This window comes from Haemaphysalis longicornis, unplaced genomic scaffold (genome assembly GCF_048455015.1).
Source record: "Haemaphysalis longicornis isolate Haplotype H1 unplaced genomic scaffold, Haemaphysalis longicornis Haplotype H1 scaffold_7, whole genome shotgun sequence".
Lineage (NCBI taxonomy): Eukaryota > Metazoa > Arthropoda > Arachnida > Ixodida > Ixodidae > Haemaphysalis > Haemaphysalis longicornis.
This window is the reverse complement of record NW_027526422.1, coordinates 136,142,660-136,214,748: the sequence shown is the minus strand read 5'-3', so window position 1 is coordinate 136,214,748 and position 72,089 is coordinate 136,142,660. Positions and strand designations below refer to the sequence as shown.

General features: G+C 47.3%; 2 protein-coding genes across 2 annotated transcripts in view; both read right to left on the bottom strand.

The window, feature by feature from the left end:
• The window catches only part of LOC144146558 (uncharacterized), a 13,946-nt gene extending 2,766 nt beyond the window's left edge, over positions 1-11,180 (bottom strand). Inside the window, exons 1-3 of the mRNA XM_077678502.1 lie at positions 11,113-11,180; positions 7,588-8,303; positions 191-278 (exon numbers count right to left, since the gene is read on the bottom strand). Of these exons, the coding sequence (XP_077534628.1) occupies positions 191-278; positions 7,588-8,303; positions 11,113-11,115 (807 nt within the window). The 5' untranslated portion in view covers positions 11,116-11,180. The remainder of the gene's footprint in view (positions 1-190; positions 279-7,587; positions 8,304-11,112) is intronic.
• A 26,798-nt stretch (positions 11,181-37,978) lies between these two features.
• On the bottom strand, positions 37,979-68,180 carry LOC144146557 (uncharacterized). The gene is made up of 5 exons (XM_077678501.1): positions 68,090-68,180; positions 65,427-66,234; positions 41,164-41,369; positions 38,502-39,309; positions 37,979-38,111 (listed from the first exon to the last, which is right to left on the bottom strand). Coding segments are annotated over exons 1-5 (1,827 nt in total). The 5' UTR covers positions 68,093-68,180; the 3' UTR covers positions 37,979-38,109.
• Between the last annotated feature and the right edge of the window lie 3,909 nt (positions 68,181-72,089).

The window sequence follows — 72,089 nt, the reverse complement described above, 5'->3', positions numbered from 1 at the left end:
TTCCATAATCGTATTTAAGACGTGGAGATTGTTATAAAAATCCCAATTTACGATAACCCTCACCATTCCAGCAAGCGCTCCCTTTCGGGACTGCGATAAAAGTTGCATTTTAGAAATTTTCAGCGCTTTGCGGCTGTGTCGCTTCATCGTACAAAAACTTGTCTGGGTAAGCATAAGCAGAATTCCTTACCATGGTCTCTTTCAAGCTGCTGCTGGTCCAACTGCTGAATGTTCGGCCGCAAGAGCCGCTTTTTATACAAAACGGCTTATAGGCGGCACTGCACACGTTTTACAGCAACCCGAGAGGGGAAAAGCAAAAGTGGGAGAAGGAAAGCGCCTCTCCCCACAAAAAAAAAACATGCTTCAGTGCCGGTACCACCCTGTGCTTCATCCGCATAGCAAATGAGTTTGGAATGTGTCAGTGGCCGTAGGATTTAATGCGGTCAACAAAGAAGCCATCCTTCGCTGCGACCTTGCAAGCTTCACGTGTGGCTAGCTCGGTGTACCCTCGTACCTGCGGACTCCTCATTAAATCTTACGTGGATGAAATTTTTTCACGCCGCCATTAAAACTGCAGAAAACACACAACACGTACGTGCCGGGCCTTAAACAGTCTGCTGTCGCACAGAATATGATGAGATCACAGGCGCTAGTAAATGCCTCTCGCTGGAGCCATCAGAAGACGGAGAGAAACCATGGGGAAGCTAACTGGGAAGTATAGGTAAATTGAAGAAAGGACATCTCTAAGAAAGGCTAAAAAAATGTTCCGCCGTGTTGGTTCCCTTTTGAAGCCTTATAATACAAAGAATCTTTAACAGCACTCACAAACCTGCCAGCAAAATACTACATGTAACAGGTGACAACGTCTGACGGCTCTCCGTTGTATTTTTCGTCTCATTTCTCTGAGCTTTTTCAAATTTCCTTGGATTACCCACCAACTATCCACAGCAAATCTTAAACAAAGCGACAATAGAGTCTAATACTGTAATATTACTGCTGCTGTATTAAGGTGTCATGCGGACGCAATTCACTCCATAAAACGTCTTTGCGTAGCCGGGAATAAAACACTTTCCAGATAAAAAGTCCTTTTTTGTTGTGTATTTTTTTGATAAGATCTGTACCAACGTCTCTTCAGGAAATTTTCTCCTATTCACTCCCGCTCGGGCCTGGAAACCTTGTCCTGTATATAATTATAAGAAGGTGGTAGCAAGTTTGTGTTTGCAGCAAGGTACATACGACCATTAGATAATTTCGGATGACAGTTATTTGAAACGCCGTTTTAAATGAAGAATTCTGCTGAGCAGTCTTTCTTTTGACGTAAGAAGATAAATCGGGTCCACAGGCGAGGACCGCAGACGTTTTTAAAGGTGAAACATTCTATACTTCACCAGTAGAAACTGCGGTGGTGTCGAAATCGAATTGCGGCAAAAATCTAAAACCCACGCACCCTCGTTTTAGAAAAAAACGCCGAGTCGGAACTTAAAACAACCGCCCATCCCTCGCAGATGCAAAATCCGTGCTTCAGGATATTGCTATAGCAAATTTGACTCTCTCACTTCCACGTTGCTTTCTAGATATTTATTGCTTAGCCGACCGCCGACACTTGAGAACTCTATACACGCATAATAGAAGCGTCTACAGTCAAACCCGTTTATAGCGCACTGCAATATGCACCGCGATTAGTTCGATATATCCAATAGTTCGATATAGCCGAAGCCCCCCCCCCCCCTCACCAACTCCGCCATCCGCGTATGCAAAAACGAACACGGTACAGTAGCTATTACCATACCAAAATAATCCATTTATTGCAACTAATAAAGCTACTTTCCGCCTTAATTTTCCACGTTGCAAAAAAAGAAAAAGCCGTGATTTTTGTTTTCACTTTCGTTTCGGCGGCTTCAACTAGCATAGCATTCTATACACGAAACATTGTTTGCACCAGTTCGAGTCCGGGTCCTCAAAAGAAGCATTGGCGGAGCACATCGACTGCCGAAAGCGCTTCATTATGAGCGTCGGTCGCATTTTACTCGCCATATCATCGGGAACGCTGGCGAGCTCTTCCCACAGTTCACCGATGCTGCTGTCTTGGTCCGGACTGGCTGACTGGGCGGGTTCCGCCGCGAATCCCGCGCGTCGGAAACAGTTACAGAGAGTATTGGGCGTCACGTCGCTCCGTGCGAGGCGCAATGTCTCAGTCGCGGCTCTTGCTCCGTGGTCACGGCCAATCAGCATCTCAATTGCCGCTCCGAGATCATGCGTTTCGGCGGCCATTCTAGGTGCCGAGAGTTCGATATATCGGATGTGAACTTCGTTATAAGGAATATATTCCCCATGTATTTCCGTAACTGAATTATTTTTGTTCGATATATAGCATATTTTGCTCTATCCGGGTTCGTTATAGCCGGGTTTGACTGTATTATGGGAACTTCGCAGAATAGTATGCCGGCGCTATGCAGATTTAAAGAGCTCTCTAGAAAGTTTCGCGAGGAGAAGCGAAAGAACTATAGCAACAGAATCACGTAAGTAAATTTCAGCACTAAGATCAATTATAATCACTTACGAAGTGACGCTACCCCAATAGTGTTTGATAGATTAACCCCCAGAGAAACAATTGGGTAGAAGTTGGGTAGAACGATCGGTAGAAGTCAACCTAGATGGCTCGGGCTCAAAACGTGGCTATGTCAGCGCGAATGTCGTTTGCCGCCAGCGAAACGGTTATTAAAAGATAATCTCTTTGTAAAGTACGCTGTAAAGAATAAAGTTATCGCTAAAAGCAGATGTACTAAATCAGACACCCAATTTCAATAAACGGCCCACGTGCGGAGAACAACGTCGGCTATTTATTGGCAAATACAGAATCTCGGTGACTTCTTTGAAAACTATCCGTAAAATTTTCGTCGCCGTTAGGTCCAACTAATACCAATGCTTTTGTGCTACTCTGAAACAAGGATCTCACTACTGTAGCCGTTATTTCAGCCTGAAGCGGTTACAGTCGCCTAGCGGTGTCACCATCGGCTGCCCCGTGCGGATGGGTTGCGGCGTTGGATTCAGAGATGTTCCGTACTCCCTGGGGAAAAAAAAACCCTATTTCTAGGTTCAGAAATTCTTCTTTTTAGCATTCCCCGCCCCCAGGTTTTTCAACATTTTTCTCCAGATTCCCCAGCATCCCCTTTGTGCAGCTAATATATCAATACGTAAAATTCTGTTCGGTTTAGGACGTTATCCGGCGCCACCTACGCCAACTTTACGTAGCTGTCCGTACGCAGACGCCATTCAGATAATGCGAGAACTAAATTCCCTATATATGATACTCAGCAGAATTTGGCTATGCATTCCAGGTTTTGTGGAAAACAGCTGGCCTACTTAGCATGCTGAAGCTCTAAGTTAAAAGTGGCAGTATGATAAAAAAAACAAGGCCTTCTTGGGTACTTTAGGTACTTTTAGCTCAGCGCCGGGACTGCTGGCTCCACCTCTTGCTGACAGCACGCGGAGTAAGGCATACCCGAAAGACTTTTTGTATTTATTGCGCAGGAATACATACCACAGCGCTTCAGCCCGTTTGTCGCGTCCGCTTCACTACTCCGTTCTGGTGGAGTATTCTTTCCTCTATGTCTTGTGCACTGTATCTATCCTCCATCCTGTTTTATGAACTGGAATGCAAGTGGTCCTGGATTCTGTTGGCTTGCGGGAATATGACTGCTGATTTTAGAACACCAATCGGAAGAAGTGTTAGAAAACGTTTTTTTAAGAAACAAAGTAATATGTGATGCGAGGTACGGTCCACTGACATTCATTTTTACTTCACAGCTCCTAAGTTTTCCTGCATCTATTAAATACTCCTTTTTCCAGTTAGGCGAAAATTGCACCCGGAAATTTCTCTAAAAGAGAAAGTTCCCCGCTCGGAACATCCCTGGTAGGAGTCAACGTAGGAGGAGCGTTCCGAAGAAATGTTTGGCGGCCACAAACATTTGGCAATTTGTCGCAGCCTCCAATATACATCCCTCTGCGACCCGAGCGACCCCGCAACACCTCATTTCCAATTATTGCTGCCTTCTTAGCATTGTCATTATTGTTGCCGTGCTGGTTCTATAGGCAATGCATTGAACCATCCCGACTCACAACTTAGGTTATATTCCAGTTCCGCTAGGTGAGGACGAATTTTTTATTTTGAAAGTTGCGAGAAAGCTGTATTGCTTCTCTTTGTAGCCGCTGAGCTGCGATGCAGGAGGATGTCAATTTTTTGTAGTTATACTCGGAGAGGCAGCACAGCACGTGCGAAATTTGGTTGTAAAAACGTACTTCCGAATGCTCGTTCCCATCCCTCTGCATCGCCTAGACTAGCAAAATCATCCGAGTAAGAGCAAAATGAAAACGAAAGATTAACGCAAGCCACGTGATCCATCTATACCGCTTTGCGGATGCTACCCAGCACCAGATTACTCTCTAGGTATTATACTGCTACTGCGAAAAGGGTTTATTGCTCGAACAGGCGGAGATTCCCGCACAGAAACTGGACACGGCTTTTAAAGGACCTCCACAGCTCCGTGAGTCTCTTCATCTTCCTCTTCATCTGCTCATTCATCCAGGGACAGTCCATGTGTAACGTACAGGTTAATGAAACTTTGAAAGATGCCAGACAGAGCGACACCACACCCTTGTGAAGAACAAACAATGCTGAATTTTTTTTTGTTAGTGCTGCTGCCTACTCAGTGAGCTCGAGACGGAATACAGTGTTGCCAGGCGGCTAGAAGAAAGAAGCCGAAGTTGGAGGTTGCTACATACTCCCACCAGAATGAGCTTCAGATCATCCCGGCCTCTTCAAAGAGAGGTCAGATGAAATGTAATACCAAGAAAAACAACTCGTTTTAGGATCAATTAAGACCGTACATTCGTACAGTTTGTGCGTGACGAGTGGGAACTTCAATAAAAAACGTTGTTGCGTGAGTTGGTTGGTACTCTAAGGGAGTCTTAGCGCAACGAAGAAGAGGAAGAAGAGGATGCACGCGCTCTCTCGTGGGTCACCGTCCTCATCTTCGATGGGCTAAGCCTCGCATTCAAGAGGGAGAAGGCGAGGAAATGGGATTAGTCTGAACAAATTTTAAGTTGCCTTCATTATAAGAGCAGGGAGGGGAGAGGGGAAGAGCGTGAGGATTGAGAAGGGTCAGAGAAGCAGATGTTACGGAGAGGGGGCGACCGAAGACAATCGTGGTGATAGTAAAGCAAGCCGGAAATCAGGCAGGTACGCCCGGCCAGCCCAACAATACGGCGAGCCTGCATTCAAGTCACAAACCCTACCCACTACACTATCAACGGGAGTAGACAGTGTAACTGCGGGATGAAAGCCGCTTCGCATTTGCAACCCAGCTCTCTGGTGTGTTTTCACAAATTCAAATCAATCCAGACCTCTAACCGCCAACTTACTGGTGACCGTTTCTGCAGTAAGCCGATGGGGAGCATGTCCAATAAACGAAACAACATTAACGGCGTTGGTTATTGGAGGAAACAGGAAAGTAATCGAACTGCATGATGGTGGGACTCGGCGACTCGGCGCTGTATCACTGCTTCGCGCTAATTGTTTCGGCGCTTGATGAGTAAAGGACGGGTCGGTCTTAAGTCCCGACTCAGTACTCGATGTTCCTTCTATAAATGCGTTTATGTAGTAACTTCTCATTGTAAGCATTCGGTCATTGATCTCGCCAGGACAGAACTTTCACGTTCCACAACTCATATTACACGCTACGTGAGAAAAATGCCGGCAAGGTTGTGCAAGGATACCAGCAAGAAGAATGAAAATTTAGATCCGTGCAAAACGTCGTAAACAGTTTACGTTACCCAGTTTACTTTAAACGTTGTTACTTATTGCTGCGCCGCGAGGCCGCGTTATTGACCGAAAGTTAGCCCATTTTGGTCACACATATCCCGTTGAGTTGCAGGGCGAGCTTCATCAATGCGCCGATGTTGTAGCTTTATCTGACTGTTTGTGAATCCCATACCCAGCTTTCTCGCTCAAAATTCCAACCTCTGAGGAACCTGGCCAAACCACTTTAGGAAAGGGATATTTGGCATAACGCCAGAAGTCAACGTGAAGATGAAAACACTAAAAGAACTTTCCAGGATTCTGAATATTTTTTTGTTCAATTCGCTGTCAAATCTTACTCCCCATGCATTTCTATGGGATAGTTTCCATGGCTCAGGAGCCTAGTCGCGCAACGTGCGCGACTTGAAACTGTGCACAAAGCAAGTATTCACCCCAAATATTAGCTGTGCAAAAGAAATTTTCATTTCACTAAAAAAATTGCACAGTAATCACTGTTGAAAGGACTGCCATGAGCGGGAAAGCTGCACATGCGCTTTTTGCCGACATGTTGTGCAGACGAGGGGAAACTTTGACTGGCTGCTTACCAAGACGTCACTTAAGTAGTTATGAAAAAAAGCCTCCGAGAAACGGTACCTGCATTGTTTTTCACTTTGCCGGTATGGGACAACGAAACGGGTATGCATGGTCTGTTTATCAAGGGGCCACAGTTATCAGTACTCCACAATACACATTTTTGAAAAGTTCTTCACCGCATTTTTGAGAAACATAAACGTGATGAACCAGCATAATGATCTACTTAGTAGGCGGCCAATAACATAGGATGGAGGTTGATTGCTAAGAAAATTATAGATCTTTCCGTGGGCGTTTGTGCGTTCCTTCGCTCTGGAAGTAATAATAGTTAGCGCTCCTTGGTTCCCTGAAATAAATATTTTGACTACACTTCTTCACGAAGGCCACACATTTCAGCTAAATAGAAGGGACGCCATCATTTTTCATAGATGAGGAGAACAAGCTCAAGAATTTCGTTTGCCGCTCACAATTTGTGAATGCGTATTGGGAGCGGAGGCACAGGTATAGTATGGCCACCCCAACTTTGAGCTAGGCCATTCTTCACATTATTAAAGAACAGCTGCCACCCACCACGTTCAATATCGATTTGTGAAGCGCAATGTGCCTCAGCTGCAAATATTTATCAGAAATACAAGTTCATTCGGAGTAAGAAAAAACCATACGCAACAGGTCAATTCAATGGTTTCAAAATTTATTTTCGATGGTCTTTCACCTGACCCTAACGGCAGTGAGGACGATGCTCCTGCTAAATTGTTTAAACATCCTAGTTCTTGAAGATGAGAGAGTCCGTTCTTGGTAAGCAGGTTTCTGAAAAAGAAGAAAAACACACTTAATTATAAGGGTTCGTCAGACTTCGAAAAGTGCATTGAATAACACTTCAGACGACATAAGTGTCATTTTCGACCCAACGTTGTTTTTGACGCCTCCGCAGCATCTGGGATAATCGCGCTCCTATCTTTACACGTTAATCCATCAATAAGAACGGTAAACGGAACCCGGAAAAAACCACGGACACACTTTCAGATATACGTTAGTGGCGAACGGGCTGCTTGATGGCAGGTGGCTTCAGTTGAAACTAACAATAGGCGTCTCTAGTTTTGTGGATGTCCGTGCAAAATCAATCGCGCTCTGATCTCCCCACTCTTGTTTCCGGTAAATATAAAATATTCCAGCAAAAAAAACAAGAGAAATGCTTACACTTCTTCTTGCGAAGGAGAGCGTTGTAGTGGAAGGGAGAGCCAAGACCATAGCCGTAGTTCAGGCCATAGGAGGCGAGGCCGTGGCCGAAGCCGTAGTGGCCGACGCCATAGCCGAGGTGGCCAACACCGTAGCCGTAGACTGGGGCGGCATGGGCGACACCGTAGGCGCCAACAACTGGGGCGGCGTGGGCGAAACCGTAGGAGCCGACGACTGGGGCGGCGTGGGCAACGGTGGCCACAGCTGGAGCGTGGTGGACAGCGGTGGTGGTGGTGACAGCTGGGGCAGCAGCCACGACTGGGGCAGAGCGGACGACGCTGGTGACGGCGGGAACGGCTGGGTAGCCAGCGGCATAGGCGGCGACTGGGGCAGCGTGAGCGATGGGATAGCTGGCAACTGGAGCAGCAGCGTAGGTGGCCACAGCTGGCGCGTGGTGGACGGCGGTCACGGCTGGAGCAGCGGTGTAGGTGGAAACGGTCTTGGAGACAGCTGGAGTGGCGACTGGGTAGCCGACGGCTGGGGCGTAGCCGTAGCCGAGGCCGAGACCAGAGTAACCGACGCCGTGGGCAAGGCCGTAGTGGGACAGCCCATAGCCGGCGTATCCAAGGCCGCCGTAACCAAAGCCATGTCCAAGGCCATAGCCGAGGCCATAGCCGGGGAATCCGGTGTAGCCAGCGAAGGCGCTGGTGGCCAGGGCAAGGAGAACGCAGGCGCGGATCTGTGCAGCAAATAGATGATCATTGTCATTCTGTTATGACAATCATGTTTTTTTAAAGAAGTGTCTTCAAAAGGAAGGCACTGATCTATTTACAAAACTTCTCTCAGGGCATTATAAAAGCTCTGTAATCAAATGCCAGGCTCTTGAATGATGCAACACCCACTGCTTACACGTGTACGCAAGTAGCGCACGCTGTAATAGAGTTCGCAGGTTGTTTGAATTTGGGTAGATAATACAAAATCAAATGACAACAGTCCGCAACTTAGTGTACTGTTAAGAACTTTAATTAATAGGAAGTGTGCACCCTTTGCACAGTAGAATTTTGTTGGTGGCTATGAGGTATGTTAAGTTTGAAATATGAAGAAAATTTACTACAACAATTGAAGTGATAATGTCAATACATTTTCCGGGAATAACAAGCGATTCTACGTGGATATATATTGATATATAGAGTCTATGCTGAAGTTTTCATACGTGGCCTTCTCATTTCAATATAATGTACATAGTATCGAACTCTGCTCCTACAGTTTATGTTTGATCTTGATACTTTTCTTTCTGGTCAGTGTGCATGTCCCTTAAAGTGACAACAACTTTACTTATGTTATACCTGTTCATGCGGTAAGCGGGAATCACAGTGGCGTATGTTCATCCGATATTTCTTTGGAATTATTCAAAAATTTTGTACCAAGGTATCTTTACACACATTGGAATTTCGAGGCAGAGGTTTGTCTACACGGATACTACAAATTTTATTTATTTATTTATTTATTTACAGAATACTGCAGGCCCATTTAAGGGCCCCAGCAGGAGGGGCAAGAATATAACACTGCACACAACTGTAAATCAGCAAGAACAATAAAAAGATACAAAAATTTGTCAATATTTAAGGGACATATATAGCTCGTAATTTGAACCCCACGAAACTGCGCTAGTAATCGTCATACACTCTCATGTGCGAAGAATTTCATATTGTACAATTGTAGCCTGACAAAAAATTATAAAAGGAAGGGCTATGAAGAGCCAATAAAACGGCATGGCTTGGAAACAGCTCCGCGCTCTACTTCCCAATGAGCGGGAATTTTAACCTAAAATGGTGAGGGTTCTGGCAAGTTGGTAATTCATGACCTTCACAGCGCGAAAACTGAGCAGAGACAACAGGAAGAAGACTACAAACAAGGTTAGTTTGAAGTCAGTGCTTGCTTGAAGTCGCTCTTCTTGTTGTCCCTGGTCTGTTTTCGCGCTGTGAAGCTCTGAAGTTTTGTTTTTCTCAAGGTATTCCCAGCCAGCGATCCGCAATTTCGCACGAGGAAGAATTTCCGGCGTGGCGCTAAGGGTTCATTCTCGCCCCGAGACAAACCAAAATGCCACAACCACGTTGATATGGACGCCCGCACACGCGGCACAAGAGGCAATGAACGGGACACCGAGGCTGCTCGAGATCTTACCCACCGAGAGCCCCTGCAACTCGGCTCACAATCAATGGACAACGCCAAGGATTGCCTCTGTACTTCCTGAGACGTGCTCGAGCACTACAAAGGGGGAAGACGAACCTACCCGGCTGCCGACCCCTCGCTCACCAAGAAGCAAGAAGTCGCGTGGAGACGCCTCCAGACGAACACGTATCGTAATCCAGGCCTTTACAGGCACTTCCGTCCGGATATACACGACGGCAAATGCAAGCAATGCGCCGAAATTGCAAGCTTGACTCACATGTTATGGGAATGCCCAAGTGTCCAGAAACAAGATTTTAGCAACACCAAAGGAACATTTATTATAACTAGTAAAGAGTAATGGGAGACCGTGCTACGCAGCGAAAACCCTGACATCCAGCAGTGGGCCGTCCAAAGGACCGAAGACGCCGCCAGGAGTTGAGATAACTTGGCCGTCGTCTAAGGCGCCACGGGCCTGAATAGGCCTCTTCTTTGGACTAAGTAAGTTATTTTCCTCCTCCTCCTCAAGGTATTTCTGACTTTACAATTGTTAGCCCAACCTGTGCTCGCTCTTGTATGCCGTGAGGAATGCTTGGTATAAAACAAAAGATCAAGGAACAAGTATTGAACCCTGCAATAAGGCCGATCGTCACCTTGAAGGACAACTCTCACTGACAACTGAAAGCACGAAATTTAAAAGTCAGAAATAGAGGTCTATCCTACCGCCATGCTTCACGGGTGCAGTGGCTGGTATCAGCCGAACCTCATTTGTCGAAAAAAAAAACAAACCAGAAGAGCGTTCAGTTAGCAGATACTTAGACAATTATGTTGAACGTCGCTATTCGGATTAAGACCTCTACTGAGCCGGCAGTAGGTAATTAAATGATCTTTATACAACCTAAGTTGCATTTGTGCAGGAAAGATTTATCATTGTTCTAAAAAATAATTCATTGATTGATTGTAGGGTTTAATGCGCCGATGCAACGCAGGCGACGAAGTACGCGGCAGTGGAGGGCTCCGGATTAATTTTGACCACCTGGGGATCTTTAGCGTGCGCCGAAATCTCCTACACACGGACGTTTTTGCTTATCGCCTCGATCAGAAAAGCAGCCGCCGCGGCCGGGAATCGAACCTGCCACCTCGTGCTCAGCGTCACAACGCCTTAGCCACTGAGCCACCGCGGCGGGTTTGTTCTATAAATAGTAATTTAAGATTAAACTAGCCATTATAGCAAGCGCTCGCTTTCCTGACTGTACCATAAGTGGTATTTTACAAATTTTCAAGTTCCGTTTTGCGGCTGTGCAGCCTACACAGTTAACATCTGTTCTATTGTTCATGGTATAGAAAGTCCTCAGGAACACCTGGGTAGAAGTCCTTACCATGGTCTCCTCCAGCTGCTGTTGGTCCAACTGCTGAACATTTGGCGCATAAAACAGCGTTTTATACAAAACGGGTTGTAGGTGGCATTGCACACGTTTACATCAACCCGAGAGGAGAAAAGGCGAAAGCAAGAGAAGGAATTCACCTTTCGCCAAAAAAAAGAAAGGAGGGCTACAGTACCGGTACCACCCTGTGCTTCGTCCGCATAGTAAATGAGCTTGGAATGTGTCAGTCGCCGTAGGATTCATTGCGGTCAACAAAGAAGCCGGCTTTTGCAGCGACCTTGCAAGCTTCACGTGTGGCTAGCTCTGTGTACCCTAGTACCTGCAGACTCCTCATTAAATCTTACGTGGATGAAATTTTTTCACGCCCCCATTAAAACTGGAGAAAACACACAACACGTACGTGCCGGGCCTTAAACAGTCTCCTATCGCACAGAATAAGATGAGATCACTTGAGCTAGTAAATGCCTGTTGCTGGAGCCATAGGAAGACGGAGAAAAACCACGGGGAGGCTAACTGCGGTGTATAGTTGTAAACTGAAGATAGGACATCTCTACAAAAGGCGAAAGAAAGGTTTCGCTCTGTTGGTTCCTTTTTGAAGCCTAATATTATAAGACATCCTTAACAGCACTCACAAACGTGCCAGCAAAAGACTACATCTAACTGTGACAACGTCTGGCGGCCCTCTGTCGTATTTTTCGGTCTCATTTATATGACCTTTTTCAAATTACCTTGGATTACCCACCAAATAGCCCACATAACATCTTAAACTTAACGACAATAAAAGTGGCTAATGCTGTAATATTACTGCTGCTGTTTGTAAGGTGCATGCCCACGCAATTCGCTCATAAAAACGACGTTGCGTACCTCCCTGAAAAGTCACTCGCGTAGCCACAGCAGGATACGGCCGCGTGGGGAGAAAATACGTGAGGACTCATGACATATATGTTTGAAGGCGACCATGTACCATGCTCTGGACTGTGCCTAGCGGAGTATAGTTGCACATCAATATACCGTGCTGGCGACCGATTTCAGAAGCGTGTGTCTTGGCCGACTGAAAGTTATACTGGTAGGTTTTTACTAAATGTTTGTGGCTTAGGAGGCGGAACAAAACCCATCCTAGATTGTAGACTCCTCCGAAACTGGAGACAGCAACTTCAAAAATGGTACACTCCGCTCTGGCTGCACAGTCATGTGGTCATAGGCATATCCACTTTTTGTACTCACGAAAACTCCAATGACACCTAAGGATTTCTAAACTGTGCTGAGTGAGAAAGCATTGATTTTCCATTGAACGCCTAAGAGACTTTGCCTCCGAACTGGCGTTATCTGTAATCACTGTTCTTCTGCCGCATGAGACTGTTTGCTTGGGCATCAGATTCCGCCCGGCACTTGCGGATGATTTCGATCTTTGGAGTCATGTATTCAGATAGTTGACAAAAATTATTGATTTCCCCTCCTGTCTGTTCGCTCGTTCGGCGGCGCTTTCTGAATCGATTACTCGGGATGTACTGGTATGGACGGCCACTGTTATCTAGTGCTGAGCCTCCAAGCGCTATTAATGAAACAGCTAGAGTTTGAAATGTTTTAAAGACAGTTCAGTCTAAAAACCATTTCGCTGTTACGCATGCCGGCTTTTTCACTCCATGCGATGTTTATTGCTTTGAAAATAGGAATACTAACGCCAATATTTAACTGGTATTTGGAGAGAGATCTGTGCCTCCAGGGCTCATGGAGGTACAGGGATCTGTTCGCTCATGGCTCATACTATGTGTAACTACAATAAGAATTATTTCTGTTTTAAAAGAACATAAACCAAAGAACGAGCAATTCCAGGTAATGTCTTTATGAAACGTCGAAATTCCACTACCGTAGGACAACAGTTGCCACTGTATGCGGTTTATGTTCGGGTTATTGCTTCAAAAAACTTCCTTCTTTTGTGTGTCTTCGTTTGATGCCTTCTGTAGAAATTTCTCTTGAGTGATTTTTTTCCTATTCACCCCTACTCGGGCATGGAAACATTGTCCGTTTGAAAATTATACGATTGGGGTAACAATTGTTTCTTTGCAGCGAGGCACCAACGACCGTAAAATAATTTAAGATGGCAGTTATTGGAAAGGCCACCTTAAACGGTGGTCTCTTTTGAGTGGGTTTTCTTTTGACGTAAGATCATTCCTCTAGTGCAGTGGTGCGCACTGAGGTAGTGTTTAAATGCCAGACATCGAAATCGAATTGGGAGAAATCTTCGCGACCCTCGTGCGCTCATTTTACAAAAAAAAACGCCCTTTAGAAAATCAAAACAACCGCGCCTCCCTAGTGGATACAAAATCCGTGCTTCAGAATATTGCTGTATCAAGTTGCCACTATTACTTCCGCATTGCTTTCTCGATATTTATCGGTTCGCAGACCACAGACAGTTCGGAGTCTATACGTAGATGGTACAAACGGCTAGTAAGAAAACTTCACAGAATAGCATGACGGTGCGATGCAGATTTCAAGAAGTCTCTAGAAAGCGTCGCGAGGATAAACGACAGTACTAAGCAACTAAATCCGATAAGCAAACCTAATCACCCAGATCAGTTTTAAATTCCCTACAAAGTGACGCCACGAATACTGCTTCATACATTTATTTATTTATTTATTTATTTATTTATTTATTTACAAAATACTACAGGCCCATTTAAGGGCCCCAGCAGGAGGGGCAAGAATATAACACTGCACACAACTGTAAATCAGCAAGAACAATAAAAAGATACAAAAAGATACATCATGGGTCATGGTTGGGTCATTAACACCTAGAGAGAAATTTGGCGCTAGTGCCAATGTAATCTTCTACACAGAGCGTAAGTTTTGATGCCAACGATGGGTAGCCGTGGATCTAGATCCCTTGCGATGAAAACATGGCTATGTTATGGCGAATTGCGTTTTTCACCAGAAAAATAGTTATTTATACATTATCTGCTTGCACAGTACACTGTAAAGAAGAAAGTTAATCTCTAGAAGTTAATTGTACAAATAAAATCGCCAATTTCGATAAAAAGAACCACACGTGCAGGAAACTCCGCCGCCCATTTTTTTTCAAATACACTAGGCCGGGGAATTTTTAAAAAGTATTTGTAAAAGTCTCGGCGCTGTTAGGTCTTATTAATAAGAAAGGGTTATGTTGTACTCAAAAACGAAAATCGTAGTATTGTACAGGTTATTTCCGCCTAAACCGGTGACAATGGCCTAGCTGTGTTCCTTTCGGCTGCCCGTCCGAATGGCCTACCATATCGGAGCCAGTGATGTTGCGTAGTGGGAATTAATATTTCCATTTCGAGGTTCAGAAATCCTGTATTTTTAGCTTTTTCCAATGAAGGTTTTTCATGAATTTTCTTGACATTTGCCTGCATCCTCTTTGGGCAGTTAATATAATGACACGGTCTTGATTGATGAAATGGGTTTATTTACAGTGATGTTATCCAGGAACAGGCAAGCGAAGAGATCGGCACAGTCACCACCTCAATCTCCTTTTCTACCAAAACCACGACAGACTTGGCCGCTCTCTTTCCGTTAGGAACCCGGGAGACAACATGCCTCGTAGAAACAGAGCTGTAACACTTCCCCGGGGGGAGACGAAGCTGACCGAGTTGAAGTTGGCGCGGTTGGCAAGGCTTCAGGCGGGCGACGTGAACAATTTGAGTCTTGCGGGACCGACGGTCTTGTGAGACCACGCTAGCTATTTCATAATTCTGGTGGCTGGCTTAACTTTATCACAACTATAAAAGGGCCGCTGTAGGTTGATAGAAACTTCTGGCACAAACCACGTTTGCGTAGAGGCGTCCAGAGCCAGACAAGGTCACCGTTAAAGTACGAAGCTGGTGAGTGTCGTCGGTCATATCGTGTCTTGGCCTTCGCTTGAGACGTCAAGGTACGTACTTGGGCAAGTCGGCATGCCTCTTTAGCACGACAGAAAGTCTGCTCTATAGAAACATCTTCATGGTGAGAAAAAGGACGATAGTGTCGAGGAAGCTGCTTGGCAGTCGCATGTATATAAACAACAAAGGTGCATATCCCGTGACCTCGTGATAAGCGGTATTGCAGGCGTATATGATGAAAGGTAACACATCGACCCAGTTGTTGTGATCCCAGGATACGTACATCGCCAACATGTTTGTCAGTCTACGATTTGTTCGCTCAGTTAGGCCACTGGTTTGCGGGTGATATGGCGTGCTGTGTCGGTACTGTGATCCACAGAGACGAAGGATGTTCTCGACAATATCTGCAGTAAATTATCGTCCGCCATCACTCATAACTACGCGTGGTCACGGAGCAAGATATAAAGAGGAGCGCCGACTGTGGCCCAGAAAAAATCTTTTGCTCGGGCCGATAATGTCCACGCGCCGCCGGCCGCCCAGCTTTCCCTTTGCTCTCTTCCTCCTTCGTTCACCCTCTCGTCGCTGTGCCTCTGTACATGGCTCTTCCCTTCTTCGCTCTCCCCAGAGGCATCTTTTCTTGCGCAGCGACGTCTGTCTTATGCCTGTCCTACTATGCAGGAGGCATGCGTGCACGCGCGGAATTTAAACACCTTTGCGCGGCCGCAATAGACGGCGCAGATAATCGCACGCCGCCGCATACATGGCGATCGCTTATTCCCGGAACGTTTATTCTGACATTATGAATATCCACTAAAAATATTGTACTAACCCAGCACATGTAAGACGCAACTGAACGACGACGACTTCAGAAGCACCAAAGAATGAGGAAGAGTAATATGAAACGCCACAACATAGTCTAGCGTGATTCTGCTTACGACGAATCGATGCAGCGCAAAGGTTACCCTCTGTTGTTATCCCGCTCTCCGGCCGCGTGCTTAATTATTTATGCTGCTTCTGCGCACGAACAACGCTTACGAGGGTCGCCCGGAGACTCCATCGGCAAACGGCAATGATGCACATTTCTGTGCCAATGACTGAATTGGACGGCTGCCCTCTTGTATCAAGTGTACAAAAACACTGTCAGCTTGATAAGGAACCCAAGAATATCAAACGCATACTTCATTTTAACTCATGCCGCAACTTACCGCCCGATGTTCACTGTCGCTCTACGGTCGTGTTATCTCGTCGATAACACCGCGGTCTCCAAATAAAATGCTGCGATTTGTATGGCTGCAATTTTTTGGCCTACCAGGGTTCCCGGCGTTTTTTTTTTTTCGTTAAGCGGCTGACCAGCAAAGCAACCGGCTCGTTAAACCTTTTCTTTGGGCGAGTTATCGCGAAATGAAGGCTTGTGAAAAGACCGCACTGTCAGATACTTGATCTTGAGCAGATTGCTACGTCGCGGGCAGTCGCGGGTGATGTTATCGCATTTCTGTTCTTTTCTAATGAGCGTGTAAGTGCCGGCCCGTGTTCTAGGCACACTCTGTTTTGGACGCAAGTTGCAGAACTGCGAGAAAGCTGAGGGAACTTTTATAAGTGATCAGAACCAGTTGCTCCTTTCGCCTTTTGTAAAACCTGTTAAAACACAGCCGAATTGGTGTTCACAAATTTACAACGGAGTCGCATTTTCGGCAAGCACTGCGCAAAAGGTAGTGCTTGTATAGCAGCCATATGTATATATGTGCGCGCTACATTTTGTTTTCCCGCCATGCAAACCAATCCTTAACGTATCTTTGCCGTACGGCCACTCAATTCCTTCGGGTCCGGGTTACCCGGATGGTGCTGTCGAACAAGTTAATCAACTGTGGAAAGGATGCGCGCAATGAACGCGAAGCGGCGCCAAAGCAGGCCCAAAGCAGTCCGTGCACAAAACTACCGTCGCCGAAGCAGACGACAGAGCCGGCGAAATACGTTCCGCCAACTCGCTCGCCGGCACACGGGGAACGCCGGCCGCTTAGCCGCCGCCGGCTAAGGTCCCTTTCGCTGCGCCATCTACATTGTGCTCCGCGAGTTATGGACATTAAGAGCCCGCCGGAGAGAGCGAAGTCGGCGCTCCTGTTTATCTTGCTCCGTGCGCGTGGTTATACCACACCATGGCACAATATGATGAAGTGCAGGAAAAATTATGCGCCTTCGGAAGCTGTAGCAGATTGCAGAGCAGTCGTTTTCTCATATCACGTCAGGTGATCGTCACATATATTTATCCACCGATTTCCGGTTTCCGACTTGGGAAATGGCCCAAGCAAGTCAACCCTACTTTTTCAAAAGGTGGCGTAGTTGGACACACGGGATTCAAAGGCCCTGAAGGAGGAACTGTGGGATGCTTGTAGCGCTGGCACATCTGGCATCCGGCGACGTACTGCTTCGTCGACTGCCGTAGCCGAGGACAGTAGAAACGTTGACGGAGTCGGTAAAGAGTACGGGCAATGCCAAGATGTCCTGAGGTGATGTAGTCGTGCATAGCATGCAGGACGGCAGGATGGAGGCTCTAAGGAACGAGGAGCATAAAACGAGCACCATTGGAGGAATAATTCTGTCTCCAGAGCAAGCCATCTCGGACGAGGAAAGGTGATGTCGACGAGTGAGACGCCTCTGCGGAGACAAAAATAGCTGCAAGCTGCTATCTTTTTGTTTCTCTTTTTGAAATACCAGTGCATCGGAGAGCGTGGGCGAGACGGAAGGTAAGGAATCGACATGGTGTTCTTCGTCAAACGGCTGCGCTTGTTGAGGCAAGTGCGACAAACAGTCAGCGTCGGCGTGGCGGTGCCCGCTCTCTAGACAACAGTGAAATCGAATTCCTGAAGCCGTAATGACCAGCGAGCGAGTCGACCACAGGGGTCGCGTAGTCCGACTAACCAGCACAGCGAGTGATGATTTGTTACCATCGAAAATGACATCCACAAATGTAGGGTCGGAACTTTTAAAAGGCAAAAATCATTGCAAGGCATTCTAGTTCTGTCGCAGTGTAGTTCCGCTCTGCTTTAGTGAGGGTACGACTTGCTAAGGGACAGCGCTATGCGCACCTCCATGCGGTTGGACCAGCACAGCCCCAACACCGATGGCGCTGGCGTCTGAGTGGATCTCAGTGGGAGCCGTAGGGTCGAAGTGGCGCAACACGGGACCGGATATCAACCAATGTTTGAACTCAGTGAAAGACGAGTCACATTCGGGAGTCCATACAAAAGGCGCGTCTACGAAAAACAGTTGTGAGTGGACCTCCTGTGAGGACAGCTGTGAGAAGAGCTGTGAACCTTCTCTTCTACCAAAACCACAGCGGGCTTGGCCAATTCCTTTCCGTTAGAAACACGGGAGACCACATCCCTCGTAGAAACTGCGCTGTAAAAATATGTTTACGTGGATTCCTGTTCGGGTATGTCCACTTTATGTAGCGTTCCAGACGCAGACGCCGTTTAAATAATGAGTGTTTCAGCGGGAACTAAACTGCAATACATCTGGCGCTCAGAAGCATTTGACTATGAATTTCGCGCTTTGTAACAAGCAGCATGCTTAGTTTGCATGCTAAAGCTATAAGTTAAAACTGCCAGTAGGAAAATAGCAAGACATTGTTGGATAACTTAAGCAATTTCAGTTCGCGCCAGGACTCGTGGCACCATCTCTTGTTGACATATCTTTGAGTAGGGTGCAGCCGTAATACTTTTTGCTGCGCAAGCACTCCGACGGCCGCTATTGTAGTTTGGTGGCGGCGATGGCGACGGTGTTGTAACCGAGCTAGGGAAGGCAGAAATAAAATTACGCCCACCTCCCCTCGCTGGAACCCTGGAGTGATGCGACGCTGAGGGGGGTTCAGCGCAAGCGGAGAGCAACCGTCGACCGAAAGGCCGCCGGAGAGCGGCACACCGGTTATATGCGCAGCGCGCCCGAAGGACAGGAGACCGCGGAGAGAGAGAGAGTACTGCACATGCGCAGCACCGCGCGCAGCGCCGCCCACCGGCGGAGTGAGAGCGCGCTGGGCCGCACACCCGCAGATGTTGAGAGAGAGTGTTCCCTCTTCCCTGGGCACGCGCCGGCGCCAGTGCGTCTGCCGCGGCTATGACGCAACACAATCCAACACAATCCACTTTAATCCAATCCAATCTAAATCTAAATCCAAGCCAAGCCAAGCCAAGTCAATCGAATCCAACCCAATGCCCCTCGCGAGAGAGTGTTCGCTATCGGAGAGGAGAGGGGGATAGGAGGAGAGTGCGGACGCCGACGACGACGGACGCACGCAGGAAGGACAGTGCCGCCGACAAGAGATGCTCTCAGCGTCGCATCTAAAACGGCGGTGGGAAGTTCGGCGAAAGGGTTAAGTGTCGGGTAGTATGCTAAGCCCGCACGAGAAGCTGGTCGGAGCGACTGGCGGAGGTGTCATAGGGAGGGCAGCACACGCTGCTATTGCGTTATCCCTCTTTCTGCCTCCACCGCCAGACGCTACTCCACAGTGCGTGGATGTTTCGAACCACGTGACATTCGCGCGGGAGGTTCTAACACGATTTGCAACACGCTCGCCGGCGGTGGGGACGCGCTGAGAGATAGCAGCACAGTAGCGCGCCCCGCCGTGCGTTCGCTGATGACGCGATCACTTCCTGGGATGCAGCAGATATGCGCCGTGACTAAAAAGACTGCAGTTCGCGCAACTGCACAAATTTTCCATTAGGGAGTATTGGGTAGGAGATTTTAGAGTGGCTCCCCAAGCGGCACCAACGAGAAACTGAATAGAGGGGAAACAAAGCAAACAACACAGGCTTTTTCACATGGCCGAAGAGGTACCTTATATTTCTGGAGAACAATATTTAGCTGTTTATCTAATTCTAGAGAGCACATTTGAGTATATCTTGATCTGAAAGAATTACTCCAACTGCACACATTTCCCTAGAAAATTTTGCTGGCTGTCTGACAGCGTTTCGTCCGAACTAAAACCTCACTTACCTGACATTCCGCCGGTCTCTCTACGAGAGATGCCGCACACAGTCATTCTTACCAGGGCTATGAGAATCCGTACAACTGCTGCACCAGAAAAGTTACTAAAAGAAGAACAGAGGAGTGAATTATCCAACGTTGTTTAGTTCTCGGCGTTCGAATTAAATTGCAGTTAGATAAGAAACTGCATTAGCGTCCGTGTACTGGTTCCATGACTGGTGCAAAACCTTGTCTTCCACACTTGACTTAGTCGCACCCAATAGCCGCTTAGGGCGGCAGAGTTATAATACTTTCACTGGCTTTCGCGGACAATATATGCGCAAATACACGCGACATTGACCTGGTTATATACGCCTGAAAAGAAGCTTCGCCAGGTTCGCTAATCGCGCGCGGCTTTAGGAACCACCGAACTGTCCTAACGGCTGCCCGCGCTTTCTTCGCGTGCTGTCGTTCAGGAGAGGGGAACAATAAAAGCAGTGACCTCCAGCATTTGTGTGTGTTGCTGTTGATTTCGGCAGTCCAATAAGCGCAGAGTTCTGGGTAACGAAAAGGGAGGGCAGGGGGTGGAGGTGGTGCGCCAATCTTTCCCCTCCGTATCGTTCCCTGCCTCAACGTCAACGTGTATTTATTTTTAGGCGTTTATTTGCAGACAAGGCCACGGGTCGCGTGATTGTTTAGACCAATGAGCGTTGGTGTCGCGGTGACAGCTTCTGTTTGAAACGTACTGATTTTCTCGACGTGCTAAGGCTGCGCGGAAGGTGTGTGCTTATTGCCCGTTGAGTTAGCTGGCCTGTGTCCGTTTGCAGTGTGTCCCATAGAGCTATGAAACTGTATGGTGTGTCCATGAGGTACTGCCTCACCGTGAGACGACGTCTAATGACCATTGGGTACCGACTCACAAAACAGAGTGTGTGGTACGCCGTAGCGCTGCCTATTTTGTGCGGATTACAGGTCGTCGTCCGCCCTGGGAGCGTGTTTTCCGTTGCTACCTGGAAGTATCGCGGTCGTGACTGTTGCGCAACAGGGGCAAAATAAAAAGAAATCGCTCTGTATTATTGTGCTATGCTCGTTTTTTGTTTGGTACGTATGCGGAGCCGTATCCTGGCATTTATTCATCAGCGCTTTCAGCTTCAAAATATCACCTGTTTTAAGGGGGGCCTGCGGCGTGAGCGTTGCAGGTGACAGGCGCTAATGTTACTTGTACGCGTTTTTAATAGAATGAACTCGTTTTTAGACCGCTGTCGCGTGCGTTTTCAAGCGAAATTTGCTAGCGAACAATATTTTGAGAGCGACTTTTAGCATTTTCAAGTTGCATTTCGGCGTAGCGTGCACTGTGGTTGCTGTGGGGTATCTATCTTCTTCGGAAGCGGGGCCTTATAAACTGCCGCACTGACTCGCGACTCGGACCAACTCAGCGCGGACACCGGCGTGGCTCCATACGCTGAACATTATCGCTTCACCTCTGTGTGGAACTTGTGGTGCTACAGGCGACATCGGTCATTTTTTATGGACTGCCGAGAGCATGCGGAGGAGAGGTTAGCTTTGTTTAAAGAACGGCGAAGGATGGCCGCTCCGCATGCCTCTTTGAACGATTCAATTTTCCCGGAAGGCCATTGGATCACGAGGAGGGACATCTTTCGTTTGATCCTGCAATTTGTACGTGTCACAAGCCTCAGCGAGTCATGGGGAATTCCCGCGCATAGCGGTAAAAAGGTGCTGATCGGGTGAGCAATTGCCGGCATACCACGCAAGGCTAGGTCCACCCGTCAATAAACATCACCACCACCACCATCAATTATTAGGTATGGAACTTACTACGTACACACGCGATTTATCAAAAGTGACCTAGAGCCAAACATTTGTGCCCGGTAAGGAGCACCGTTCAATGCGAATTCTCGAAAAACTTGCAACTTTCGACGTCCTATTGTGTTCACCTAGTGGAGTCAGTTCAATTCAAGTTCAATAGATAAAAAATGTCACGACAGATGGCGCGGGAGTAGTGAGACAAGCGAAATTTGAAATGATTTTAGGAACCCTTTATAGAGTTTGTTACGGCAAGAGCAGTACTGCAGGCGCAGAGCGGGGCGGGGAAGACAGTAAAAACACTTATGTGGCAAGGGGCTGCACAAAACCCCCTCTTTTCACTATAATTGCAGCGAACCGAACCGATACGTGGCCATTGTTCTCATGGGTAGTTGCAGATTTGATGATGTCTTGCTAAGTTAGACATCTTTGTACGAATACGCAACCGCATGTTACAAAATATTGGGAAATATTCACGAATATTCTAGGAGAAATTATTCCCCATGGAAAAACCGTTCGACCAAATAGCACTGAGCGAACATAGCGCATGATTTTATACACGATCTTTGAGTCTCCCCTTGCCTGCATCACCACTGATGCCGTGAAACCTGCTGCTTACTTTACTGCATTCCAGTCATGGTGGACGACGTCACAGAAAATAATGAGGCTATCGAGACTAGAAGTTCTCTTTATGTAATGCTATTAGTGGTACCGTCCTGTCAGTCATTGATATTTGCATGCCATGCACCACCTCCCGCATCATCCACACCAGTCATCATAATCATCATCACCATAAAAACCTTACTAGGTCCACTGAAGAACGAATGCCTCTACCATCGAGCTCCAGCCGCTCCTTTACTGCCTGGCTCGAGTCCATTTTTTGCTCTAAATTTCGTTTTTTGTCTCGCCATCGAGTTATTGGCCTTCACATTCTTTTACCTTCTAGTTTCTTGCCCTTCTTCGGTGTCGTAGGCTACGTTTGATGATTGGACCTCCAGGCATCACTGTTATTTTCTGGGTTCGGCTCCATTGTGTTGAGGAACCATTTCGGAACCGTTATCTATAACCCTTTGTTATCCCAGTGGAGCGTCCTAAATACCTTGTACAGACAAGCTCTGTACAGTTTGCCGGGATGCTATCTCCTTGTCCTACTCCCTTCCGGATCGGTCGTACTCTATACCTTAAGGATTATCTTGTCCGCACATCTTTTATATATGCCGTCTAAGAGTATTATGTAGGTCACCTGTATTCCCTGGCCCTTCAATGCTTCCAGCGCTACTGCGGTACTTACTAAACCAATAGTTTTTCGTAGCCTATAAATGCCATGCGGAAGGGTTTTTACGCCCTGCGGTTTTATGCATTACTTCATTCTCCGCATAGATCTGATCCATTGTTGAATATGCTTTACTTAACCTGAGCTTCTCTCTAGGCTGTTTGGAATGTAGGCTGCCACCTATTTGGTTAACTATTTGTTTTGGTAAACAGCTTCTCTACAACTATGAGTAGACTGATGTGTCTGTAGTTATTGAGGTCATTGTTGACCCCGTTCTTGTGGATAACAATTATTTTTACGTTTGTACAGGCTATGGGCGCTTTTATAGCCCTTAAGCATTCAGAATATAGTGCAGGAAGCTTTTAGAGTTCAATATCACTTTCTCCTTCGAAGGATCCACGGTTGTGCTGTCGTCACCTCAAGCTTTTCCTCCTTTCATGCCCTTGAGAGCTTTTTCTACATCGTCTTTGGTTACTAGTGGGACATCACGAGCTAAGCTTCTACGCTTAGTAGTTTTTCCTGGTCTAACGTTGCTGGCGTATAGCCTGATGTAAACTTTTTGAGGTACTTTTATTCTATCATGTATGTTGTGTGTATTGTTACCCTGCTCGTATCTTAGTTGGTACATTTTGTCTCTGCAAATTGCCAGTTTCCGCTTTGTTGCCTCCAAGCTCCCTTGTCGCTTCAACGCTTCCTCCTTCATTGCCGCTCACTGTGTGCCCGAATGTCTCTCGTTTTAATTCTGTTAATTAATTTCGACAGCTCCGATTATTCCATTAGATCCTGGCGTACACGACACTTGGAATCTGACCCTGGAAACGTTTAACACCAGTACTGTATCTTGCGAAACGAGTCTAGTAGTGTTGTTCAAGGAATTAGAGAGCATCAAATGGGATATATTAGGCCCTAGTGATGGTAGGAAGAATGGTGAAGCCTATACAGTGCTGAAAAATGGACACGTCCTATGTTACAGTGTTCTCGTGGACAGAAGAGAACTGGCAGTGGGCTTTCTAGTCAACAAAAGCATAGCTAGCAACATAGACGAGTATACATAGAATTATCGGAAGGGTATCCGGTCTTGTAATTAGACTTAACAAGAGGGTATAAATTGAATTGGTACACGGCTACGCGCCGGCATCCTGTTGAGCACCTGATGACGATCCGATAAGAGCAGTCCTCCTGAAGGAAAACTTTAGAGCTTGTTGGTTCGAACTAGTAGGTAACCAATTGTAAGATTAAGTAATCCATTATAAGAGGGGCACATACTGCGCGTGCGCCCCCAGTGCCGAACCGTGGGAAATCTCTTCTTCTTCTTGTCCAGTGTGTCTGTTTTGTATATTTCAATTTCGCTCTGTTTTGGAAACTCCTGTGTCGTTTGCTACGTTTAAAGACTGGATTTTCAGGCATCATTGTTCTTTGCTTGGCGAAGTTCCCGTGTGTTTCGGAACGGTTTCGGAAGTGTTTCAGGTGTCGTGTTGTCGCACACCAGTGTTCTGGATCTCATTTTTTACGCTCCCCTTTTTGAAATGAACGCCCTAGTGAAATCGTCGCTGCTGCCAATCCAGCGAAAAAGTGATGCGAGACACAAAGAAATTGAATCATTTCACACAAATCATTAAGAATCGAAATCAAGAAACAAATTACACATTCCAGTGTTTCCAATTGTGTTGCACTGAATTCAATGGAATGTAAGGCGGAAGGAAGGAAGAAGAAAGGACAGAAAGGACGGGAGGTTAAGCATGTGTAGAGCCCGGGTTGCTACCCTGTACTGCGGGAGTGGGTCTCCGGGGATAAGAGAGAGGGCGAGAAAAGAGTAAGAGGTAGGAGTGGGAAGGCGCGCACTCTTGTGCCGTATCGGGCAGTTTAGTCTTTCATGCAAGTTTGTTTCGCTCAGGAAACGTAGAAGGGCTTTCCTCGCCATTTGTGGACTCAATGGTAGAGACCAACGACGTAGGATAGTCTCTACTGTAAATGGCCGATTGTCCAATCGGCTGAGCGTGGTGGCAGCAGCTTCTCTCCGACGAGTATTCGTGGCAGCGACACAGCACATGCTCTACAGCCTCTTCCGCCCGACAGGCATCACAGTGGGAACTGCTGGCCATCCCGATGAGGAAGGAATAGGCTTTCGTCAAGGCCACTGCCAGCCACAGTCTACAAAGTAAAGTCCACTGGGATCGACACAGCCCATACGGAAGACGGCGCTAAAGAAGGGGATCTTGAATATACAGACGGGCATTCGAAAAGTCCGGTGTGTTCCATTGCTGCATGGTAACACACGGATGGTTTCTAGTGCGTTCTATTATGTCGCGCGATGTACCGCTTCCTTTCATTTATTCGACAATGCCATGCAGAGCGATCACAAAAAGCACGCCATGGTCGTATATCAGGCAAATTGAATGCAGCTGTAATAAGCCAACAAAAAGATTTTAGTGGTATCCCAGCGACCAGTTTTAAATAGGAATTTTTCTTGTGTTCACCAGACGTCCTTTAACATGATTCAATAATACGTTACAAAACACTTTTTAAATGTGTTTTGGAATACTCATTTAAACCGAATTAAGATCTAGAAAAAAGTTAGCCCGCCTTATATTGGTAAAAGTAAAAGACGTCTCCACAACTGTGGAGGTCTTTTATTAGTCGTTTTGCAGCTCTTTTTTTAAAGCAACGCTTTCTACCACTACGTGCCAATGCTTTCGTCATGTGCGTGCATGACAAGAAACTAGCAACGCGGATTGGGAGGCGGAGGGTGCTTTTCATTCGCGGATCACAGTGTAGATGGCGCGGTGAACGGACGCTATTAACCAGCATTCCCCGTGCTGATCATGGTGGGCGCGTCGCGGGACCATTCCGTCAGCTTTGTCGTCTGCTTTAGCGACGGTTGTTCTAGGCCTGCTTTGGCGCAGCTTTGCGTCTATTGCGCTTCCTTTGCCCGTCATGATGAACTTTTTCGACAGCACCTCCTGGGTAACCCGGACCCGACGAAATAAAGTGGTCGTACGGCAAAGATGCGTTTAGAATTGGTTTGCAGGGCGGGAAAATAAAATGTTGAGACCACATATAGATGTCTTGCCGCTAGAAAAAGGCTACGTTTTTCGCACTGCTTGCAACACGTATAGAACTCCGTTTTCTAAATTGGTGAAAACCAATTTGGTTGTTTTAAGAGGTATTACAAAATGCCAAAGAAGCAATTGGTTCGGAGAAAGAGCGACTATAAAAGTTTTCGCAGCTTTCTGGCAGTTCACAAACTTACTAAAATAACTAGTTTATATCGCTGTCAATGGGAATCACTAAGCTCAAATGCCAAATTGTTTCGGTGTCTGCCCTTGTGTCGCGTGGTCTTGTATCCCCGAGCCAGCGCAACAGGATGGCTAGGTTACGCTGTTCGCCCTTCTAAAGACGCTCCTCTCAGTTTTCTACGGCAGCGGCGTCCACAGCTCTAGCCCTGCCGTGGCTGACGCTGCTGCTGCGTTCGGGATGCCGCCCCCGCTAATTCCAGGTAACGGCTGGCAGAATCTCTCGTTTCACTCTTTGTAGAGCCACGTGTGTGAATTCAAGTGACGTCGCATGGGCAATAGTTCTGGGTGTCGTATCAGCTTTGCTTTCCAACAAACTTTAGGGCGTGGATTGGAGCCAACTTCTTTCGTTAAAGACGATATCCTTGCTTGGGCTACTTAAACTCAGAAATTTTGGTCTGTCTGTATGTCTGTTTGTCTGTCTGTCTGTCTGTCTGTCGGTCTCTCTGTATGTGACCCGATTCAGCCACCTGGCCAAAGTAAAACAATGCTGGCGGAATAGTCTTATATAGTCACAGCTAAATCTGCCCGTCTAAGTCCGGTGTAAATTTCGTACTTGTCAACATTGTTGAACAAGAACAAGACATTACGCAAATAAATGACAACAAAATAATACACAAGGGATATTTGAAGTGTTCTTTTATAAAAAAATCATTGATGCTTGATTTTTACGAAATGAAATACTACATCCACTGCAGAAAAACAAAATCACTCCGCCGTCGCTTGCTGTCGCCCGCGCCACTATAGCTTCGGGCGGCATTTTAATAAATCAAGCGGCCACAGTTACGAAAGGTTCCACTAGATAGGCTCCACGTTCTGCGTGGGACGCACGTGGAATAGGGAAACGCGGTACTATAAGCATTGAAGTAGGCCGCCTCAATTCACGCGCGTCTCCGCCGTACGGCAGCGCTGGCATCGAGGAAACCAGCCTGGAGGAGTGGAACGCGGTAAATCTAAATCGACTTGAGCAAAACTTTAGCGAGTTTACCTTTAAAGGAGCACGAACGAAAAGGAACAGCATAAGAGGTGAGCGGGAAAGCGAAGGGAGGCATTAACTTGGCAAATGCCGGCAAGACTATGGTCTTTTGTCGACATGTGCAACGAAAGGAGCAGATACGCGGCCAAATTTTTTGTCTGGGATATACGCAGCATGTACTCTTTTATCTCTTTTTTGCTATCTGTGCTGTCGCGACTGGGTTTTCCAAAGTTTGTTATTGACTTTCTCGGATTTGCTTCTCACCAACTCTTGCGGTAAGAATTGCCTTTGAAATGGATAACAGCATGACGTGAGGTTGAGGGAAAGTGCTTTATTTATATACTAACGGACGCAAGGTGAAAGACCTGCGGGGAAAGTTTTTGCGACAGCACAGAACACGGGCCACCATCATCCCCGCGTCGACGGACATGATTACAGCAATCAAAACGATTTAAGATTAGTTTATAGGCTAAGACACTGCGTTGCAAATAAAAAACCCGGACACATAAAGGTTAGATCACAAAAAATAACGAATACAGAGAGTAAGACAATAACTAACGATGGTTCCCAGAGGCAACGGATGGAAGGAATAAACATTTTGCATCCTGACAGCTTGGTTGTAATATATAGTAATATACATCCGGCGCTGAATTGACAAGCCGCACGCGATGGGAGGTTAGAGAGCGTTAGCTGAGCGTTTTGGACAGTCAGCTCCCCTACCATAGCAAGCGGGAGCGCCATTGGGCATGCGTTGCGCAATCCGGCGCAAGCTGCGTTACTCCGCTCGCCGGGCTCGCTGAGCGGACGGTGGCGGCAAGTTACGCTTCCGCGCGGAATTCTAGCATGGCTGCCACTGCAAAGCGTGCACGCTACTCCAAACTTCGTTTCTTCAGTTGAAACATCAGCTACACAAACCGCGAGCGCGACTCCAAATAGGCAAAGATTGCACACACCCCAAAAAGGTTTAAAACGGAAGCGAATAACGTCGGGAAAGCGCAAACCTATTTGTATGTAGTTCTCAGAAAGACAGCAGCCTTTTCTTGGCTATTCGAATGTTGAACGGCTTCTATTTAATTTGTGGGTCATTGTATCCTATCAGCGATTACGTTATATAAAAAAGGTAAATAAGGCACTAAATATTCTTGTTTTTTATGGATCATGTTTTGGTTTACAGAAAAACCAGGCACGACCAGTCACGCGAATGATTCCCCGTTGAGGGACATACTGTTGTCGGTTAGCTAAGCCTTTCTGCTACTGGGTGTTTTCACGAGAGATGGGACAGGCGTGTCCGGTCGATGTCTTTAATGTTTACGAATACTTTACGGATCCTTTTCTGCACAGGGGAAACCACATCTGAAGCGACTTTCTGGAAAACCTTTCCTGTTCCACAAACAAATTCTCCAAGCCGGCTAAGGTAACTGGCGTGTTGAAAGGCTCGCGGAAAACATGAAAGTTCTACAGCACTAAAAGAAAAACTGATGTAGCTATCCACCTCGTCCCTTGTATGTGAAGACTTTCGATGCCCCTCTGAAATGATTTAACGTATTTGTTTATGAATTTCAGGAAGAATTCCTTTTTCTAAAAATTACCAAATTGGAAAAAAAATAATATGTCCCAAATTTGTTTTTTTTCTCTGCATCTAAACAAGCTGGGTTGTTTTCGTTTTTACTGTTATTATTCTATGTTTGTTGCTTATCAGTTCCAATTTTATGTGATATGGTCAAGACGGTTCAATTTGAAAAACGCGCTGTACTGCATGCTAGGTAGCGAAATTTGGAGTATATTGAACTCCAATTAAAAAAAGGCTACCTTCGATTTTTTTTCAACTTTCAAAAATTAAAGCCAACATTGCTAACACCCATATCAAAAACAGGTTGCACTAATTTTGTTGTTTCGCCGCCATAATGGGCCAAATATCGCCTTGTGAGCAGTATTGCGGCGACATACTCAAGTTGTTTGTAAGAAGTTTGTGAGCGAAATGTAGGGCTAGAAATGTTATTTACAGGTAGAAAATCATTGGAAATACATTGCGGTGACCAAGATGTGTTGCAATTTGATGTGTATAAAGTACATTGTACCTAATTCTTATGTTGAAGCTCCGGCTTCCGGGCCCATGTTTGTTAGCGTATGTATTTATCGTCTCGTCGCATGTCAATGGCGCAACTCGAGACCTGTCCTTTTTAAGATTGCTGGCTCTTAAACCTTTATCGTAATACTTTAAATGATACACAACGGAACCATGGAGCTATAAACAAATGTTTTAAATGAACCAAGACTGAAAAGTATCCTTCAGTTCGGATAATATGCATTTAAGTTGTCCGATCGGTACTCCCGCGCTCTCTTCAAACTTTCGGTGTAGCACGCGGCTGCAATTGTCTGTACACGGAAAATTTGAGTCCACCTGAACTAGTTTCTGAGGATCTCTGAGTATCACATGTTACTGGAGAGCACTTAGCAGCGACGAGGTTGTACGTCTTCACTGTCGTTCTTTTGTGCGTGAAGCAGGAGGGCAGTGTGTCTGTCCCAGTGGCTAATTGCGGGTTAGCGGTGTTGCGAATAGGGTTAGCGTCGTCGAAGTGGACCGTGGTTGATGTCTTGCCGGGGCAGTCGTGATGACGAAAGTGAAGGGGAAAGAAACAAATCTTTATACAAGTATATACACTTCGCTGTCAGAGAACGGGCAGCCCGCCCTTCCGCGCAAGAGATTAAATAGGGACGTTGGGTCCGTCTCCTTTCCTCCTTTCTCTTAGCTGCTCTTTAGGGCCCCAGCAAACACACGCTCACACAGAGAGGGTATGTTTCCGTCTCGCACAGATAACTGTACGGTTAACTCGGGTGAGGCAGTCTGCCTACGGTTGAAGGCCCCGTTGTCTTTTCGATGTTGAAGCCTGGGAAGATGTCTATGATCCCCTCCCGTAATCCTCATCGGTTGGCTCGTTCAAGTTGACATCACCAGCGCCGTCAGACACGCCACACAACGGCGCTGAAAATTATGGCATGAAAATTATGAAGCTATGAAAATGATGACGGCATGAAAATGACGGCATAAAATTTATGCGAGGCACACTGCTGAAGATTGCCGTGTGAGGCGCGGAGCGATGCTTTTGTCAGGACCGCCGCTGGCCGGTTGGCGATTGAGAGACCCCGAAGTGACTGAAAGGGTCACCTCGGGTCTTCTCAAGCAGCAGCATAGTTCGCCAGTGTTGACACGCAGGGTAGTCGAACGTCGGTGAGGGAAGGCTGACGTCACGTTTTGGTGGTTGACCCGAGTGTAGAAAAGGGTTTCGCAAAAGCATCGCAACAGCGGCAACCAAAACGTTTTAGGTTCTATCAGTAACAGGGTGGCAGCCGTCTGATGACCTCAAATACCTGTGCGAGAATGTACACCCTCCCGAACCTTTAATGATATCAACGGAGCAATGACCGTCAGGCTGTCGACACCTTATCACTGTGTCCAGCGGTGAAAGAGCCGATCGTACGTGCATGCGCACAGAACCATCTGCTGTTTAGTGTCACCGGCTACGCTGTTCTTAGAGCAACACACCCCCTGATTTTCTTTGCGCCGTCAACGAAGAAATAAACTTACGAAAAAAAATGTACCCTCGATGATTCTTATAAATTGCAAATAACATACCTAGCGCTCCAGACCACTCTGCCACGAGCCAGCGCTGCCAGTGATGAAAAAATAACGAATACATTGTATATTCAGTTTAAAGTTTTATTTATTTTTGCATTTCAAGCAGTATAGATGACCATGTGATGCACAGCCAGAGCTCGTGCAGTAAACGTCCCCAAAATTTCCAAAATTTCCCAGGTCTAGCAATCGCATTTCTTTGACGGAAAAGCGTTCGCTGATGTGTGGTTGTGCTTCTGACCGGTGTCCTTGTTCACCCAACGCAAGAAGTGCTTCCTGCTCCCCAGTTTTACACTGTACGGTAAAAGTATCAGTTGATTTTATTTCCTTAGTACTGGTATTGACTCGCTGACTCTTCTCCCGCCTTCAAGTGGCCCTATATTTTCCTACTAGCGTACCAGCCAGCGAAGCGTCGCATGTGCACTAGTGCAGCGCTTCTATACAGCGACCTGCACTTGGAGCTTGATACGGTGTGCAAATTAACAAATTAAATAAAGGCACATTCTTTTATCCACAAACTTGTAGTGGTTTAGTTTCAACTGAGCGAACGAAAGGCGACGGCCCCTCGACGGCCGGACGACTAAATGCTGGGCCGACTGTGTCTGTCGCAAGGTCGGCGAGCCGTGCATTAGCCCAGTCAAGCCAATCATTTTTACTGACATCCCGCCAAAACACCACAGAAAATGGGCGAGCATGCTGAGAGGAGGAAAGCATTTTCGAAACGATTTTTCTACTAAATGAATTCGCGTAAACGCTTTCAGAGTGGTCTAAACAGGGCCTAGCCACTCTGGACTAGAATTTGCGCTAGTAATCCCGCTATATTTACAAATCATTTCAGTTTCCCCTTAATGCTTTGGATTGGATTCGATCTGAACCCTATGCCTTGCCCTGCTGCTGTTTTCTTCCGCCGTGCAATGGGAGAGTTAACGATGCGGAATTAATCTGCTTGTCCTATCGCTCCTTCGACTGTGTCCTTCTGTTCTCCCCAACTGCTGTGTAGCCGCGTGGATGACCCCCTCGTTGTTGCCTAGTTTCATCTCGGGGTTTAGAAGGCCTCGTGCAATGGAAATCTGCTGAAAGAGCAACTTGTAGCTATTTCACAGTTTAGGATTGCGATATAGAACGTCTTGCAGTGTGGGACGCTTACGAGGTAGCCGTTGTGCAATTACGGACGCTTGGCGCCGGCTTTTCCACTCAAGGGTAATTTACAGCTTGTGCTTTAAGCAGCACAAACGAAATGACCTGGTATAATGATCTACTTAGACGGTGGCCAACACCATAGGACGACGACGACACGCGTGTGCATACTTCGCATCGGCTCCGTGAATGTTACCAAATTTCGGCGGACCTTTTTGCCCCTGTGAGTCTTAAAAGCTACTATCGTGTTCAGCGTCACACGAGGAGTAGACTGACACCAAATTGGGTGAGTTTCCACAATATTTTGCCGATGTACGGTACTTTTAATGCTCCGAGGCGGCGCCGCCTGGCTAAGCCTACTTCGGGCTTAGCTCGAACCCGGCGCCCGGGCACGCCGGCGGCCACCGCTAGGCCTAACGCCGGCTGCCCCAACGCATCCGACGCTTGAGATGGCCACCGCCATGTAAGTGAGTGACGAGCTCTACCACGGGGATGAGGATTTAACGCCACAAGCAACCATCGCCGACCGATCAACCGGCCGCACCGTCGCCGCAGTGCCGGGAGAGACCCTCGCGGCCGACGACACCGCCGGCTGGGTGCTGCCGCGTCGGCGCATCGCCGCCAACGCCGCAGCCAAGCAGCTAGGGTCGACGACGAAGCAAGCATCGCTAACCGGTGAGTCCGCCACCAAGGCCTCACCCAGTTACAACCCCCACTATGTCAAGAAAGTTAACGCTGCAATGACTAAGTCGGCACGGCACGCATGCCCGCAGGCATACCGAGGGATGAGCATAAGATTATAATTAGACCGTGGGGCGGACTAAACGGCGGGCGCGTCAGAGCGACAGACCTCATGGCAGCAATAAGAACGGCCACCGGTATCGCTATGGACGAAGCCTTACGTGACACCATTTGCCCGAACACGCAGCAGAACATCATCGTTGTGAGCACGCCGTGCGAGGCCCGCGCAGCGAAGTACGCACAGCTACAGTCGCTACGAGTGAGCGAGCAAGAATATTAGGCATACCAAGCCGCCCCCGACGGCACTGCCAAGGGAGTGATACACGGTATAAACAGGGAAGACACCGCAGAGGAGATTAGAGAGAATGTAGTTAACGCATACAACCCGCTAGCGCTGGACGCGCATCGCATTGGCAATTCCACGGCGGTGATCGTCCTGTTTCAAGGCCTCAGAGTACCGTCGACAGTCAAGTACGGCGCAGTACTGCTAAGGTGTAACCTGTACAGACAACACCGAGAAGTGTGTACCACGTGTGGAAAGATTGGCCACAGATTGTGGCCACGTGCGGTTGGGGCCACGTATGTCCCCAACCGCACGGTCGGCTAAGCCTCGCGTGTGGCAAACGAGACCTGGGAGAGGAACACGAATTAGAGTGCAAACCGCATTGCAAACTGTGCGGAGGGCCCCACACGACCGGAATGCAGGGCTGCACAAACAAATTCAAGATCCCATATATCGTGAAACAGCGGCAATGGGAGCGAAAGGAAAGCAGGGCCCCCGAGAGAAAAGACGACCGCAATTTCCCGCCATTAGGCATCGCCACGGAGAAGCGAGGGCGCAGCCGCAGTCGCGAGGAGGGACGCAGCCGAGAGAGGCGCAGCCACAATCGCGCGCGTGGTGACACCAGCTGTTCCGCCGATCGAGGGGCAAAGGGAAGGAGCCGGAGTAGAAGCGCGTCACGATCATGTGGACGCGTGGAGTGGGCTGACGTGATCAAGGCAACACCTGCGCGCCGAGCCCGCTCCCGATCTAGAACGCCGAGCAGAGCAGAACGTGAACGCGCGAGAGGAGAACCACAGATGAATCGCCGAACCACACCAGAAGAAAGGATACATGCTGAGAACACGTCGTTATGGAAAGAAAATGCGCAACTGAGACTACAACTGGCCGACATAAACGAAAAGCTGCAGCGTCTCGTGGCCGCACGGGAAAAGCAGCAACCACAACAGCAACCGCAACAGCAACAGCAGCAGCAACCACAGCGGAAAGCGCCGGCCCAACCAGGATGGGAGATGGGACGGGCTCCGCTACCCCAATCGCTCTCGCCGCGAAGCCAACCCCAGCCAACAACGCCCACAAAGCCAACGCCGCAGACAACACCGGCAAACCCACAGCCGAAGAAGAAAGCAAGGAGACCAACACCATCACCACCACCTGGAGTGACCGAGGAAGACCACGTAGCTGATATGGAGGCCCAAGAAGAAGACGAAAAGAAACAGTCCCTCAAACGGCAGAAGACGAACAAGAAATGCGAACCCAAGAAGGAATGCGTGCCGCCGACCGGATTCGACTGCGGCGCTGCGTCGATAGAATCGACAAATTAAAGAAGAGGGTTGACTGTCTAAGCGCGCGACTAGACGCTCGAATCGACGAGCTCGAACGCAGCGTGAACACACGGCTCGATGCGCAAAGAATTCTCATACAAAACGCTCGGCCGCGACGAAGACGTGGTGGCAACCGGAGACCGCAATCACACCGATAACTCGAGAACATCAACACCATGAACAGACAACCCAAGAAGGCAAACTCGAAGATCACAATATGGCAGTGGAACACCAACGATTTCCACTGCCGCAAGGCAACGCTACTCCAAATCATCCAGAGTGCCGAGAAGCCCCCGGACGTCATCATGGTGCAAGAGACGCACGCGGAGGACGCCCCGTCCCTCTCTGGCTACAGGGCGCACGCGAGCCCTCCGAGCGCGCGAGCCTGCGGCAAGGGAGTGGCGCAAGGCGTCTGCATCTTCGTAAGGAGGGGGATCCCGTTCGTGAAGCACGAGGACCTCCTCGGACTGAGCGCGCTGGAATACTGCTCGACCGAAGTGGTGCTGGGAAAGAAGAAGGAATCCATCCTCGTGATGAACGTATACAGCAATCCCGCGCACCACCAGCAAAAGTTCCGCACCATGCTGCACAAGACGCTGGCGGCGGAACCGAGAGACGCGATAGCGATCTGCGGATACTTTAACGCTCCTCACAAGGAGCTCGGATACACCCGCACAACGCTCAAGGGCAGGGAACTACTAGACGAGGCGGCGGACGCGGGGTTCACCTTACACACGGACCCCTCGGCTCCCACCCGAATCGGCACGTCGGTGACCAGGGACACGACCCCGGACCTCACGTTCGTCCGGGCGGCCAACACAACCAAAGGAGGCGTAAAGTGGCGAAACACGGGCCAGAACCTGGGCAGCGACTACTTCGTGATAGAGATCGAGCTGCCCACGTCCTCACGACACCGAGACGAGCGCGATCGCCGCCGACAAAAGATTACGGATTGGAATCTCTTCCGCGCGCGAGTCGAAGAAGAAGGGCCCGCACAAGACATCACAGACATCGAGAACTGGACCAGCGATGTCGTTTGCCTAGCGAAGGACGTGACGTCGGAACACGACGTAGACGAGGACTGCCCCGGCATGGACCACCACCTGGCGGACATGTTGGAAGCCCGCCGGTCGATGCAGAAGAGGTGGCGGGGAAGGCGCAACAACCACCGCCTCCGCAAGAGAATAGCGACGCTCGGCCGCGCAATTGAGAAGTACAGCCGGGAGCTCTGCACCCAATGCTGGCATGCGGTGTGCAACGAAGCGGACGGCCAACTCCACAAGGGGAGAACGTGGAAGTTACTCCGCCATCTCCTGGACGAGAACGGCACGAAGGGCTACCAGCAACACCGCCTCGCGCAGGTCATACACGCGGCAACCAATGCGCTGGGAGAAGAAGAGACGAGAAACTGCATAGATACCAAGTACCTCCCAAGCATCCCCGTCGAACGATACGGCGAATACGCGGGCGTGGACAACCCGGCTCTCGACTGCGAAATCGAGGAGTGGGAGGTCCGGGCTGTGCTCCAGAGCATCAATTGCAAGTCGGCGGCCGGACACGACGGGATAACGAACAAGGCCCTACGAAACCGCGGCGACGGAGCCATCGCGTCCTTGACGACATACTTCAACCGCTGTTGGCGTTCGGGAACACCACCGAAGCAGTGGAAGACGGCGAAGACGGTACTCATTCCAAAGGCGGGCAAACCGCCGAGCATAGAGCACATGCGCCCAATCTCCCTAACGCCATGCGTGGGGAAGATCCTAGAACACATACTGAACGACAGGTGGCAACGATACCTAGAATCGGAGAGACTCTACCCGGACACCATGCTCGGCTTCCGGGAGAGACTGAGCACACAAGATGCAATGATTCAGTTAAAACATGACATTCTGGACGCGTCCGTACGCACCCACGACAACAGGGCCGTGCTGGGGCTGGACCTGCCGAGTGCGTTTGACAAAGTCAAGCACTCCGCCATCCTCGCGCAGGTCAGCAGCCTCGGCATGGGCAGAAGGTCCTATAAATATATTCGGGACTTCCTTTCGGAACGAACCATCACAATACACGCGGGCGACCTACAGCTGCCGCCAAAGAAGCTAGGGAGCACGGGAACCCCCCAGGGCTCGGTGATATCACCGCTGCTCTTCAACCTAGTCCTGATCGGCGTGGCACGCAGGCTCTCGGAGATCCCGCAGGTCCGCCACACCATCTACGCGGATGACATCACGCTGTGGGTCCCCGGGGGCAGCAACGGCCACATCGAGGACGCGTTGCAGACAGCGGTGAACGCCATCGAAGACCAGCTCATCGGCACGGGACTGCGGTGCTCGCCGCAGAAGTCAGAGCTGGCTGCTGATCGTCCCACCGCCGGGCAGGTACCGCAAGAAAGAGGCAGACGAATCGGCAAACATCCACATACGAACGAAGGACGGCACAGTCATCCCCAGGGTCGCCACTCTCCGGGTCCTCGGCATGCAAATTGAGGCCAGCAGAAGCAACAAGACCGCGGTGGACCGCCTCGTCACCAAGATCGGCGAGGGGGCCCGACTCATCCGGAGGGTGTCGACGCGGCACAATGGAATGAAGGAGGCCAGCCTCCTCCGCCTGCTCCAGTCCTTCGCGATAAGCCACGTCGCCTACGTCGGGGCGTTCCACTTCTGGCTGCGCCAGGAGAGGGACCGCATCAACGCGGACATCCGCAAGGCGTACAGGACGGCCCTGGGCTTGCTAAATAGCACCAGCATGGCCCGGCTGCTCGAGCTCGGGGTGCACAACACCCTCGAGGAGATCAGCGAGGCCCAACGAACGGCGCAACTCGAGCGCCTCGCCACCACGAGCTCGGGCAGGCGTACCCTGGAACGCCTCGGGCTGGCGGGCACGTCGTCGCAGCAGAACGAGACAGCGCAGCAACAGCAGCGGCAGCAGCTCCAGCCGGAGGTGACGTTGCGACTCCGGAGCCTCCCGCTGCTCCGCAACGTGCATCCCGACCGCAAACGAGGTCGCAGAGAAGCGAGGGCCCGCGCTCTCGCCGCAACGCACGCCAAGGACACGGGCGCCCTGTACGTGGACGCCTAGTCCCGAAGACGTCGTGAACGTGGGTGGTATGTGGAGGCTCTGCGCAGCCCGACCTCCCACATCCTGCTGGCCATAAATAAAGTCTTTCTCTCTCTCTTTCTAGGATGGAAGGTGATTGCTAAGGTAGTGATTGAACTTGCCCCGGGCGGTTGTTCAGCCCTTCCCTCTGGAACTAAGAACCATGAGAACTCCTGGGTTCCCTGAAACAAATATTTTGACTACACTTTACGAAGACCACATAGTTAAATGAAATAGACGTGCAAACTTTATTTTTCTTAATTAAGAAAACAAATTTTAACAACTCTATTTGCAGTTCAGAAATTGTGAAGGCACAATGGTTAGCCATTTGGGACGTTACTAAAAACTGCTGCCTCGCACAGCGCTCAGCTTCAATTCTTCAACGGCCATATCACTCAGCTGGTCATAACCTTTGAAAAATACGCGTTCATTCCGAATAACAAAAAAAAACCATGCAGGACAAGTGAGTTCAACAGTGTCATACTTTATTTTGGCCGCTCTTTCATCTGACCGTAACGGCAGTGGGAACGATGCTCCTGCTAAATTGTTTAAACATCCTAGTTCTTGAAGATGAGAGAGCCCGCTTTTGGGAAGCAGATTTCTGAAAGAAGGAGAAAAACACACTTAGTATGAGGGTTCTTTGGACCTCTTAAAGCACAATGACTAATTCTTCAAACGACAGCAGTATCATTTTGTACCACTATTTTCTATGCGTTACAGCATCTGTGGTCTTTGCGCTACTATCTTTAAAAATTCACTCAGAGACTATCACAATAAAGGGCGCAAGGCAACAATAATGGCCACAATTTAAGGTATAAAAATGAAATCAAGAAGAGTAGAACGCGCCGCTTCATGGCAGATGGTTTCTATGGAACCGAACAATAGGGGTGTCTAGTCTTGTGGTCGTCTGGGAAAAAGGTACCCATTTAGAATCTCCCCGGTGTTATTCGTGGTAAATATTACAACATTAAAACGAACTAAAGATACTTACACTTCTTCTTGCGGAGGAGGGCGCTGTAGTGGAAGGGAGAGCCAAGGCCGTAGCCGTAGTTCAGGCCGTAGGCGCCCAGACCGTGGCCGAAACCGTAGTGGCCGACACCGTAGCCGTAGTGGCCAACACCATAGCCATAGACTGGGGCGGCGTGGGCAACACCGTAGGTGCCGACGAATGGGGCGGCATGGGCGAAACCGTAAGAGCCGACGACTGGGGTGGCGTGGGCAACGGTTGCCACAGCTGGAGCGTGGTGGACGGCGGTGGTGGTGGTGACAGCTGGGGCCGCAGCCACGACTGAGGCTGGGCGGACGACACTGGTCACGGCGGGGTAAGTGGGGTAGCCAGCAGCGTAGGTAGCCACTGGGGCAGCGTGTGCAATGGTAGCCACGGCTGGAGCAGCGGTGTAAGTTGACACGGTCTTGGCAACAGCTGGGGCAGCGAAGGAGTAGGCGGAAACTGGGGCAGCAGCGTAGGTAGCGACGGGGGCAGCGTGAGCGACGGTGGCCACGGCTGGGGCGTGGTGGACGGCGGTCACAGCCGGAGCAGCGGTGTAAGTGGACACGGTCTTGGAGACAGCTGGAGTGGCGACGGGGTAGCCGACGGCTGGGGCGTAGCCGTAGCCGAGGCCGAGACCAGAGTAACCGACGCCATGGGCAAGGCCATAGTGGGACAGGCCATAGCCGGCGTATCCAAGGCCGCCGTAACCAAGGCCATGTCCAAGGCCATAGCCGAGGCCATAGCCGGGGAATCCGGTGTAGCCAGCGAGGGCACTGGTGGCCAGGGCAAGGACGATACAGGCGCGGATCTGCACAGCAAAAAGGTAGGAAATGATTTGCACCGTCAGTTGTAGATGACGAATCATTTTTCAGATAAAAAGTTTGTGTGAGGTAATGAGTAGTTATGTACACTGATCGATGAAATCGACTAAGCATTAACAATAACCAAGTGATTCTGACCCACATCGTTATGCGCCTGCCAAAACCAAAGCGGGAAATGTGACTTAAATGTGTTATCCTCTCTAGGGATCAAGTTGCATTACAATTCTTACGGAGATCATTTTTTTCCATAAGCAGTGCCTTGAAAAGGAAGACATTCGCTGGTTTAGGGAACTTATCTTCCCCTGTATAGTGTATGGGAAAAGCTCTGTAGTCAAATGCCAAGCTCTTGAAGGAATTAATCTGCCAAGGCTTACACAGGTATGGAAGTTGCTCACGAAATAATAAAATTTATAGGGTTGTTGGAAGTTTTATAAAAAAGCCAATAAAGAAATGGCATTTGTCCGCAAAGTAGTATACTTTAAAAAGTTAGAATGTGTGTAATTTTGTGTTGCAGTTGAATTAACGTTTTGAACAATGATTTAAGTTAGGTCAAAACTGAAGTTGGGAAAATGTGAACAAGATAAACTACTCCAACCGAAGTCATTACATCAATTGAATTTGTGGGGTTTAACAAGAGGTTCTATTTGGAAAAATATAGATCGGTGTGGTCTTTTCTTGTATTTACCCTATTTTTTGCCTTGCCCTACCCTTATGCGGCACTGTATTGTCGTAGCTTGCCTTACCCTTTTTTCCTATTTTTTCTTCTTTTTTCAATACAGTCTAACTAGTCTAGAACTCTACTTTAACCCCGATATGTTTGTTGTTGGTACTCATAATTCGGGTTAATTCTCAGTTCGCCGAAAGCGAGAACAACGTTGTTTATTGTTCGCCTTAGAACAGGATTAGTGGAAATCACACTAGCGTATGCTCATCCAGTATTGCTTTCAGACTACTCAGAATTTTTGCAGCAGAGTAGCGTGACACACACTGAAATGTCCTGGTACAGGTCAGTCTCAGAGCATATGAAAAACATGCTCAAGAATTAGGGGACATATATTGTTCGAAATACTAAGCCCATGACACTGTGCTAGTGATGACAAAACAACCTCCTGTACAAACATTTGACATTGTTGGAATTTTACAAGAGCCTGGCAAAAAAAGTGCCGCAGGAATAACTTTGCGGATACGATGAAACTCCGCTGCTTCAAAACAGGTTAATGCTGCACTCCAAAGTGAGCCGAAATTTCGATTTGAGTCAAGGAGTTTTTCAGTTCAAAATTGTTTACCCAAGTCACGCTCGCGCTTTCATACCGTAAAGAATGCTTTATATAAATCTGAAGGCCAGGGTACAAATACTCGACTTAGCAATGACACCTTTTGGCACAAAAAATGACAGATCTCATGTACAACTCATAAGCGTCCGTGTAAAGCTCAGAAACACAGTTGTATCCTAGCGCCATGCCTCACGTGTGCAGTGAGTGGTATCAGCCGAACACCATTAAAAAAAGCCGAGAAGTACGTTTGTTTAAAATTTACTTAGAACATAACTTTGAACATCGGTAATCGGATAAAGACTTCAACTGGGTAAGTAGTAGGACATGATATGATTTTAGAGAAGCTAACTTGCATAAGCGCATGGAAGGGTGAACATTGTTCTATAAATCGTATGTTAGTAATAAACTGGCCATTGTGGCAATGCTCCCGTTTGTCACTATTCTAAAACCTTATTTTTACAAATTTCTAAGTTGAGTTTTGCGGCTGCATCGCTTATGCAGTTAACACCCCTTCCAGAGTTCGTGATATAGAAAGTTGTATGAGCGATCCTTGATAGAAGGGCTTACCATGGTCTCTGTCAGCTGCTGTTGTTCCAACTGCTGAAGGTGCGGCCGCAAGGGCAGCCTTTTATACAAAACAGCTTGTAGGTGGCACTGCACAAGTTTTACAGCGAGCCGAGAAGATGAAACAGGAAAGGCGAAAGTGACAGAAGGACTTCGACTTTTGCCAAAAATAAAGAAATACATGCAACAGTGGCCGGTACCACCCGGCGCTTCATCCCCATAGCAAATGAGCTTGGAATGTCAGTGGCCGCAGGGTTTATGCCGTCAAGAAAGAAGGCGGGCTTCGCAGCGACCTTGACAGCCCTGCGTGTTGCTCTGAGTAACGTCGTACCTGTGGACTTCTGATTAGATCTTACTTGGATGAAATTTTTTCACGCCGATCAATAAAGCGGCTGAAAACCACAGAATGCGTACGTGCCGCGATTTTACGCGTACGTCAGCAATGGCGTAGAATGTTATAACATTTATCATAGGAGCCAGTAAAAGGCAGTTGTGGGAGGCATAGGGTTAACCTCTGTTTTATAATGGCAGTAAACAGAATAGGAGCGAACGGGATGCCAACTGACGAATACATTAGCAAATTAAAGGAGGGACATCTGTAGGAAAAACGAAGAAAAGTTTCCTCTGGGCTGGTTTTCTCGTGACGTTAATATACAAAATTTTTAACAGCAGTCAGAAACACAGGTTGCTGAAACTGAAAAAACTCACTTAAGCTAAATCGCAATTTTTTTTTCCTTCACGCTGTACTTACTCAAATTCCTAATCAGAAAGCTCGTCTATATAAAAATCACTGGTACTCACTCATCTCATTTGTGATCGTACTCACAGTAATAACTCCGTACAAGTACTCGTATTTCATCTGTACTCACTCGTACTAAACTCATCTTCACTCACTTGTATTCAATCTGTACTCACCTGACATCCACTAGTACTCACATTTTTTTACTAGTTCGTTGTGGCAATCGGCTACTTGCTTTCAAGAGCTTCACTATCTCTACATTCTCGACTGAGCCCGAACCAGAGACCAGAAAACGCTTCCAGCCTGTCCGAGTTGGTTCTCCTGGTTTTCTTTTCACCATTTCGTCTAACTGAAATAGAAGAAAACTTTTCTGGTTCACGAATTTGAAGACCGAGAAAGAGTGTCTTCCGCGTGCATTGTGCATGCTAGCACCCTCCGCAGCCCCGGTCTATGAACAATTTTAACAAAGAAAGTTAAGGGAAGCCACCCATGCTTGCCCGGGCTTTCACTACGGCAACCCCGTGACGTCGTCTTGCCGAGAGCAGCAACACCGTGAAAGAGAGAAAGGAGAGAGGTGCAACTTTCCACCTCAACACCTCATTTCATCTTCCTTTAAGAAGGCGCACCGCGAAATGCGTGAGAAACGTGCAGGCACGTCGAGAATCGAGTGCGTCATAAAACGCACAAGTTTCTACTCGCGACTACAGTACTTATGAGTACTACTCGCGAGTGCATGTACACATAGTACATGACTCGCGAGTACTGTATTCATGAGTGAATACTACTCATCAGGTACTGTACTCTTGAGTGTACTGTACTCATGACTCATTAGTACAGTGCCTCATCAGTGTACAGTACCTCATGACTCATGAGGTACGGTACTCATTACTTACCAGTACTGTACTCATGAGTGAATACTGTTCTCATGAGTACAGTACTGGGGAGTGCGGTGCTCAAGAGTCCTTGCACTAGCGAGAAGTACTCATGAGTACTGTGATCGTGAGTACGCTCCTCTCAAGTACATCCATTAACGTCTGTACTCACTCGTCATTGCACTCTCTTTTTGTCGGGGTCTCTACTAACCTTCGTGCTCACTCTTCAGTTTGAGTACCATACGACGGATTTCTCTTCCCATTAAACACAAAAGGCCTGGACACTCGACTTTGTGGTGGCACTAAATCCAAGTTCAACAGGGAAAAATGTCACGATATATGGCGCGTGAGTACTGCGACACGCAAAATTTGATGTAGTTTTAGAAAACGTCCAGCGCCTGAACCATTGGAGGAGCAATACATGAGGCGAGGAGCCTGTAGCTGTTTGGCCGTTACATGGCAGAAAAGCCCGTTACATGGCAGCAAAGGCCGTTACATGGCAGGGGCCGCAGAAGACAATAGTCCTTCCACGACACTTCCCGGGAGGCGAGCAGATACGCTGCAATATTTCTTTCCGGAATGACAGCTTTGATGACGTCTTAATATGTGCGGCCCCTATATACAAACACCCATCCGCAATTTACAAAAGTATTGTGGAATATTCTAGAGCCCCTGAGTAGCCATTTAAACTCAGCTCGATCAGCTAGTGCTGAACGCACATAGCGAACAGGTTTCTTAGTTTTCGGAAGGTTACTCTTTTCTCCATTGAGATTAAGTTTTGCTCTCAACCTCACGATTCTCTAATCGCTGCTCTCAATCTTGTCTAGCAACTGCACAATACCTTTGTTGTCACGTAACATGAAGTCATTTTCGTTTTACCGTTGAGAACTTTCCGTGACCCTTTCATATATTTTCGTTTCGAGAAGAATGGGTTTATTAACCTCAGGTTATTTCTCTCCTCAAAAGGCACCTGTCTAGCCCCTCGACTGTTGCGAATGACTATTCCAAACTTGAAATGCCAGTGGATGCTGCCTGGAACCATGGGTCAATTGACCGTAGTCGGATAGCGCGAAGACACCAGGCATTCGCGCGCGGGGCATTCTTCTATAAAAAAGACAATAAGTTGTATTCTATTTCTCCCTTTCTCTTTCTCTCTCTTTATCTCTCTCTCTCTCCACCACTGACATTTCTCCCATTTGCTTCTCGTCTGCTTTTGCGTTAACGGTTGCCTACTAAAATAGATAACAGCATGACATCACCTACCCACCCCGATGGCTCAGTGGCTATGGCGTTGTGAGGCTGACCTAAAAAATATGGTTCGATTCCTAGCCACGGCGGCCACTTTTCTGATGGAAGCGAAAAGCAAAAATGACCGTGTGTTAAAAATTTCGGAGGACGTAGAATATCCTCAGGTGGTCAAAATTATTCCGGAGTACAGCACTACAGCGCGCCTTATCGCCTCTGTAGCGTCGATGCGCTAATCATCATAATCAATGAATTAATTACGTCATGTTTAGGGAAGGGTGTTGCAGTTACGAACGGGTGCAAGGTCGAGGACATGAAAAGTTAGGGTGGGTTACTCGGTTAGTCCAAGTGCGGTTAGTCCAAGGACAATACAGGTCACCATCACGATTGAGTCGGCGGACGTGATTACAGCAATTCTGAGGGCTTATAGGTAGTTAGCTCCTCGGCTAAGAGATTGCGTCGCAACTGGGAACCCTAATATAATAATTGTTTGATCACAGCAAAATAGGCAAATAAGACAATGGCCGCAAATAAGACAATGACAAAGGACGGACTGCACAGGGAACGGACGGCACTCCGGCGATAAAAGCAAAATATGGATTCAGTTCCACTCAACGCTTGAAAGCTGTCGGAAGTGCGTAGCATTGATTCGCCAGTGTATCTCTAGCGCTATTTGGGTGAGTACCTTGTGTGTATCTTCTGTTGATTTGTGCTTTGGTTTAGTTTTTTGGGTTTTTATTATTTGTACCATCGGAACTGTTTAAACTTCAGCTTGGTCCGTGTGGATCGTTAGCAGAAAACTCCGCTCCGCGAAGTGGAGAGGGGAAATTAGCTAAGCCAAGAAGTGTGAGGGAAGGTGGCGAGGAGGCAATGAGCCTACTTAGCTGGTGCGGGAGTGGGCGCTTCAAGAAAAAAAAAACTTCCCATGGCCCGAATCGAACCTGGTTCTATCGCGTTATGAAGCCGGCGTCTTTACGCCTCGCACGCTTGAATTCCCTAGCGGGCCGTGTCGAAAGCAGCCGCGGGACGCTTCAGCCCGCTCACCCCTGCCGCCGCTGCTTTTGGAGACGTTCAACGCGGAGATTTACCGTTTGCACGTGATTGAAGTACATAATAATGTGAAGCAATCAGTATGGTCGCAAATGTGGTGTGTTTACGAAAGTTTAAACGTTTCTGACACGATCTTACGGGGGTACATGCGGTCTGTATGAGCGCCATGTGTGTTTCACAGACCAACATCTCGAAGCTGACATTTGCATGAAGGTCATTGTAACTCCACTGCATGTAATTTACTAACAGTTTCTCTGTAAGATGCGTTTCCTCAGATGGTTGTGCTAGGTCTTTAAAGTTGTGCTTCGGCTTGACGGCTTTCATCATCTCCGACAGATATCCCCCGCGGTCAGGGCGGCGATGAAGTAAACCATATCCGCGAATAAACGCTTCTTGGAAACGTCACCATATGACACAGGGATCCTCCAGAAAGTAGCACAAACTAAAATCAGATGGTGTTATTAGATGCCACACTCTTGTAACTACACGTTTTAAGGTTTGTGAACTGGCTATCTTTTACTTCCCAAGATTCGTCCGCCCATGATCATTGTTCGTTGATCTCGAAAAACATACGGAAACTGAAGACACAGCCTGCGTGTGTGAGTAATAAAACGTTCATTCCTTGATTTCCTTTTGCCGTCTGACAAACCATAGTTAGGCGTCCCCGTCCCCCCATGTTCAGATGAATTGCAGTGAATTCCTTATCTAGTTGGGTATGGTGCGTCCTACCTAGCTTACGTCTAGACACCGTCCTTACCATTTCCTAAGCTGCTTTGGGTTTTTTTTTTCATTCCCGTACGAGATATTCTGTTTCTTCCCGAATTGCACACCATTTATTATTCCGTGTACACAAGCACTGTTTCTTCCCGAATTGCACTCCATTCATAATTCCGTGGTTTTATTAAATTTCCTTGCTTTCTGTTATGAGGCATGAGTGTGTACATATTTAACGACGTATAGCCTTAAACTATGCTAACATATTCGAGAGGGTTATACTCTTTTTAAAGCCACAAGGGGTTGTACGTTATTGCTATAATCACCTCCCCGAACAGATTTTTCTATGAATTATATCTTCGAAACGAATGCCGCATTTGCTGACCCCGCTGCAAGAAGAAAATTTGAGCGTGATACTGCACCAGTATCACGCCTAAACAAGGCGTCAATATAAATCACTGTGTCTCAAGTTTTCGGAGGGGACAGTGGTCATATGCTGCTGCCGTCGTTGACTACCATCAGAGTGTTCAGGACGCGCGCCGAATCGCGCCCTCGGCAAGCTTTTGCTGGCGTTCGAGCACACTACGAAGCCGCAGCTGCTCTTTGAAATTACCGAAAGGTACTGTTTGCTTACAGACATGAGCATAAAAAGTTGTTCGGAACGCGGAAAGGCAAAACGAAGCGTAAGAGAATCACAACTTTGCATGAGCCTCTATCAGCCACCCAACGCTCATCCCGTAATCGCGGTGCTGAAGGTGTGGCAGGCGGCACAGCCATCGCGAAGCTAGAGGCGTATACGATTGTGCTATCATCGCAATCGGCGAGCAGAGCATGTCGTGTGGGTTCGTAGAGCGGGCGTTGGCTTTGGATGTTGGTTGAGTTAAAGGGGACTTTGGCTTCCCATTTCGGCAATTTGAATGTTGGGGCCCTATTCTCGACTGCACAAATTGCCGGCAATTCAGGCAATTTTCCGGAAGTCTTTTCTGATTGGCTTTCAATTTTGGTCACGTGCTTCCGGTTGACAAAGCGGTTGTGTGTGCTGTCGTCATTTTGACGTTTCATGTCGTCTACGGACACCAGTTCTAAAGTTTGCCTTATTTCTCGTTACTAAAGGCGAATAATTCTTGGCCGGCAATGAAAAACCAGACAAAATGCGGCGGACATGACAACGTAAGCCTGTCTTTGCTATTCAACAACAATACTGCTTGTAATACACACCCCCTCTGTGATTGGCTGAGAAGGCGTGACGTAATTTAAACAGTTGGCGGGAACGATTACGTCATGCATTGGCAACTTCAGCCTGCGTAAAAGTGACGTAATGCTACGTAACAGCTTGAAAATGGCGGCTGTTTTTGTCGCAAAATACAAGCAAAATAGGGCACAATATTGCCCCGGCTTACGGCGCCGCGAAATGTGCGGCAATTTGCAGCAGGCGCAGTTTCGCATGCGCGCTGTTTAAAGCATGTTTCCTACCGAAACAAAGTATAGTTTCAACTGCTTCCAAGTCAGCGATCATGGGACATACAAATAACATGCAGTATTTTGCTTTTATGTTTGGCAATGAAATAAAAATTATTTGTTTGCCGTAACCGCAACATAAGAGGGCAGTACAAGCCTCTCCATGCCAAAGAGAACCCAATGCATGGCATTTGTCCATACTTGTCCTAGTAAGCTGTTGGGTCACATGATCGAACTCAAGAGAAAAATAACAATGAAAAGTGACGATTTAGTTCATTACAGCGCTGATTGCAGTCGAGCTTGACGAATGAGTGAATCGGCGACATCGGTGTGCTCCGCGGTTATCAGGCGTAGCGCTTCGCTGCTGTTATGTGTCATAGAAGCGATGGTCGCGGCCGTCTTTTACTGTGATCACGCCATAAACTTGTAACACAGCAGCAGAGGATGGCGTGGCGGCGGTGGCGGCAGGGAAGGTGATAACGCAACAAAGCTTGCATTGTAACAGAGAGCCCAGCTATATTAATAAAAGCGATTGAAAGAAATAAATAGAGACGATAAAAAAATTGTGTGATGTTCTTTAGCTCGGCATCCGCCTTTCTCTCGCTTTTGGATCAACGTTACTCGATCGCCTTGTGGTGTTGGCGCCAAATTTGACCTCCAGAAATGTGTTTTTCTTGCCAGCCTCAGCTACCGTCTTAATTTTTATAGTACATGCCAAGTGTTTTTATATCTTTCTTGCACAATATTTGATACCTTGGTAGCTATATTTATGAGTGACTCGTCAAATTACACTTCATGTCGTCATAGCTATAGGTGCAGCACGTCACTGATTGCTTACGTCGTGCTTACGCAAAAAAACATGGGCGAAATGCCGGCAATTTGTGCAGTCGAGAATAGGGCCCTTGGTCTTTAGGAGGCTGGATTGGGAATTTTCATTCAGCTCAGCTTTCTGTGAGAAAGCTTCGCTTAAAACCATGTTTTCCTTCGGAAAGGTGCAGACCTAAGAAAAGCCAAGTTAAATCGAGTCCAGACCCCCGGCTTCGCCGTTTCCTCAGTCTTTACATGCCAATTGCGAAGTTCTCGGAATTTTTCTGTATATTGATGTTATTTCTGTCTGTGCTGATTTATTTTTCTTTGTTTTGCTTTTCTTTACCTGTTTTAATCAACTCGTGTACAATTACCCCTCAAATGTCTTGTGTTTCGGCCTGTGTCCCACATGGGTATGCGCCCCGAATAGAGGAAAGACAGCAGAGTGAGTGGAAAACTTTATCAGACGAGAGGCCATGGGGCCCTGGGGGGAGCAAGGATGAGGGGAAAAGGGGAAGGTCACAACTCGCACAATGAACACAGTTGCAGTCTTGGCGTCCTAATTACAAAATGAACACATAAAAGTCAGTCAGTGGCACTAAGATGCACAGCTCACACTTAAATGTACAGTTCACTCTGAAAACAGTGCACGCTGCAGTCAGTTCACATTGTAGGTAGAACGGGGAAGTCTGCCAGGCCGTTACACTGATTTGTAAAGTTCGTTTTCAAGGGCGTACTCGGTGATTGCTTCTAGTGTGGTGGGATCGTCGGGGACCCGACTAACATGTTCCTGTTCAGTCGCAGGGGCGGGACCTAGAGTTAAAAACTGGTAGCGATTGCAGTCGAATAATGGACAAAGCCAAATTAAGTGATAAAGATTTGGTGGGCCTTCACGACTACAGTGGGGGCATCGGCACAGTTTGGATCCACATTGAGCTGTCCATTTATAAATAATGTGGGTGGTGTACGCTTCATTCGTATACACTGTATAGGCGAATACTTCCTTCCCCCGGACGCGATAAGCGCTTGAGAGGGGCAAGGATGCCAACAGGCAGTCATCGGAGAAGGCTGCTGGAAACTCGCCTGTTGCGCCTAAGGCTGCCATGGTCCGTTCCAGTGCCTTTGTCTTTCTGCGGCACAGAAAGGCTGGCCGACTGCCGTGGAAATGTGTGTCACACCGTCGACTCATTTGTCGCAGAGACGGCTCATCTGCCGCTCCAGGAGCACGTTTACTTTTCTGGTCAGGTTCACTTTCTTTTTGTTTTCTCCCTTCTTATTCTTTTTTCTCTCTTCTGAGCTCCCTGACTGACTGAAGTTTCCTCTGCTTCCCAATTTGGTCTTACCTAATTCGTTTCAGGACTAAACAAATCCCTCTTGGCCTACCTTCCTAAGTGGGTATGCGCCATTGGACTGGCGGGACGCTCAATGACATTGGAGGAACAAAATCCCGGGCTCCTAAAGTGCGCCGCACTTAAAACAATGTAAGAATTTCTATAACAGCTTCACTGTAATACATTGCAGGCAGAACAATGACAAAGCGCTCTCAACGATTGATTAGTTACCATCGGCGACAAAAGCAACAACCTGCTTTTGTTGCTAACAGCCCCAGAGAGCAGTGCGAACCCGGATTTACAAAGAAAGACTTTGCATTAAGGCACAAATGAAGAAGAAAGCAAAACGCTTAGAAATTTACAAATGCTGCCCCGGTTCTGTCGGCCAGAACCGTAGCGTTCTTGTGCTGTTTTTTTTTTTAATCTACTGTGTGCACGGAATAGCGCAGCTGTGCGTCCTTGTGGTCAGTTCAAGGAAACGCGTCCCCCGACTGCGTGCAAGCCATGCGCGGAACGGATGGAGGCGTAGAAATTCTTGAAGTGCACACGGGACCTACGTGGCCTGCATCCTGGAGCAGCCCATGAGATTTTCAACGCAAGTCACGCATCGCGGGTGTCAGCGATGTTTACGCTGAAAAGAAAAATGTACTCGAGGGAGTTCATTCACGGTCGTTACCTGTACAAAGGAGCACACGTTTTTGTGCTGCACCAGATTTTTATACACGCGCTGCGATCCGCGTATGCCATCAGCTGAAGGTCTTGTGGCGTCGCAGCTGACGCCGCCTAATAAAGGCGAAGCTACAATTGTTGCTTTCGTTTGTTGCTAAACTTTGCGCTTTCAAACATCCCCGAACCGTAAGGGATTCGAAAGGCAGATTTGAGCAAGCGATAAAGACCGAGGAGAAGTAAGGTGCGCTAAGTAGCCATTTCTGATGATTGAAAACACAATATGCGGCGCACTTTTTTTTTTCATTATTGGCATGTCTACCTAAAGATACGTGAGTGAATTCGTACAACTAATGATTGGGGCTCCATTGAACAATTTCAATGACGTGGTCAGTTGTTATTGCTTTAGTTTATTATTGAAGCGGACAAAGAAAAACCCAGCTCCTTGGGTCTACTAAATCTGTTTACGTGATTTCAAGACGAAAGCCTGGGGATTACTAACGAATAATTCTTTGCTTCTCCGTAGGGCTAGCGTCTCACTTTTACCTTTGGGTTCTTTACCTTTTGGTGCAAATTACCGTATTTGCATGATTTCAATTCACCCGAGGTTGTAACGCACAGATCTGTTTGCCTCACAAATTTGAACAAAAAAAATCCGCTGATTCTACCGCGTAGATTTAGAACAGGATTTTTGGGAGGAGTTCGTGTACTTGGCAATGCGGCTATCTGAGTTGAAACCGATTTCGGCTTTAAGCCCGATTATAACATACATCTTTTTGATACCAACTTGTAGCAAAAATGGTGCATGTTAGAATCTGCACATCAGGTAATTTCACGTCCCCCTTTGCTGCCATGTGAAGTTTACATTCATGTCTTCAGTTTTGTTTCTTTATCTTTCGGCGCGAAATTACTGAACAAACTAACTGGTAACACGACAGAGCCTCCATGGAATCAGAGTTGTAGTGTGCTGTTGTTCTACTCAGGCGCCGTCACATATTACCTGATTGATTGATTGATTGATTGATTGTAGGGTTTAACGCGCCGACGCAACGCAGGCGATGAGGCGCGCCGTAGTGGAGGGCTCCGGATTAATTTTGACCACCTGGGTATCTTTAACGTGCGCCGAAATCTCGTACACACGGGCGTTTTTGCTTTTCGCCTCCATCAGAAAAGCGGCCGCCGCGGCCGGGAATCGAACCCGCGACCTCGTGCTCAGCAGCGTCACATATTACCTGGCACACAGAATATTAATTTTGGTTCCACTGCTGCAAACGTGCGGAGATAGCGCGGTGTTAACACACTTGGCTCCTGCCGTGATGACCGGGTACAAATATCATACGTGTTTTACTGTTTTCCGCCACCTGTGGCCATTTATAACAGCGAAGCTGTGGAGCACGTGGCAGTTTTTCTTGTCGGCAGTTACAAATACCAAGAAATTGCCGAACGCCCGCTCGTTTGTGCGTGCGTAGCGGTGATCGCACAGCGTTCCGGCGCACGTTTGCCAAGGCAAGCATACCCACTTTGGGAAATTGGCCAAAATTGGCCAAAAAAGAATTCGAGCGTTTTCCGTAATCGCGGCAACACTTGCTCGGAAAGAGAAAGACACGTCATAGTGTACGCCCCTTCAAGGTGATGTCCAATGAATATCACTTTCGAAAAAATTAACTAAGCTCACACTTATACCAACAATGATGGAGTAAAAGTTTTGGCGGCGGTGAAGAAGAAGCAAATCGACTGCAATCGTGTACTTAAACCACCTTGATGGTCGGGAAGGTTGCGAACAGGCCACATTGCACTGGATGGTCTGCCGTGCTTATTCCATGAATACGATGATTCCCTTTATCTATTAAAATTCGCATTTGCCCTTTTGGGCAAAATTACTGCAGAGCAGTCTCCTAAAAAGACAACCTTCCCCGCATGCCACATCACTGGCTGGTAAAAGCCAACGTAGGAGCGGCGTTGTCACGAGATGTTTGGTCGTCACAAACATTTAGCGCTTACCGCAGCTGCCAAAATACAAAACTATGCCGCACGACACCGTGACACCGCATTTTCAAGTAATTTCGCCCCATTAGCGTCGTATTTTGTGTTTTCGTGCTTATTCTGCGGGAAATGACTTGAACCAGCCCTGATTACAAGTTTGGTTATAAGCGAGTTTGATTGACAAGGTGGAATTTTTTCTTACTGCGAAATTTCTGAGAAAGCTGCATTGCTGCTCTTTGTAGCCGTTGGGCTGCATTTTAGGTGGATGTCAAATCTTATTTTGTAGTTGCATTCAGAGCGGCCTGAGAGCGCATCCGAAATCCAGTTGTAAGAAAAATGTACTTCCAAGCGCTTCTTCCCAAGACCTTGCATATTTCTTGTAATAGCAAACCTGTCAAATACAAGCACGAAGAAATCGAAATTATTTATATACCCACGCGACATACCTATAGGGCTTTCCGGAAGCCACCCATCACCAATACGAATCAACTAATACCCATCGCGTCGGTCTTGACGGACCATCACGGCGTGACAGTCCTCTGTAGCCATTATATCGTTACAGTGAAAGGCGAGTTTAGTTCTATTACAGGACGGGAGTCCACAGGAACTGGACAGGGCGCTCGAGGCACCCTCACATTTCAGGGAGCCTCTTCGTCTTCAACACAATTATAGAGAATTCCCATCCGTAATGTACCCGTCCAACTGATGTGAATCGTCACAATATCTACAAAACTCTATTGCCACCACCACTGCGGATGCCATGGCAGGTCTCACGGCCGAACCGGCATGCCTCCAATTATCTGCGAGGACACTTTCTCCAACAAGTATGTACAAAGAGGCTCAAAACTCGACCTCGTGGCGTCAGTTCAATTCAAATTCAATAGGTAAAAAATGTCATGACACATGGCGCAGAAGTAGTGACACAAGCGAAATTTGAAAAGATTTATCAAACCTTCATAGAGCTTGTTATGTCAAGAGAACTACGGGAGGCGAAGGGTTGGAAGGTGGGCGGCGTAGACAGAACAGCCAGTTATGTCGCAAAAAGCTGCACAAAACCCTGTCTTTCCACTAAAATTACAGCGAACCGAACAGATACGCGGCCATTGTTTACTTTGGTAGTTGCAGCTTTGATGAGGTCTTGATAAGTAAGGCTTCTTTGTGCAAATACGCAACAGAATATTACAAAAATATTAGAAATATTCACAAAAATTCTACGGCAAATTATTCCCAGAAGAAAATCCGTTCGACCAAATAGCGCTGAAAGAACATAGCGCATGATTTTATCCACCATCTTTCAGTCTCTCCTTGCCTGCTTCACCACTGATGGCGTGAGACCTGCTGCTTAGTTTGCTGCAGTCCAGTCATGGTGGACGACGTCACAGAAAATTCTATGGCATTCGAGACTAGTAGTTTCCTTTGTGTAATGATATCAGTGGCACCGTCCCGTCAGTCATTAATAATTTCGTGCACCACCTCGGGCATCATCCGCAACAGTCATCATAATCATCATCATCATAAACAACTTACTAGGTCCACTGCAGAACGAAGGCCTCTACCATCGACCTTCAACCATGCACTCCTTCACTGCGCTGCTAGAGTCCATTCTTTGCTGCGTATTTCGTCATTCGTCTCGCCATCGAGTTATTGGCCTTCACATTCTTTTAGCTTCTTCTAGCGTCTTCCCCTTCTTCTGTTTCGTACGTCAAGTTTGACGATTGGGTTTTCAGGCATAATTGTTCTTTTCTGGGTTCGGTCTCATTGTGTTTGGGAACCATTTCGGAACCATTTATCTCTAACCTCGTGTTATCCCTGTGAAGCGTCCTGAATACAGTGCTTAGACAAGCTCTGTACAGATTCGCGGTATGGTATCTCCCCGTCATACTCTCTTTCGGATCGGTCGTACTTCCTTACGTAATATGCTGCCCGTACATCTTTTATATATTCCATCTAGTAGTGTAATGTAGGTCGACTATATTCCCTGGCCTTTAAATGCTTCCAGCACTACTGCAGTGCTTACTAAATCAAATGGTTTTTCGTAGTATATAAATGCCATGTGAAAGGGTTTATTACCCCCTGCGGTTTTTTGCATTACTTGATTCTCCGCATTGATGTGAACCATTAGTGAGTATGCTTTCCTAAACCTAAGCTGCACTCTATGTTGTTGGCAAGGTAGGCTGCCCCCTATTTGGTTAACTATTACTTTGGTAAACAGCTTGTATACAACTGAGAGTAGGCTGATGTGTGTGTAGTTCTTGAGGTCTTTGGTGACCCAGTTCTTGCGAATAACAATTATTTTGACGTTGGTACAGGCTATGGGCACGTTTGTAGTCCTTGAGCATTCGGAAAATAGTGCAGGAACTTTTAGAGTTTAATATCACCTTTCTCTTTCGAAGAATCCACGGTTGTGTGGTCGTCACCTCAAGCTTTTCCTCTTTTCATGCCCATGAGAGCTTTTTCTACATCGTCTGTGGTTACTAGAGGGACATCACCAGCTACGCTTTTACGCTTAGTAGTTTTTCCTGGTCTAACGTCGCTGGCGTATAGCCCGGTGTAAACTTGTTCAGGTACTTTCATTATCTCGTGTATGCCGTGTGTATTGTTACCCTGCTCGTCTCTGAGTTGGTACATTCTGTCCTGCCAATCGCCAGTTTCCGCTTTGTTTCCTTCAAGCTGCCTTATCGCTTCAACGCTTCTTCCATTGTTGCCGCTCACTGTGCGCCCAAATGTCGTTCGTTTTACTTCTGTTAATTTTGAGAGCTCAGATAATTCCATTCGATCCTGGCGTACTCAACACTTGAACTCTGACCCTGGAAATGTTTAACACGAGAACTGTATCTAAGGAAGTGAGTCCAGACGTGTTGTTCAAAGAATTATATAGCATTAAATGGATATATTAGGCCCTAGTGAGGGTAGCAGGACTGGTGAAACCTATACAGTGCTGAAAAATGGACACGTCCAATGTTGCAGTGGTCTAGTGGACAGAAGAGAACGTGCAGTGGGCTTTCTCGTCAATAAAAGCATAGCTAGGAACATACACGAATATACTATAGTATTATCAAAGGGTATCCGGTCTTGTAATTAGACTTATGAAGAGGTGCAAATACAAGGGGCACACGGCTACGCCCCCACATCCAGCCATGGCGACCAGCTAGTTGAACGTTTCTATGAAGCTGTGGAGTCGGCAATGGCTAAACTACAGACACATAGAGTAGTTAATGGAGACTTCAATGCTAAAGTTTGCAAGAAGCAGGCGGAAGACAAGGCAGTTGGAAAATACGGTCTGGGTGTTAGGAAAAACAGAGGGGGCTTAATAGAACGTAATAATCTACGCATCATGAATACCTTCTTCCGCAAACTCCAGCGGACGTGAAGGAGCACAAAGGCGGAGCATAGAACTGAAATACCCTTCATACTAAGCGATGGCCCTGGCGTCGCGCAGAATGTGGAAGGGCTCGTTAGGGTGAAGTGTAGAGACCACTGGATTGTAACATCTCGAATTAAGCAAGACTTGAGGAGAAACCGTACCAAGCTAGTACCAAAGAAGCTATCAGTAAACTAAGAATGGGCTATTAGTAAGACGGAAAGTTGAGAATTCAGGATCGCGCAGCAGAACCAATATTGACCTCCAACCGAGGAAGCACAGTTTACGACACAGGAAGCGAGCGATAATCCTACACGCATTATCACGGAATGTGCAATAGAAGTCGGAGGTAAGACCGCTAGACAGGATACTGGTAAACGTTCCCAGGAGGTGAGAGATCTAAATAGGAAATGGCGTCATCACAGTCTTCACCCCAGCTTACAGAATAAAACTAGCGGAGCTTTAGAAGTTAATCAATAAGCGTAAGACAGCTGACATACAGAAGTATAATTTGGAGAGGATCGAATACGCTGTAAAGAACGGAGGTAGCGTGAAAGCAGTGAAGAGGCGTCTTGGCGTGGGGAAAAATCAGATGTATGCACTTAAAGACAAGCAAGACAGTGTCATCACAAATAGGGATTACATAGTCACAGTGGCCGAGGAGTTTTATAGGGATCTGTACAGTAGCCAGGACATCCAGGATAAAGCCGAACGAGAAAGTAGCTCCGAAAAGAGAGACATCCCACCAGTAACGACAGAAGAAGAAAAGAAGGCTTTGAAAAAATAGCAAGGGGGCAAACCACCTGTTGAGGAACCGATAACAGCAGACCACATGAAGCATACGTTTAGAAGTTGTGGGTTCGAACTAGTAGATAACCAATTGTAAGATTAAGTAATCCATTATAAGAGGGGCGCATACTGCGCATGCACCCCCAGCGCCGAACTGTTGGAAATCTCTTGTCGTTCTGTTCGAGTGGTGCTGTTTTCTATATTCCAATTTTGCTGTGATATGGAAACTCCTGTGTCGTTTGCAATGTTTAAAGACGGGATTTCCAGGCATCATTGTCCTTTGCTCGGTGCGGTTCCAGTGTTTCGGAACGGTTTCGGAAAAGTTTCAGTTGTCGTGTTGTCGCACTACAGTGTTCTGGATCCCATTTTTAACGTTCCCCTTTTTCAAATGAATGCCCGAATAAAATCGTCGCTGCTGGCAATCCAACAACAAAGCGATGCGAGACAGAAAGAAATTAAGTGATTTCACACCAATGATTATGAATCACAATCAAGAAACAAATTACACATTCCAGTGCTTTCAAGTGTGTTGCACAGAATTGAATGAAATGTACGCAAGAAGGAAGGAAGAAGAAAGGACAGAAAGGCCGGGAGGTTAAGCATGTGTACTGCGCGGTTTGCTACCCTGCTCTGTGGGAGTGGGGCTCAGGGATAAAAGAGAGGGCGGGAAAAGTGCAAGAGGTAGGAGTGGGAAGGCGCGCACTCTAGTCCCGTTTCGGGCACTTTAGTCTTTCATGCAAGATTGTTTAGCTCAGGAAACGTAGAAGGGCTTTCGTCGCCAACTGTGGAGTCAATGGTAGGGACCGATGACTTAGGATATTCTCTACTGCAAATGGCCGATTGTCCAATCGGCTGAGCCCCGTGGCAGCAGGCTTCTCTTCGACGAGTATTCGGGGAAGCGACACAGCACATGCTCTATAGTCTCTTCCGCCCCACAGGCGTCCCAGTGGGCGCTGCTGGCATATCCCGATGAGGAAGGAGTAGGCTTTCGTGAAGGCCACTTCCAACTACAGTCAGCAAAGTAAAGTCCAGTGGCGTTCAGACAGCCCATACGTAAGACGGCGACAAAGAAGAGGATCTTGAATATACACACGGGAATTCGAGAAGCCCGGTGTGTTCCATTGCTGCATGGTAATACGCAGAAGGTTTCTGGTGCATTGTGGTATGCCGCGCGCTGTACGGCTTCCTCTAGTTTATTCTAATTTATTCGACAATGGCATGTAGAGCGAGAAGAAAAAGCACGCTATGGTCGTATATCAGACAACTTGAATGCAGCTGTAATAAGAAAAAAAAGATTTTAGTAGAATCCGAGCGACCAGTTTTAAATGGAATTTTTTCAGGCGTTTACCTGACGTCCTTTAAAGGGGTACTGACACGAACTTGGAAGGCGAGATAACTTCCGAGACAAATTGGTGTGAACACACATACATCATCTCCAAAATATCAGCGGCGAATACAGCCTAGAACATATTTAAAATCAATGTTAAAGTGTGTGAAACGCAACCGAGCAGCCAGCAGAGGACGACGCGCAATCGACATCCCGTGGATATTTTGTAAATAAACAACATCCAAACACGTCACTAGTTGTGTTTGCCGCTTCCGCACTGCCGGAGTTTTTTGCCCGCTCGCTCGGCTCGTCGCTCCAATCGGAGGGCGGAGCCTCTGCTCTCGAGAACAAATCGGCTCATCGGGCTGCTGGAGGCGACCAAAGTTCGACGGCGATTTCAGGCACTCTATTTTTATTACTTTTTATTTACATTGGACGAGAAAACGCACCGGAGACACGAAAAGCACACTGAGCGAGCCGCGAAGTGGCGCAGTACTTCGCAGATAGATAGAGTGATAGCTTGTTACCGCTGCACGAAATTGTACCCAATTGCCAACCATGACATCTTATATGAGAAAGGGGTCAATGATGCGATGGCGGGTTGCATTAAAAATTGTCATCTGCGCCGCTAACGAGAGCGGCAATCGAATATCCGCCGCAGTGCTAAGCCGAACACATCTGTAGGCGGACCTGTAGGCAGGCCGGCCGGCCGGCTGCTCCCAGCGCGCGTCTTGCCACCCACTGTCTCGAGCGTCGCGCGTCGTTCTTTAGCCGCGGTAGCATTTGCACTCGCAGCGCCTGCGTCACGTCCACGGTCACTGCTTAATTAAGCGGCTCACGAGATCAGTACGTGGGGGCATTCGCAGAAACTGCCGGCGATGCGGATTCGTCAGTGCTACGGCAGCTCTGCTCTGTGATATCCCTCCGCTGGTCACGTGGTCAGCTTTGTTCACACAAAATCCATCCTTTCACGGCACCCGCTGAAACCGAAACTGCGACTGCCGCATTGAAATAGCCTCTAATTAAACAACTGTCGCACGCTTAAGCAAATCAGGTTTCTACAGGTGGTAAGTAGGTCACTAGCTACTTATTGCAACAAAAAAAAACAAGATGCAAAATTTTTCCGTCAGTGCCCCTTTAGGTGATTCAATAATACATTGCAAAATAATTTGGAAAGATGTTTTAGAATACTCATTTAAACCGAATTCAGATCGTCTAGAAAAAGGTTAGCCCGCCTGATATTGGTAAAAGTAAAAGACGTCTCCACAACAGTTAAGGTATTTTCTGAGTCGTTTTGCAGCTGTTTTTTTAAAGCAAAGCTTTCTACCTCTCGCAGAGAATGGTTTTGTCACGACGTGCGCTACAAGAACCTACCAACGCGGCTGTAGATGGGGAGGGCGCTTTTCACTGGCGGATGACAGTGCAGATGGCGCCGGGAATTGGCGCTATTACCAGCATTCCCCGTGCTGACCACGGTGGCGCATCGCGGGACGATTCCTTCGGCTTTGTGGTCTACTTTAGGTACGGTTGTTTTGGGCCTGCTTTGGCGCAGCTTGGCGTCTATTGCGCTTCCTTCGCATGGCATGATTAACTTGTTCGACAGCACCTCCTGAGTAACCCGGACCCGATAGAATTAAGTGGTCGTGCGGCAAAGATGCGTTTAGAATTGGTTTGCAGGGCGGGAAAACAAAATGTTGAAACCACGTACAGATAGATGTCTTGCCACTAGAGAAGCGCTGTGTTTTGCGCACTGCTTGCCACGAAAGGGACCTTGTTTTCTAAATTGGCGAATACCAATTTGGTTGTTTTCAGAGGTATTACAAAATACGAAAGAAACAAATGGTTTGGATAAAGAGCGATTACAAAAGTTTCCTAATCTTTGTGACACTTCTCAAACTTACTAAAATGACTTCTTTAAATTGCTATCAATGGGAATCACTATGCTCGCATGACAAATTGTTTCAGTGTCTGCGCATGGGTCGCGTGGTGATGTAGCCCCGAGCCAGTGCATCAGGATGGCTAGGTTAAGCTGTCTCACCCTTCTAAAGACGCTCCTCTTCGTGATCTTTCTGCCGACGCATGGCCTGGCTACGGCGGCGGCGTCCACAGCTCTAGCCCGGCCGTGGCCGACGATGCTGCCTTCGGGACGCCGCGCCCGCAAGTTCCAAGTAACGGCTGGCAGAATCTCTCGTTTCAATTTTTGTAGAGCAACGTGTGTGAATTCAAGTGACGTCGCATGGGCAGTTGTTGTGCATGTCGTATCAGCTTTGCTTTCCACTCACCTTCCCGGCGTGGATTGGAGCCATTTGTTTTTGCCTGGGATATACGCAGCATGTACGTTTTTATGTCTTTTGCGCTACCTGCGCTGTCGCTACTGCCTTTTCCAAAGTTTCTTATTGACTTTCTCGGATTTGCTTCTCATCAACTTTTGCGTTAAGGCTTTTTTTTTTTTAATTTATAACAGCATGACGTGAGGTTCAGGGAAAGTGCTTTAGTTATATACGAACGGACGCAATGTGAAAGACCTGCGGGGTACGTTTTTGCGCCAGCGCAGAGTACGGGTCATCATCATCACCGCGTCGACGGATGTGATTACTACGTCGAAAATACTACGTCGAAAATAAAAAGATACTACGTCGAAAATAAAAAAACATTGACACATAAACGTTAGATGGCAATAAATTAACGAACACAGCGAGTAAGACAATAACACACGACGAACCCCACAGGCAACGGATGCAAGGAATAAACAACGTTATACATCCTGACAGCTTGGTTGTAATAGATATCCGGCAGTGAATTCGCAAGCCGCACCCAATGTGAGATTCGAGAGCTTTAGCTGATCGTTTTCGGCAGTCAGCTCCCTTGCCATAGCAAGCGGGAGCGCCATTGGGCATGCGTTGCAAGCTCCGGTGGAAGGTGAGTTACTCCGCTCGCCGGGCTCGCTTAGCGGACCGTGGCGGCATGTTACGCTTCCGCGCGGAATTCTAGCATGGCTGCCCCCTGCGAGGCGAACACGCTACTCCAAACTGCGTTTCTTCAGTTGAAACATGAGCTACCAAACCGCTAGGGCACTCCAAATAGGCGAAGATGCCAACACCTCAACCAGGTTTAAAACGGAAGCGGAAAACGTCGGGAAAGCGCAAACCTATTTGTATGTTGTTCTCAGAAAAACAGCAGCATTTTCTTGGCTATTCGAATGTTGAACGGCTTCTTTTAAAATGGTAGGACCATTGTATCGTGTCAGCGATTACGTTATATAAAAGAGGTAAAAAGGGCTCTAAATATTCTTGTATCCGTATGAATGAAGTTTTGGTTTACAGAAAAACAAGGCACCACCAGTCACGCGAATGATTCCCCGTTTAGGGACATACTGTTGTCGGTTAGCTAAGCCTTTCTGCTGCTGGGTGTTTTCACGAGAGATGGGGCAGGCGTGTCCGGTAGACGTCTTTGTGTTTTCGAATAGTTTACGGCTCCTTTTTTCTGCGCAGGGGAAAACACATCTGAAGCGACTTTCTGGAAAAAAAGATTCTGTTTTACAAACAAATTCCCAAAGCCGGCTAAGATCACTGGCGTGTTGATCCGCTCGCGGAAAACGTGAAAGTTCTACCGCAATTGAAGAAAAACTGCTGTGGCTGGCAACCTTGTTCCTTGTATGTGAAGGCTTTCGATGCCCCTCTAAAATGATTTAACGTATTTGTTTTTGGGTTTCAGGAAGACTTCCTTTTACTAAAAATTACCAAATTGGAAAAAAAAATAAAATGTCCCCAATTTGTTCTTTTTCTCTGCATCTAAACAAGCTAGGTAGTTTTATTTTTTACTGTCATTATTCTATGTTCGTGGCTTCTCAGTGCCAATTTTCTTTAATATGGTAAAGGCGGTTCAATTTGAAAAAAAACGCGCTGTATTGCAGCTAGGTTGCGAAATTTGGTGTATATTGAAATCCAATTAAAAAAAAAAGGCCACCTTCGATTTTTTTTTTAAATTCACAAATTAAAGCCAAGGTTGCTAACACCCATATCAAAAATAGGTTGCACTAATTTTGTTGTTTCGCCGCTACAAAGCGCCAAATATCGCCTTGTAAGCAGTATTGCGGTGACATACTCAAGTTGTTTGTAGGAAGTTTGTGAGCGAAATGTAGGGCTAGAAATGTTATTTACAGATAGAAAGTAATTGAAAGTACATTGCGGTGACCAAGATTTGTTGCAATTGGACGCGTATAGAGTACATTGTACCTAAATCTCATGTTGAAGATTCAGCTTCCTGGCACACGTTTGGTAGTGTATAAATTATCGTGTGGTCGCATGTCAATGGCGCAATTCGAGACCTCGCCTTTTTAATACGGCTGGCTCCTAAATCCTTATCGTAATACTTTAAATGATACACAACGGAGTCATGGAACTATTAAAAATGTCTTTAATGAACCACGACTGAAAAGTATCCTTCAGCTCGGACAATATGCATTTCAGTTGTCCGATCGGTACTCCCGCGCTCTCTTCAAACTTTTGGTGTAGCACGCGTCTGCAATTGTCTGTACACGAAAAATTTGAGTCCACCTGAACTAGGTTTTGACGATCTCTGTGTACCACATGCTACTGGAGTTCACTTAGCAGCGACGAGGCTGTACGTTTTGACTGCTGTTCTTTTGTGCATGAAGTAGGAGGGCAGTGTGTCTGTCCCAGTGGCTAATTGCGGGTTAGCGGTGTTGCGAATAGGGTTAGCGTCGTCGAAGTGGACCGTGGTTGATGTCTTGCCGGGGTAGTCATGATGAGAAGTTGAAGGGGAAAGAAACAAATCTTTATACGAGTATATACACTTCGCTTTCAGAGAACAGGCAGTGCGCCCTTCCGCGCAAGAGATTAAATAGGGACATTGGGTCCGTCTCCTTTCACCCTTTCTCTGAGCTGCTATTCAGGGCTGCATCAAACACACGCTCACACAGAGAAGGTATGTTTCCCTCTCGCACAGATAACTGTACGGTTGACTCGGGTGAGACAGTCTGCCTACGGTAGAAGCCACCGTTCTGTTTTCGTGGTTTGAGCCTGGGGCGATGTCAATGTTCCCCTCTCCTAATCCTAGTCGGGTGGGTCGTTGAAGACGACATCCAGAGCACCGTCAGACACGCCACAAAGGGCATGACAATGATGCGAGGCACGCTTCCGAAGATTGCCGTGCGAGGAGCAGAGCGTTGCTTTTTTCAGCAGTGTCGTTGGCCGGTTGGCACTTGGGAGGCTCCAAAGTGACTGAAAGGGTATGCTTTCAGTCACCTCGGGGCTTCTCAAGCAGCAGCATAGTTCGCCATAGTGGACACGACGGGTCGAACGTCGATGAGGGAAGGCAGATGGCAGGTTTTTGGTTGTTGACCCAAGTGAAGAAAACGGTTTTCGCAACAGCATCGCAACAGCGGCCACCAAAATGTTTTAGGTTGCAACAGTCACAGGGTGGCAGCCGTCTGGTGACCTCAAATACATGTGCGAGAATGTACACCCTATCGAACTTTTAACGATATCACGGGAGCAATGATCGGTCAGTCTGTCCACACCTTATCACTGTGTCCAGCGGTAAAAGAGCCGAGAACCATCTACGGCTAAGTGTCACCTGGTACGCTTTTCCCCCTAGAGCACCACACACCCTGATTTTATTTGCGCCGGCAACGAAGAAATCAACTTAAAAAAAAAGGATGTACCCTCGGGGATTCTTACTTATCACTTGCAAAATAACATACCAGCGCTCCAGACCACTCGGGCACAAGCCAGCGCTGTCGGTGATGGAAAAATAAGGTATATAATATGTAACCAGCATACATTATTATTTAGTTTTAGCATTTCAGTAGCTTATATGACTATTTGTTGCACAGCGCTCGTGCAGTAAGCGTCCCCAAAATTTCCACAATATCTCATGCCTACCAATTGCATTTCTTAGACGGAAAAGCGTTCGCAGTTGTGTGGTTGCGCTGCTGACCGCTGTGGTTGTTAACGCAGCGCAAAAAAGTGCTTCCTGCACCCCAGTTTTACACTTTACGGTAAAAGCTTCAGTTGATTTTATGATTTTAATTCCATAGTACCTATATTAACTTCGCTGACTCTTCTCCTGCCTTGAATTGGCATTAGATTTTCCTGCTAGCATACCAGTTAGCGAAGCGTCGCGTGTGCGCTTGTGAAGCGCTTTTGTGGAGCGACCTGGAATTGGAGCTTGATACGGTGTGCACACTAACAAATTAAATAAAGGCATATTCCTGTATTAAAAAAAACTTGTCGTGGATTAGTTTAAACTGAGCGAACGAATTGGGACGCCCCTTCGGTGGCTGGCGGACTAAGCGCTGGGCGGACTGACTCTGTCGGAAGATCTGTAAGCCGTGCATTAGCGCAGTCAAGCCAAATCATCTCCTACTGACGTCACACGAAAATGCCAGAGAAAATTGGCGAGGATACAAAGAGGAGGAAGGCAGTTTCGAAGTGATGTTTCTATAAATGAATTCCGGCAAACGCACTCAGAGTGGTCGAAACATGGCATACGGATTCCGGACTAGAATTTGCGCTAGTAATCTCGCAATATTTACAAATCACTTCAGTGTCCCCTTAACACTTCGGGATAGATTCGATCTGCACCCTACGCCATGCCCTGCTGCTGGTTCCTGCCGCCATGCAATGGGAGAGTTTACGATGGGGAATTAGTCTGCTTGTCCTATCCCTCGTTCGACTGCGTCCTTCTGTTCTCCCTATCTGCTGTGTACCGGCGTGGATGAAACCCATCGTTGTTGCCTAGTTTCAGCTGGCGGTTTAGGAGGCCTCGTGCTATGGAAACCTGCTGAAGGAGCAACTTGTCGCTATTGCTCAGTTTTGGATTGCGATGTATAAAATCTTGCAGTGTCTAACGCTTCCGATGTAGCGGCTGTGCTATTACGGACGCTTGACGCCGGCTTTTCCACTCAATGGTAATTTACAGCTTCCGCTTTAAGCACCACAAACGAAATTACCTGGTATAAAGATCTACTTAATAGGCGGCCAAGAGAATAGGATGGAAGTTGATTGCTAAGACAGTGATTGAAATTGCCCCGGGTGGTTGTTCAGCCCTTCCCTCTGGAACTAAGAATCATGAGAACTCCTGGGTTCCCAGAAACAAACATTTTGACTACACTTTACGAAATCCACATATTTAAACAAAATAAACGTGAAAACCTTACTCGTGAAGACCTTACGCTAATTCCGCAAACAAAGTTTTACAACTCTGTTTTCCGTTCAGAATTTGTGAAGGCGCTATCGTTAGCGAATTTGGACGTTAATAAAACAGCTGCCTCGAGCAGCGCTCCCCTTCAATTCTTCAACGGCCATATCACTCAACTGGTCATTCCTTTTGAAAAATACGCGTTCATTCCGAATAACAAAAAAAACAATGCAGGACAAGTGAGTTCAACAGTGTCATACTTTATTTTGGCCGCTCTTTCATCTGACCGTAACGGCAGTGGGGACGATGCTCCTGCTAAATTGTTTAAACATCCTAGTTCTTGAAGATGAGAGAGTCCGCTTTTGGGAAGCCGATTTCTGAAAAAAGGAAAAAACCACACTTATTATGAGGGTTCTTTGGACCTCTTAAAGCGCATTGACTAATTCTTCAAATGACAGCAGTATCATTTTGGACCATTATTTTCTATGCGTTAGAGCATCTGGCGTCTTTGCGCTACTATCTTTAAAACTTCACTCACCGCCTATCACAATAAATTGCGCAAAGCAACAATCACGGCCACACTTTAAGGTATAAAAATGAAATCAGAGTAGAACCCGCCGCTTTATGGCAGGCGGTTTCTACGGAACCGAACAATACGTGTCCCTATTCTTGTGGTCGTCTGTGAAAAATGAACCCCTTTCGAATCTCCCCAGTGTCATTTGTGTTAAATACAACATTAAAATAAACTAAAGATACTTACACTTCTTCTTGCGGAGGAGGGCGCTGTAGTGGAAGGGAGAGCCAAGGCCGTAGCCGTAGTTCAGGCCGTAAGTGCCCAGACCGTGGCCGAAACCGTAGTGTCCAACACCGTAGCCGTAGTGGCCAACACCATAGCCATAGACTGGGGCGGCGTGGGCAACACCGTAGGCGCCGACGACTGGGGCGGCATGGGCGAAACCGTAAGAGCCGACGACTGGGGCGGCGTGGGCAACGGTGGCCACGGCTGGAGCGTGGTGAACGGCGGTGGTGGTGGTGACAGCAGGGGCAGCAGCCACGACTGCGGCCGGGCGGGCGAAACTGGTCACGGCGGGATAAGTGGGGTAGCCAGCGGCGTAGGTGGCAACTGGGGCAGCGTGAGCGACAGCGGTCACAGCTGGAGCAGCGGTGTAGGTAGACACGGTCTTTGACACAGCTGGGGCAGCGAAGGAGTAGGCGGAAACTGGGGCAGCAGCGTAGGTGGCTACTGGGGCAGCGTGAGCGACGGTGGCCACAGCTGGGGCGTGGTGGACGGCGGTCACAGCCGGAGCCGCGGTGTAAGTGGACACGGTCTTGGAGACAGCTGGAGTGGCGACGGGGTAGCCGACGGCTGGGGCGTAGCCGTAGCCGAGGCCGAGACCAGAGTAACCGACGCCATGGGCAAGGCCATAGTGGGACAGGCCGTAGCCGGCGTAGCCGAGGCCGCCGTATCCAAGGCCATGTCCAAGGCCATAGCCGAGGCCATAGCCGGGGAATCCGGTGTAGCCACCGAGGGCGCTGGTGGCCAGGGCAAGGATGATACAGGCGCGGATCTGCACAGCAAAAGGGTAGGCAATGATTTCCACCGTCAGTTGTAGATGAACAATTTTTCAGATAAAAAGTTTGTGAGGTAATGAGTAGTTATGTGCACTTATCGATGAAATCGGCTAAGCATTAACAAAAACCAAGTAATCGTTACGGACATCGTTATGCGTCTGCCAAAACCAAAACAGGGAAATGTCAATTAAATGTTTTATGGTTTCAACTGATTAGGTTGCATTAAAATGCTTAGGGAGATTATTTTTTTCTTAAGCAGTGTCTTGAAAAGCAACGCATTCGTTTGGTTACAGAACTTATCTTCCGACGTATAGCGCACGGGAAAAGCTCTGTAGTCAAATGCCAAGCTCTTGAAGGAAACAAATCTGCCACCGCTTACACAGGTAAGGAAGTTGCTCACGGAATAATATAATTTATAGGAGTGTTAGAAATTTTATAAAAAGCAAATAAACAAATGGCATTTATACCAAACTAGTATACTTTAAAAAGTTAGATTGTGTGTAATTTTGTGATGCAGTTGAAATAACTTTTTGAACAATGATTTAAGTTAGGTGAAAACTGAAGTTGGGAAAATATGAACAAGATTAACTATTTCAACCAAAGTGATTACGTCAATTGATTTTCTGGGCTTTAACTACAGGGTCTATTTGGAAACATTTACATTTGTAGTGCGTTTGCTTGCAGTTAGCCTATTTTTTTGCCTTGCCCTACACCTATGCGCACCGTATTGTCCAATCTTGCCTTACCCTATTTTCATATTTTTTCTTCTCTTTTCAAAATATTCTACGTAGTATAGAACTCTACTTTAACCCCAATATGTTAGTTATTGATACCTTTAATCCGGGCAAGTTTTCCATTCGCCTAAAGTTATAACAGCGTTGGTTATTGTTCACCTGAGCACAGGGTAAGTGGGAATCACACTAGCGTATGCTCATGCAGTATTTCGTTCAAAGTATTTAGAACTTTGGCACCCCCGTAGCGTGACACACACAGAAATTTCCTGGTACAGGTCAGTCTTAGATCATATGAAAAATTTGCTCAAGATTTACGGGACGCGTATTTTTCGAAATGCTAAGCCCATGGCACTGTGCTAGTGATTACAAAACAACCTCCAGTACGAAAATTTTGACTTTGTTGGAATTTGACACGAGCCTGGCAAAAAAAAGTATAACAGGAATAGTTATGCGGAGACGATGAAACGCCGCTGTTTCAAAACAGTTTTATGCTGCACTCCAGAATGAGCCGAAATTTGGATTTGCGTCAAGGTGTTTTTCAGTTCAAATTTGTTTACCTAACTAACACTCGCACTGTGATAGCGTAAAGAATGCTTCAAATAAATCAGAATGCCAGGGCACAAATATTCGACTTAACAATGACACCTTTTGGGCACAAAAAATGGCAGCTGTCATGTACAACTCCTGAGCGCCCGTGTAAAACTCAGAAACAGAGTTGTATCCTAGCGCCATACCTCACGGGTACAGTGAGTGGTATCAGCCGAACATCATTAAAAAGCCGAGAAGGAAGTTCGTTTAACATTTACTTAGAATATAACGTTGAACATTGTTAATCAGATAAAGACTTCAACTGAGTGAGTAGTAGGACATCATATGATCTTCAGAGAACTTATAACTTGCATAGGCGCATTGAAGGGTGAACATTGTTCTATAAATCGTAATTTAGGAATAAACTGGCCATTGTGGCAAGCGCTCTCGTTTGTGACTGTTCTAAAAGCGGCATTTTACAAATTTCTCAGTTGAGATGTTTTGCGGCTGCGTCGCTTACGCAGTTAACACCCTTCCAGGGTTCATGGTATAGAAAGTTGTCTTGGCGAGCTTTGGTAGAAGTGCTTACCATGTTCTCTGTCAGCTGCTGTTGTTCCAACTGCTGAAGGTGCGGCGGCAAAGGCAGCTTTTTATACAAAACGGCTTATACGTGGCACTGCACAAGTTTTACAGCGAGCCGAGAAGAGAAAAGAGAAAAGGCGAAAGTGACAGAAGGAATTCGACTTTTGCCAAAAAATAAAGAAATACATGCTACAGTGGCCGGTACCACCCGGCGCTTCATCCCCATAGCAAATGAGCTTGGAATGTCAGTGGCCGCAGGGTTTTCCATCAGGAAAGAAGGCGGGCTTCACAGCGACCTTGACAGCCTCACGTGTTGCTCTGAGTACCGTCGTACCTGTTGACTTCTGATTAGATCTTACTTGGATTAAATTTTTTCATGCCGATCAATAAAACGGCTGAAAACCACACAACGCGTACGTGCCGCGATTTACGCGTACGTCTGCAATGGCACAGAATGTTATGACATCATTGGGGCCAGTAAAAGCCAGTTGTGGGAGCCAAAGGGTTAACTTCTGTTGTATAATTCCAGTAAACTGGATAGGAGTGAACGGGATGCCAACTGACGAGTACCGTAGTAAATTAAAAGAGGGACATCTGTAGAAAACGCGAAGAAAAGTTTCCTCTGGACCGGTTTTCTCCTGATGTTAATATACAGAATTTTTAACAGCAGTCAGAAACATAGGTGGTTAAAACTGAGAAAACTCGCTCAAGCTAAATCACAATTTTTTTTTTCTTCATGCTATACTTACTCAAATTCATAATCAAAAAGCTCGTCTGTACAAAATCACCCGTACCCACTCATCAAATACTCATTTGTAATCATACTCACTCGTACTCACAATCAGTATTCCTTACAAGTAGTCATACCTAACCTGTACTCACTCGTACTCAACTCATTTGTACTCACTTGTACTCAATCTGCACTCACATCCACTCGTATTAAAATGCTTCCACTAGTTCTTTGTGGCAGTCAACTATTTGCTTTCACGAGCTGCACAAGCTCTACAGGCTGGACTGAGCCAGAGCTGAAGTGCCAGAAAACGCTTCCAGCCTGTCCGAGCAGGTTCTCCTGGTTTCCTTTTCACCATTTTGTCTAACTGAAAAAGACGCAAAGCTTCTCTGGTTAGCGATTTTGAAGATCGAGAAAGAGTGGCTGCCGCGCGCGTTATGCATGCTGGCAGCCTGTGCCGCCCCTGTCTTCGAACAATTTCAACAAAGAAAGTTGAGGTAAACCACCCATGCTTGCCCGGGCTTTCACTACGGCAACCCCGTGACGTCCAATTGACGAGAGTAGCAACACCAGCTTTCCACCTCAACACCTCCTTTCATCTTCCCTTAATAAGGCACCCTGCAAAAGGCGTGAAAATTGTGCACGTACGTCGAGAATCGAGTCCGTCATAAAACGCACAAGTTTCTACTCGCGATTACAGTACTCATGCGTACTACTCGCCAGTGCATGTACTCATAGTACGAGACTCGCGAGTACTGTACGCATGAGTACAGTACTGGGGAGTGCCGCACTCAGGAGTACATGCACTGGCGAGAAGTACACATGGATACTGTCATCGCGAGTACACTCCTCTCAACTACAAACACTAACGTCTGTACTCACTCGTCATTGTACTCACTTTTTGTCAGGATCTGTACTCAGTCATCATCGTACTCAATCTTGAGTTTGAATACTACACGACGGATTTCTCTTCCCATTGAGTACAAAAGGCCTGGACACTAGACTTCTTGGCGGCACTCAATCCAAGTTCAACCGGTAAAATATGTCACGACATATGGCGCGTGAGTACTGCGACACGCAAAATTTAATTCGTTTCAGAAAACGACCATTGCCTGTACCATGGGAGGAGCCATACATGCGATGATGAGCCTGGAGGTGTTTGGCCGTTACAGGGCAGCAAAGGCCGTTGTATGGCAGAGGACGCAAAAGACTACGGTCCTCCCACGACATTTTCCGCAAGGCGAGCAGATACGCTGCAATTTTTCTTTCAGTAATGACAGCTTTGATGATGTGTTAATATGCACAGCCCCTTTATACAAGCACCCATCCGCAATTTACAAAAATATGGTGGAGTATTCTAGAGCACCTGAGTGCCCTTTTAAACGCAGTTCGATCAGCTAGCGCTGAACGGACATCGAGAACGGGTTTCTGACTTTTCCGAAGGTTAGCCCTTTCTCCAGTGAAATTCAGCCTTACTTTCCACCTAACCTTGCTCTAATCGCTGCTCTCAACCTTGAATAGCAACTCAACGTCCTGCACAATACCTGTGTTGTCACTTAACATGAAGTCATTTTCGTTTTACCGTTGAGACCTTTCCGTGACCCTTTCTTATACTTTCGTTTCCAGAAGAATCGGTTTATTAACCTCAGGTTATTTTTCTCCTCAAATAGCACCGGTGTATCCCCTCGTCTGTTGCGAATCCCTATTCCAAACTTGAAATGCCAATGGATGCTGCCAGGAACCACGGGTTCATTGACCGCTGTGTGATAGGGCGAAGACACCAGGCATTCGCGCACGGGGCATTCCTGTTTAAAAAATGGCAATAAATTATATTCACCCTCTTTCTCTCTCTCTTTCTCTCTCTCTCTCTCTCTCCCACTGACCTTTCTACCGTTTTCTTCTCATCTACTTTTGCGTTAAAGGTTGCCTATCAAATTACATAACAGCATGACGAACGTACCCGCCGCGGTGGCTCAGTGGCGATGGCGTTGTGCTGCTGACCTAACAGACGCGATTCGATTCCCAGCCATGCCAGCCACTTTTCTGATGGAGGCGAAAACCGAAAACGGCCGTGTGTTCAAAATTCCGGAGGACGTAAAAGATCCTCTGGTGTGCACAATTAATCCGGAGTACTCCACTACAGCGCGTATTGTCGCCTCTGCAGCGTCGATGCGCTAATCCTCATAATCACCGAATTAATGACGTCATGTTTAGTGAAGCGCGTTGCAGTTACGAACGGGCGCTAGGTCGAGGACGTTCAAGGTTAGTGTTGGTTAGGGCGGTTAGTGCGGTTAGTCAAAGTGCGGTTAGTCTAAGGACAATGCGGGTCCCCATCATCGAGTCGGTGAACGTGATTACAGCAATTATAACGGCTTATAGTTAGCTCCTCGGTGAAAACATTGCGCCGCAACACGTAACCCTGATAACATAATTGTTAGATGACAGCAAAATAGCCAATACTGAAAATAACACAATGACAAAGGACGGACCCCACAGGGAACGGGCAGCACTCCAGCGATAAAAGCACCATATGGATGCAGTTCCACTCAACGCTAAAGCTGTCGGAAGTGTAGCAGTGATTCGCCAATGTGTTTCCCAAGCGTTATTGGGGTGAGAACCTTGTGTTTATCTTCTGTTTATTTGTGCTTTGGTTTTACTTTTTGTATTTTTTTGTATTTTCTGTAACATCGGAACTGTTTAAGCATGAGCGCTGTCCGTGCGGTTCATTAGCAGCAACCTAGCACAAACTTAAATCAGATGGTGTTATCAGATGCCACAGCCTTGTAGATACACCCATAACGTTTGTGAACTGCCAACTTTTACTTCACAAAATGCGTTCACCCAGTGACCAGCTGTTCGTTGATGTCGAAAAATATACGAAAACTGAAGACCCAGCTTGCTTGTGTGAGTACTAAAACGTTCATTCCTTTATTTCCGTTTGCCTAGGACAAACCATATTAAGGCGTCCCCGTCTCCCCCCTCCGCTATGTTCGGAAGAACAGCAGTGAATTCCGCATCTAGTTGGGCATGGTGCGTCCTACCTAGCTTACGTTTAGACGACCGTCCTGATCATTTCCAAAGCTGCCTTGGGTTTTTTTCATTCGCGTAAGAGCTATTCTGTTTCTTCCCGAATTGCACACCGTTTATTATTCCGTGTACAAAGGTATTCTGTTACTTCCCGAATTGCACTCCATTCATAATTCCGTGGTTTTATTAAATTTCCTTGCTTTCTGCTATGAAGCATGAGTGTGCATATATTTAACGACGCAGAGCCTTG

Bases quoted from the DNA above. Each gene is read 5' to 3' on its own strand.
- LOC144146557 (XM_077678501.1), bottom strand. The intron at 41,370-65,426 runs GTAAGTATCTTT...ATGGGGATGAAG, and splicing joins CCTCCTCCGCAAGAAGAAGT to CGCCGGGTGGTACCGGCCAC. The intron at 39,310-41,163 runs GTAAGCCCTTCT...TTTGCTGTGCAG, and splicing joins AGCAGCTGACAGAGACCATG to ATCCGCGCCTGTATCGTCCT.